This window comes from Falco rusticolus, chromosome 11 (assembly GCF_015220075.1).
Source record: "Falco rusticolus isolate bFalRus1 chromosome 11, bFalRus1.pri, whole genome shotgun sequence".
Lineage (NCBI taxonomy): Eukaryota > Metazoa > Chordata > Aves > Falconiformes > Falconidae > Falco > Falco rusticolus.
The window spans coordinates 23,116,329-23,188,417 of NC_051197.1; positions in this window are offsets into that span (position 1 = coordinate 23,116,329).

Here is a 72,089-nt window from a genome sequence, read left to right on the forward strand (position 1 = left end):
TGTGTTTTCTCCAGGCAGCCCAGTGCAAGGCATGACGGACTGCCTTCAGTGGGGGTGTATAGGAATGGAGACAAGGGACCAGTCAAATATTAGACACTTGTATGCAGGCTTAATTTTCATTATTTCCCCTCATGTTGCTGTTAATGAGAAGCAAACGTGCACCACCATAAATATTAAAAGGTCTGAGAGACACACTGAGGGCTTAAGCTTACAAAGCAGACAGAATAGTTTTCATGGTCTAGAAACAAAACTGAAGGAAATACTACAGAGGGGAAGCTCATTAAAGTCAAGCTTGCTCGAGGTAGCTAGAGTGTCAATGAAAGAAATATCTCTAAAAATTTCTGCATAAATGGACCATGTTTGGGCCTAATTAACTGTGATTACCCTCTGCTGAAGAAGCATGTGTGAAACTCTGGGCTGTAGAGCTCTTCCAAACAGTTGAGAACATGAGCAATGCAGACTGTCAGCAGTGGTGTGGTTCATGTCATAACATTTACAAACATATACATTGAATTTATTGCAATATTTTTTAGTGGTGGGCTGAAATAAGCAAGGGTGGACAAAATGGTTCTTTTCCTCTCCTTCAGTTCCTAATCACAGCTGGAAAATCCATATGCATATTCATATAATAGGACATTGTTTTGCCTGATGCTTACAGTGCTATCAAACTTTTCTTACTCCTGAGAGGACCAGAGCTCCTGGCATAGATGACAGACAACACTGCAGTGTAAGGCAGACAGACAGACTTGTTTCTGTAACTATGTGTGAGCTATCTGAGCGGTTATAATTATATCCCCCGAGTCAAAGTGGCTATTCACAAGAAGAAGTTGTTCTTAGTTTTAACCATCACCAAAGGTGTTTTAAGCAACCCTATTATACTTTCTGGTATAACATGGACTATGATCCTTGCTGTGGTTGAATGAAGGATTAATGGTTTTCAGCTGATGGGAAGAAAGAACAGCAAAACCTCAGATAACTCTCTGCTCAATTGCAAGAGCAGAATTGAAAACACTCATGCTGCAGTCATTGATTCATTTATCAGGTTTTCCCTAGGACTCCACCCTGTTCAGTAAATAAGATGGATGACGCTCACTTGGTGAACAAAAAAGTATTCTATTTTATTCTGTCTCCCTTATTCAATATGATGCCACAGGTCTTTAATGTCACTTAAAAAAACCTGCTTTGAATACCTCATTTTTAATTTCTTCATAAGTTTGGTTTTTTTTCTGTCATGCTTTAACCTGTATCATTTGAATGACTAATAGCCACCAATCAATTTACCATCAGGATGTAAAGTGGTATTCCCTTATCTCCAGTGGAGAACTGAGGCATAGGAGTATGTCTAACCTGTTATCACAGGGTGTCAAGAATGTGACATAAAGGCATCCACAGAATTTCAACAAGCCAGTAGCAGCTTGTCTGTAACATTGGAATTCACTTTGGATTATTTATCCTGCTGCCCAAAGCTAGCTGTGCACAGCATTTCAGTTGTTCTTATAATCCATTGTCCCTGCAAATGCAGAGGTTTTACACTCATTTGGGTAGTCTTCTCTAGTTACTTTTTCCTGAGTATTTGGCATTCTATTGCACTTTGAATGATGCAACTGATACCACATAACTCAGTATATGGCAATTGTGCAACACAGGCCTCTGGATTCACTAAGGAGTTTAATGTCCTACCCCACTTTTTAAGAAATCCTGTGAGTAGGGGTATGAAAAATAGGTTACTGAGAGATAACCATGAACTAATAGCAAATAATCTAATTCACAGTAACCTGGTTATCTAATTATATGAATTATGTTAAGCACATCTCTATTAATAGGTTAAATTATTCATGTGTCTACGTGACAGAACAGAGGTTTTCCAAGGTGACCTATAACTGCAGTGGCTTGACTTTTCACTATATGCATTCTGCAACCCAGAGAGAACAACCTGCATTCAAGATCCTCCATCAACATAAAGCACTGATACTCATCATATATCCTCATAATGAATAGAGTAACATACGTTTGAGGGGTTGGAAATTATGTGATCCTCTAAGTTAAAGACCGTACCATAATATCAATGCAGAAATAAAGGATTTGCCAAACTCTTATTAATTTGATTGTGGTGTTATTTTGTATGCACTTGGGCTTATTTGGGTGTACGTACACACACACACACACGCAACAACATGAAAAAAGCTACCCAAGCCACAAGTCTGCATGGTTAAGACCTTTTTCTAAAGGAAACTATCATCAGCCTCCTACTAGAATTCTTATAAATCATAACTTCTACATATATGGTTTAACATCTGTATAAGGTATATAGTAGCTGTTTGAAAATTGTTAGTGCTGTGAAGTACTCAATGTTGAATAATGCACAGCAGGGGTAAAAGAAGTGCAACTTCAGTTTGTGTTTGTTTACACAACTCAGTAGGTCCTGAATGTCTTTCAGTATGCATGACATCCAGTGTAACAATAACACACACTAAGAGAGGATCCATCTGAAACAGTGTCCCAGGCAAGCTCTGTATTTTTCCTCCAATAGGTTTTCATTTATAAACTAAGTCCTGAATATGAAAAATATATATTCAGGTCACTCAAGTTGATAAGGGAACGTTTCTTATATTATGATAAAACAAAGGTGATGACTCAGTGTTTCAGCTTCCATAAGTACTCTTTAAAATTGGTTCTATTGATTACAGTGAAAACAAATTTCCTTCAACCACCTGCATTTCCTTGTATTGAATAAGAAAACACACTTGGCATATATTTGGGATGCATAACTGCATTTATTACAATCTCATATTTTATTATGCACTTGATTTGTAAAAGTCTCAAAATTATGGAAAAATGCTCTGATGTATTATTCTGTTTTGAAAAGATGCAGATTACATATATATATATGCAGGCTACTGCTACAGCTGAATTTCTTTTACTAATGACAATAGAGTGATAAAGGTCAAATTATCTTCCATTCTTATAAGCTTTGTTATTTCTAAAATCATTTTTATCCCAGGGTTTTCTGAGTAATGGTTTAAAAAGACTCTTTAAATATTAAACATACCAAAATATTGATGGATTAAATGAGACCTAGTTTCATAATCATAATGCACAGTGTTTAGTGCACAATGTTTTGAGTGTACTTAGTACCAGCTTTCAAGAGGATGCCTTGCAATTTAAAATAGACTGTTTCATTATTGTAGATGTTTTCTCCTTTTGAAAACATTTAGTCATTCAGATATATTTTTTTTTAATTTCCCGGTTCCTAAACCCCTGGTGGGATAATCTCATACCAGTCCATATGGGGAAGGCAGTTTTGTGGACCAACAAATCCTACAATTATTTGATTTGATCTAAGAAGAATTTAATTGAAAAAACACAAAGTCGTTAAGAACGGTTCTTATACACAACCTAGTTAACATAAATGACAGAGTTTAAAATAATGAAAATTGTTATGACCAGTAGATGAACCCATTTTCATATTAAGTAAATCCAGGATTTTCTTACGTATACAGTACCCATCTTGGTCACAGATGATGGTTAGTTTTGTACCAAAGGAAGTGAACAGCTTCTAACAGCTATTACGCACACAGTGTAACACACACATATGTGGAGTATAAAAAAGCACTGTTAAACAGGCACATGCCATAATCCAGGTAAAGTATCTGAGGCAACAAAAATTCTCCTCAGAGATATTACATTGAAGTGGGTTTTCATTTCAATATATAAATCTAAAAAAGTTATTCTAGGCTATAAAAATAAAAATAATGAAACTGCAGTGACTCATCTAAGCAAAAAAGCTGTACGAACATGAAGCTTTTATTGCCTTTGCAATTAAAGCAAGTCTTTAGCATTTAGCTAGCATTAGAGAGACTTAAGACAGAGAAATTATTAGGCTACTGAAATATATTCAAAACCACAAAGAAGTTTGTCTAATTCAGGGGTGTTCTTGTCTTCTAAAAGTACGAACATCTTACTGAAGCTACTTCATGTTTTGCTGCTTTTGAACAAACTGTGGGTGAAAAAGACATTTCCTATGTACACAAAAGAACAGATTTTAGTACTAGTCTTTAGGCAGTCAAAGCTCCAACATTCTTATTAGGGACTCAAAGATATTTTCTGGTAGAAAACACATTTTTTGGGGTAGAGGGGGGGGGGGACCATGAGGATTTTCCTAATCAGCTTTTTCTTAAATCTTTCAAGGTAGATGAAATTGCACGTCATTTCACTTCATTTCAAATAGAAGAGAAAAAACTGTACTTGTAAGAGGGGAACTCTATGCCCCGCAAAATCTTCCTGTCAAAAAATCTGGTCGGCGCATCACTCTTCTACTGCAACATAATGAATCACTTCACTCAGAAAAAGAGTAACAATACCCATTGCAATTCATGTATTATTTTTATGCAAGTTTGTTTGATACTTTCTGAAAACACTCACAACCAAGTTTTTCTTCATGAATATCTGCAGAAGGAGAATTTCAGAGTTAGTTCTATTTACAAATACCAATGACCAAAAATACTTGTACAGGCTATAGCATTTATATACTCGAGGAGGAGTAAGAACAGGATCTCACAGAGTATCCAAGCAACTAGACTAACTATCCAAGCAACTATACTATATAGCAACTAACTAACAAGATATGAATCCTGAATAGCTGGGAATAAAATTCCAGAGTTAAAATTTCATACCACTGAACTGACACGTTCAACTTGCAAAGCAAATAAAATCAAGGGCTAAAATAATCAACTAACTTTTTTTTTTCTGCAAATTATCCTCTCAGTCCAGGTATTTTTCTTATATTTGCAAATACCACAGTAACGTAGATAAGTTGTTTTGCAAATTAGATAAATTGTTTGCTGCTCCTGAGTAGAAAGTTCTTGTTGTTCTTGAGATAGCAGTAAGCCTTTCTAATATGCCACACATTGGTTGTTTCATGCATAGAAATGACAAACCCAATCTTCACATTTTCTACACCACAGGTATATTGCTAAAGCTTACCATCATTTCTCTGAGAATGTCTCCCTAACCAATAAAACCAGTTTACCATTTATTTCAGTTTATTCAATGATCTCCTGGGAAAACCCACATTCTTGATGTAAATCAATATAATTTGTGCTCAAATTCCAACACAAATTATTGTACATATTCTGTATGTTTGAAACATACTGTATATATTTAAATTATCAATGTGAAACTATCGTGATTACCTGATCTTATCTATAAGTTTTTTAACCGGCATATGATATGTACTATTTTGGTAGCTCTCCATTAAATCTAATAGTTACCCTATGTGCTGGGTTTGGCTAAGATAGCAATTTTCTTCACAGTAGCTAGTATGAAGCTACGTTTTGGATGTGTGCTGGAAGCAGCATTGGTAGTAGAGGGATGCATTCATTATCACTGAGCAGCACTTACACAGAGCCGAGGCCCTTCCTGCATCTCACCCCAACCCCACCAGTGAGTAGGCTGGGAGTGCCCAACAAGTCAGCTGGGACAGCTGACCCTGGCTGACCAAAGGGGTATGGCATCTTGCTCAGCATATAAAGCTGTGGGAAGAAGGAGGAAGGGGGAGACGTTTGAAGTGATGGTGTTTGTCTTCCCAAGTAACCATTACACATGATGGAGCCCTGCTTTCCTGGAGGTGGCTTGAACACCTGATGAGAAGCAGTGAATTAATTCTTTGTTTTGTTTTGCTTTGTGCTTTACTTGACTTTTGCTTTACTTATTAAATTGTCTTTATCTCAACTCTGGAGTTTTCTCGCTTTTGCTCCTCCAATTCTCTTCTCCATCCCACCGGAGGAGAGTGACCGAGCAGCTGCGTGGGGCTTACTTGCCAGCTGGGGTTAAGCTATGATACCCTAGCTTTGGATGCTTCCACTATATTGAAAGAAACACACAACCAAGATGACCCTACCGACATTTGACTGACACATTTGATCGTTCACAAGTTGAAGACATTGTACATATTCTACAGAAACAGTGTTTGGCACCAAATCTGCCAGGCCATCTCACATGTAGTATGACTCATGATGCAGACCACTTCTTGGACTGTAAATATGCAAGTTTAAGAAGGCTCCAGAAAAGTAAACACTGTTTTAGACTGGTTTATTTTATTCACTACCTGATTATTACTGCTCTCTTTACACCTTTTGAAAGTTGTGTTCCAAATTATCAGTTGATTCTTGCTCAGGTCAAAACACACTGAAGACTAATCAGATTAAATGCCTCCCAGGCCTCCTTTTTGGTGACCACATAAACTCTTTTTGAGGAAAATAACTGGTAAAGCTTGAATAATACCTTAAGTGTCTGCGATACTCACTGATAAGTGACAGTAACGTTTTGTTGGTTTTAACTTTAGAGTGAAAGGTTCAAATATCAGTTGGACTTTAAATTCCATGAAAGCAGGAAAGAAAAAAAATGAAATATTTTAATATGCTTTTCTTTAGTATTCTTAATATACTTTTCCTCTTTATCCTAATAGAACACTGTCTTCTGTAGTGCTGATTTCTGTAGGTTTTCCAATTCAAAAATTCAGAATAGGTTAATGTTTCAAACCCCACTGCACTCTTTATGAAAATATATGAGAAAATAAAAGAAAAATCAGAACTGTGCTCCTAATTAAAGGGCAAATAACTGCAAGTTGCTTTAGCAAGAGCCACTAATGTTACTGAAAAGAAAATAATGCTAAATTAGAATGGTGCAGAATTACTTCTTTCATACTCTAAATTATCTCTGAATCTTTGAAGCAATACAGCGGTTTATACTTCATCTTTGTTATCTGCCCTTTAAATCCGTTAAAATCAGAGCTAAATAATAGCAAGAGTTATTCCTCACTGGAATAACTGAGGATACCATCTTGTCAGCAATACACTGCTCACGCTATGGGAAGAATTTTTCATTCTATTTATGTACCATGACATTCAAAGCTACCAGATTTTAGTTTTGTTATCTAGATGAACAACAAGACCAGTTTCTCATTAACACGTACATTGGGTCACAAAATTACAAGGATTTTAAAATTTTATGTATTCCTTAATAGAAATCATAATCCACTGTTGTCTGTGACATCGCAGCTGGTTACTGTGGGGATGCTGAGAGTGCTGCAAATAGAGGATTATTACTCCAGGTGAAAGGAAAAAACTGCAGGAATAGATTAGCTGTAATAAGGGGTAAAGATCCTGCTGTTTGTGAAAAAGCTGTAGAAAAAACAAATGAGAAGAAGATAGGCTGCAGGTGATATATACAGACAGAATTGTTTAATCAGACTGTTTTCAACCAGGTTCATTCAAACAAAAGAGTCTGTGTTATGTTAAAACAACTAGGGGTTTAGAGTTAGTGACAAAGGGTCAAAATATTCACTGTCAGGAAAAAACCTCTTACCTTCCAGTTCATCCTGCAGGTTTTCAGTACTTCATGGCAAGAAATAATTTTTCCAGTTCAAAGACAAATCATTAGATTTAACTCCATGTTTTAACATTAAGAACAAAATGTAACCATACCTGTATTTCAGACTGAATTAGGATTTCTGCAAATGAAACACCTAGATAGATTTTTTGTTAAATTATCCATCTAGTTTATTTCTCTATCTATATTCACCAGTTCATATAACTAAATTCATGTAATCATAAGGGAAATCTTAAAAAGACTAATTTTTATCTTGCTCTATTACAGTCAGTTTTCAGAAAACCTCAACAAAACTTCTCCTTTTGGGTAGAACAGATGTATAGATCACCTATACCAACTCATCACTACATTGTCCGACCTGATGATCCACCAGTCTAGGGAGGTTGTAAAGGTGGTGTTTTAAATTCACTGTCGCTTCTGAGCAGATGATTATCACATAGAAGAACCTAACTTCCCCAAGGGCAATGCAACAGATCATAAAATAAGGTAACTGCGTCCATATAATGTACCATTTTCCCTACGGACATAGAGTGATTGATTGATTGATTAATTGTAGTTATTAAACCAGAATATCCACCCTCTGCCTTGTCACATCTCATTTACAATCTGTTTGTTGTCATAGGCAAAGTCATTTCATATATATCTTCATTTGAGAGGCATATTTTTGTTGTAGATGTGAGGATAAAAGCCAAAAGATAAAGCACAGCAGCAGAATCCTAAGCTAAACAAATGGAAGGGATTTTAGATGTTGGTTGTGTTCATAGTATCAGTCACAAATTACAAATATACTCATTGCTATTGAAATCAGCGGCAGCAGAATGAAATCACCATTATCTCAAATGTGATAATGCAAAGCTCAAACTATTCTCCTTCAGGTTCTGTGTGGCAACATACTGCAGGTATGTCCTGAATCCTCACTAAAAAGGCATTATCTCCCTATCAACGTGACCAGCAGAGGTCTTGATACCTTTCTTCCCTTTACTAGATGTTCTTAGCTGAAAAGATCAGTACCAAAACTATATTGTGGAGAAGTTGAAGGACAAACTTCCCTCTGTTCTTATTTAACTTCCCCGTTCCCATTTTCGCAATTTCTTCTTTCTCCTTGGTTTCTAACATCCATTGCAATTCACTGCCTCTTGTCCTACTTTTAATACAAATCCTTATTTAAAGGATTTATTTCTATTGCACCTTTGCATCAAGCTCTGTTTAACCTGGCCTTCCCCCTATACAAATACAACGTCCGAAGTGACCTGAATCTGTGCCATATTTGCAATAGGCGTCAAGGTCTCACTTGTGAGATATCATGGAAATGACTTCTTTATTCCACAGCTATTTATGCCTATTACTTTCCCGGGGAATTCTGCAAAATTCCAATGCCCTGTCCATATTTTTTAATTATCTTAAGAGATGAAAATAAACAAATGAGCTTATCTTACACTGAATCCATAAGCTGACAGAATCTTCCCCAAAGTGAGAGTCTAGGAGGTCTTTTTTAGTGTCTATCCATTAAAATCACTCTTTTTGCACCATTAGGTGTGTAAGAGTCCATGTGTGAATTACTACCAGCAGCCTAGAAGTCCCAATTAGAAAGATGACGACCTTCTGCTAGCCATTAATGATGTGCATATCACAAGACAAGTAAAATTATTTGAAAAACTAGTAACCAATATATGCCAGATATTTAAATATTAAAGCAAACATAACTAAACCTAAAATACAAATTCATCATTACTTCATATCATGTTTGTTGCCATTGTAAACCCCGCTATAACCACTCCTCCTTTCATCCAGTTATTGTATTCACTCAAGACCAATATCACCACTAAAACAGGAAACTAAAAAGGTGGTTAAAGAATGCCAACAGGTTCACTAAATGGAAAAGGAGCTCTACCATCAAAGAGTCTTCACAGAAGCAGTTATAATTCTTAGCCATGCCTGCTACATGTTCAGGGATGAAGCTGCAGCATTTGTTCCCTATCTGAGTATGAATAAGACAGTATCACACAAGAAAACTTTCTCACAGGACCAAATCCAAAACCATTTAAGTCTTAAAAAAACCAAACAAAAACCTCATCTAATTTCTGAGACTTGCTAGGCAGACACAGACAACTACTGCAGCAAACAGAACACTAATTTTATATTCTCCCAGCACCATTGGCTACTTAATAAACAAACTGACAGTTTTCTTTTCTACCTGATGACAAGAAATAGTCCCATACAGGCCACATTACAATGTTCTCATCATACAGTGCTAAAAACCAATCACCACATACAACCAAAACCATAGGTACGCAAATTATATCACGTTGCTCCAAGATAGAGCCAGCATACCACAGCTTCACCAGCAGAGTGTAGTAGCTTGCAAGAAGAAAAAAAAAATCCTTTATCTTTGAGGTTTCCTGTCTCATTCACTCTCAAAAAATAAAAGCAAACAAAACCAAAAAAGATAAAATACTTCAGACTATTTTACACATGCTCCAAGCAATACAATGAACAAAGACTCTAGAGAGATTAGCATGCTTATACTAATTGTGTTTAGCATTTTACATTTTATAAATAAGCTATGGGGCAACTGTATCATCTTATGAAATTGCAGTGGTTAGGATATATTCCCAAAAGTATAAACATTTGAGTTTGGTTAAGTTCTTTACTTGTATTGCCTCAGGCACCAATGGGTTTATCCTTCACATGGCTAAAGTTGGCATTTCTCAAGATCATGGAAAGCTCATGATGCCCTTCAAAAAAAAAAAAAAAAAATCAACCTGCTTTTGCAAGGTAACTTGTCTAATGCGAAAAATGTCTGTGGGTGTTTTTTGGTTTTGTTTGGTTTGGTTTGGTTTGGTTTTTTTTACTATGTAGTGAGTAAAATTGGTCTTTCATGGTGATTAAATTGGGGTGAAAAGCCAGGTTAGCAAGGGAGGGGTTGCTGAGTGGAAATTTGTATTCACCTACAGGTTTGATTCACCTTTGCAGACAGAAATCCATTAGGTGGTACAGAGCTCCACCAAGGAACAGAATACTAACAAAGAGAAAAGATTAAAACAGAATTATGCAAACAAGACAGCAAATACTTTCTTTGGGACTAGAAGAAAGCTATATCATTCAGCCACAGCAATAAGACAAACCCCAAGAATACCAGCAAATAGGCACAACTTTTACTATTATCCACAATTCATAGCCTGTACGTGTCATGGTGAAGAGAAAATGAGTTAAATAAGCAAAGAGAAGATATTTGGTGGATAGTGGTCTCAGGATAGGCACAGTTATGTCTTCATCACAAATCTGGAGACTTGTAGTGAATGGATGCTTTCACTGAAAAGGCCAAATAAAGATTTTATTTTCATGATATTCCATTTTTTGAGCGAACAAAATGGTTAATGGTTAGGCAGAATGATTTATGTATTACCAGACTGGAGTGGCAAACAGGGTTACGCAGCTTCTTTGTTGATGAGATGAATAACCTTGAGCAAGTAATAACATCTGTGCATTTATCAATAAACAAAATAGTTTATTGTGAGTTTTTTAAAGCAGAAGCTATCCTCCATGTGTCTGTCCATCTCCTATCACAGCAGTCTCAGATGGGCTTGGCAGACCATGCTGTAATTCAGTTCATCAGCATCAATAGAAATAGAACATGTGGAAATTGGCTATGAGACCAAGAATTTCAAATATTTTTTTTTTCTATATAACTTAAGAGGTTACAGTACAACCGGTGCTAAAAGATCCTTACAGCTAAAGAAGTTTGGAAGATTTTGTTTATAACAAAACATAGAGAATACTGCTGGCTGCTGAAAGGATACAGGGTTGTTCATGTCAGCAAAAGTATGTCCCTCAGAAATCTAAGTCGCTAGCAGTGGTGATATTATTCCTATTAAACAGAAAGCAGGGAAAGGACTTCAGATCCCAATGAATTACCTTTCTCCAGCTTATGCCTTTTCATCCTCAGTATCAAGAAACATCCCCAATATCAGGAACTGCTGGTCCAGTGCCTGGGTTATTTTCCAGCAGGTCACCACAAGGAAACCTCTGTAAGGTTGATTCTTCACTTCTCAAGCCAAACCAGGGACAGTCACAAGAAGCCAAGAAATCTGCAATGTGGAATGCCACAGGCTTCGGGTTGGGTGTCAGCTCAAGAAACAGGACAGAATGGTGACACCCTGAAATAAAACGAGCTTTTAACTCCAAGGGGCCAAGGATTTACTTTCTGTTTGACTGCCATTTCAAGAAAGGATCCTTTAGAGAGGAGGACCTATTAGAAAAAAATGAAATTAAAAAAGTTAAAGCAACAAGGCACCTCACTGTATTTACAAATATGTGAAATTACTGTTATGCAGAGTTCGTTTCCTTGGTTTCACAAACTGGGGAAAGAAAAGTGCTGTTTCCATGTTTCATTTACTGTTTTTAGGATATAGTGCTTCATACCTGTTACACATACGGTATTAAGTACCCAACAGTGAAAATAATCTGTAAGAGATAATATTTCCCCTATGATTTGTCTCCTCAGAAGGCATTTTAGCTGGAAGAGAACAAGAAATAGAAGTGGAATCACAGATGAGGAATCATATCTTTCAGACTCATTGGTCCAAGCTGATTTGGAATTAATTATTTTGTTACGTTGAGGCTCTGGCCAGAATTCAGATCCCGAACAAAGCATGCCTATCCAACATCCCGCCTCTTACTGATTGCTGGAAAAGGATGTAGTAGTAGATATAAAATGACCTAATAAAATCCTGAACAGAATAAGGGAGAAGTTAAACATTTAGCAGAACTGAAACATCAGTGGAAATTAAGTGGAAATTAAGACAATGGCTAGGGAAGGTTTAAACACTCTTTTGCTCTAATGCACAGATAAGTTATCAGTGAAATTAGCTGGAACTTAGCCACAACTAATGACAGAAATCTAAAACAAATCTAAAACAATCTACACTTCCTGCAAAAATTAAACCTATAAAAGGATTTTTTTGATTGTTTCCTCCACTCAAATATTGATGCAAAATCAAGAAGGATCAGAAGAGTTTTATACCCAATACAAAGCTGAAGAGATTCTTAATGCAGTAGGGTCCATAACTCATTAGTGGCTGGGCTAATATCTTATCAATTGATACAGGAACAACTTGGTCCTAAGGTGGAGCTGAGCTCAGTCAAGCTCAAACCTGGGCTGCAGCCAGTACTTTTTGTTGCCTCCAGGATGCAATCAAGCATCCCTGCACACTGGCATACTGTGGAAGCAGAACTCGTTCAGGGCATGCTTCATGACCCTGAATGTACTTCAAGGTCACACTGTCAGTGCTCTGAAGAAATTCCTAAAAAGTAATCCATTAATACAAAGAGGCACCTAACCAAATTATCCACCTGTAAATGTCTTACACCAGTCTGGCCAAAACATGATCTTGAGATACACACATAGTGGCAGCAGACCTCAAGTTCAGTAAAAACTTGGAGAGTAACATTCAGTCTAGCCTTCTGAGGTTCAGCCACTGTTAACTGGTAAAGAAAGTTGAGATGTTGCTTTTATTTTATTATTTTTTATTATTATTTTATCATAGCAGGTACCTTCTCAAAAATACTCTGAAGGATAGCTTTTCCACACGATGCTGGACAGGTATGCCAGTGGTCCTCCAGGACTTTGCAAAGAAAATCAAACACCTTAGATGTCTTATTCCAATTGTGCGCAGGAATCTAACATGCACTCAGATGCCTCTAAAACAGCCTTCAGGCCAGTGCAGGGCCACATAGTGTGAAACAGTCATGTTTCCCTGATGCAGGCTAACAATTATGTAAGAAAAATTGTGTATAATGGTAAGAAAAATGTTATTCCTACTTAGAGCATCAGTACAGTGCATGCTCTTCAGTGACTTCTAAAACCGGTCTTCTTTTGCTGTCAGATATGCAGACTATAACACTACTACCTTGTAATAACTGAAGGCCATACTGTTTGTTGCACATCTTTCATTCAAATTAAATAAATTTCAGTTTAATTGCAAGGCTTATAATGCAATAATTTCCTTTTGGAAAGAGTGCCTGCTATTTTCTGGTTTTGTGTCTGCTGTCAGCAGTTTGAAATAAGTTTTCTTGAGATCTCGGGTCTGTACACAATGCTATAATGAATGAGAGACAGTAATTACATGTTTGGGTTGTGGAGGTTTGTACTGCAGGGGGAAAGTATTGCAGTAACACACAGGATGAAACATAGATGTGCCTTGTCACATTTTTTTTGTGAAGACTGATCATAAGCAGGTAAGCCCCCATTCTGTTACTGCTTTGTTATATTTTTACTGTTTGCACTCAAAAATGAAAATTATGTTTGTGAAATCTTAACTTTTTAAAGATGGAATAAGCACTATTACAACAGGACTACTCATTTGGACTGATGTGAATGGCTGGAAAAAGACACTCCAAAAATAAAAGTGTTTGGCCGGGCTAGCAGAGAGCAACAGAAGCAAATCCCATTCCCACACCTGTCTCAAAGCCTCCTGCCCTTCTTACCTTTTCATGACTGTTTGTTAAAGGTAACAACAACAGTAAATAACTTTGGTTGATTAGGAGAAAACGTGCTGATCCTTAGAAAATAAACACAACAAATATCACCAACCCACAAGTTCCTGCAGAAGTTAGTGGAGGAGGGGGAATGACATCTAGAAAATATCAGATGGGCCAATACCCTTATTTATCAGGGTGACTTTCATCTACAGAAAGTTACAGATACCCTCATCAGAATAATTCTGTTAATAAGCATGTACAAAAAAGAACTTCAGATCTTTTCCTCAGTGCTTTGAAAAGCACTTTTCTTACATTACCATTTATTTAAAGGCATCTGGACGTGCTGATAACTATGTTGTGTACATGTTGCAAACAAATGGCAAAGCCAGCCCATACATAGCTACATAATATGTCCATTTCAGGAAGCACTTGGTAAAGTACTGCTTTCTTATAACACTGGATATTTACAGACATGCTCCCTGGCTTCTAAAATAGTAATAAATGCCACAATTGATATTAAAATGGAACATTACTTGGTTTCTAAAGCTGTCCTTGCCAGCGTTAGTGGTTTCTAACATTATAACAAATCTCTTTCATCACTGAGGTAAATGCCTTCTTAATTACATATGCTAGTATTTTCCTTATTAAAATATGCAATTTAGGATGACTTTTGTTTGCAATGGTACCTGAAAATAACCTCTTTTTTGTTTGTTTTTGGAGGAATTAGGTGCTCTTTGCTAACTGTTCGTGAGAGAGCAGCAATTACTACCTATGGGGCTTTTTGTTCTCACTAACCTAAAATATCTGTCTTCTGATGCAGCACAGATAAACTACTGCTGGGAGTCTATTTACATGTAATTTAAAAAAGGAACCGGAAAAGGGAAAAAAATTGGGAAGCCATGGCAGATTGCACTGTTAGGGTACTTGTGAGATGATCTTATTCTCGCTGCAATATAGCCATTATATGGATTATGCTTGAAGTGGGGCAGCAAAGTCTGTTTCAGAACTGCATTATCTAAAGTACCATAAAACATTTTTCTCCTTTCAGAACTGGTGACAAAACCTGTTGGAATTATTTTTCCTCTACACATATACCTAGATAACATGTTATTTATCTGCATTTACTTAATATTCCAAGGAGATGGTTACTGCAGTTTATTATATGATGATGTTTTAATCTACATTGAATTTTTTAATAAACCTACAGTCTTAAACAGATCATTGGGACAGACATATCAGCATTTAATTCCACAGTAACCCAACAAGTCTTTCTGTCTTAGCATATGCAGAGATAAAAAGGGGTTAAGATGTAAGCAAATATGTGTTTTTGTACTGGGTCTGGCTGAGCTCCATAGCAGCCCTCATAGCACTGTGCTTATATCGGTAGCTAGAAAGGCGGTGATAACACACCCGTGTTCTGGCTGCTGCTGAGCAGGGCTCACGCGGCATCAAGGCTGTCTCTCCAACATTGCCCCCCAGACACCACCACCACCACTAGCTAGGGGTGGGCAAGATCTTGGGAGGGGACCTCACCAAGACAGCTGACCCAAAGTGACCAATGGGATATTCCAGACCATACAACATCTGCTCAGATATAAAAGCTAAGAGAAATGAGGAGGAAGGGAAGGGGGGGGGGGGGGGGGCACGCAATATATATGATATTTGTCTTCTAGAGCAACCACGTATACTGAAGCCCTGCTTCCCAGGAAGTGGCCAAACTTTGCCTGCTGATGGGAAGGAGAGAATAACATATTTTGGTTTTCCTTTGCTTCTGCACATGTGACTTTTGTTATTGTCTTTATCTTGACCCACAAATTCTTTTCCATCTTATTTTCCCCTCCCTATTCTGCCCAGGAGTGGAGTCAGAGTGGCTTGGTGGACACCCTGGCTTCCAGCCAAGGTCAATCCACCAAAGTTATATATTAACAGCATCACTAAAATACAAAGCTGAGCTATAATATTACAGACTCCAATTGCACCATAAAAAACCACTTAATAAAAGATAACCATGGAAATAAATGAAACAAATTATTCTAAACTGTACATGGCATGACTGGTACATTAACATGGCATTGATTTTTTTTTCATGTGTTTATATTTTTTCAAACTACATTTTAATAACAGCGAAGAATACAGATATTTCTAACACTTGAACTAAATTTACTTTTTATGGTTATATATTAAAAATTTGAGACCAAATGTTAAGCCCTTACATGTTACAGTACTCAGTGAACAATCAAGTTCATAGCGTGGTCTACTGGTCCTGGGTATTTTATGTTCTGTAACATTCCGACAAGAATGAGTTTGAGACATAGGAATAAGGAATAAAATTTGCAATACCTCATCCAAATCTCCAAAACTGTAAGAAAGCCATATCAGCACACCATTTCTAAACATACTTTTCTGTACTCCAGCTTTGACACACCTTAACTCCTCTGAAAATGCTCTACACATGAAGGCACTTTACAGTAAGTCTAAGATGAGGAGAGGGAGGGATGAATAATTAAGTGAAACTGTTCAGCATGTGGGGTGTGTTCTGGACCTGTAGCATTCTGTCTTCCTTTTGAATTGACCTTTACAGTTTTCTGCCAAGGTATTACAGCCATACAACTCATTTGTGATCATGTTTTAGAGAAGGGGAAACAAAGACCACTAAAATAGGATTTCTGCATAAGGAGAGAATAAAAGTGCTGACTGAAGAAGCATACCCAGAAAGAGATTTCCATGTTAAAAAAAAAAAAAAAGTACTTCTCCCCCTTCTAGTAAAAATACACTTTTAAAAGCTACTTAATGTAAGACTGTGATGTAACTTATTTCTCATGAGGAAAAAAGGTAGCTATAAACAGAATTCATCATCTTTGGGAGTTGATGTTTGGTTTTTGGAATGCTGACTTAAAAGTGTGCCTAAGTTGACATAAGTCAAACATCATTATCACATGGCCTGTAAGTCACAACATGCAACATGACAGGACATCATACAGGAAGATATGGTTAAAAAAACCCGAACAAACAAACAAACAAACCCCAACAACAAACAAAATGAAACAACACCCACCATTACAAGAACGTGTTGGTAAAGAGCCTGAATAGGAAACCTAAGACTAGAATGAACTGAGAAACCAGAACCTTTTCATACCACAAGTTGCTCAATTGTTTGTTATACTGCTTCTACAGATAAATACTTCCAGTATAGCAAAATTGATATACTGCAGGAACACTGAAATATCTGTAAATAATTGATGAAAAATAAAATTGATGATACAATGAAGGAGCAAGGAAATAACAATTAAAATGGTGTCAGTTAAAGGGAGTCAGGCAGAGGTCATCAATCAGTAAGATGAGATGACGTGTTCACTTTCTATTGCGTACAGTCCATATTTTTGTAACACTTGCAACTGATGAACTAAGGCATTCTCTCACTCTAATAGTTTGGTTATATTGCTTATTCTTTTTCTGTTTGAAAAATAAAACATCTGCCCACTACAACCTCTTCACATTGTTTCAGGACAATTAAGTCCCTGAAAACCAGAAACAAGACTGAAATGTGGAGCATCACTAGACATGCAGTAAGTATTGACTTTACTGATGGCTGATACCTGTAATTCAGGAGCTGGAGAATACTAGCCTGCCTCAAAACCCCTGTTCACTATAGACACATACTAAAACAAAATTATTGAAAGTAACTCTCACGTGATCTATGATGTTTTCCCTTCTGACAGACTGACCAATATTTTATTTTGAAACAGTGACAACTGTATTCAAGAATAACCCTGCATATAATAATTCTGCATTACGGAGAAGCATGGAAAGGGTGCAAGAGAGTCAAGGGAATCTGTTCATCTCCATTCGTATTCTAAACTAAGTTTTGTAGCCTAAGAATAATCCAAGGGAAAAGGACAATAACTTGCCAAATAATTTTACTGCTCATTAGCTGGAGTTTTTACAGACTCATACTTTATTCCCTAAAGAATACAGGCTCACATACACAACCCAAAATATCTGCAGTTTCAGCCTCACAAAAGATGGAGAAGTCACCTAATCATATCCAGAAAGAACAAATGCCCCTGCCATATAGGGCTATACTGAAAAACAACAGAACACCATAAAAATAAAATCTGTGACTGCTAACTATTAAGTGCCATCTCCATCATTAAATCCAAACCTAGTTACTCACTATGGTCCATGCTAAGCACAAAAGTAGCCAGTACAGCACAATGAGCAGAGCTGCCTGCAGCAGACATGAGAAACCTGGCAAAAGGGAACGGCTTAAATCGTGTGGTCCTCAACCACACCACTGATGGCTGAGAAAAGGCTTCATTTTTGGTATGCTGTCTGGAGTTCCTCCCCAAAAGCAGGCTTTCTCAAAGAAACAAACAGCAGCAGCAAAAAAAACCCACCACCCAATAATCAAAACGTAATGTTCCTTCTTTAAAGAAAGCACTTTAAAGAAAGCAGCCAGATGAGAAGAGGGTTTATCGAGCACACTCCTGCTCAATAATACCTCTATAGTTAAAATGGTCATAGAGACGAGCATAGGAAATTAAAATGTACTTTCTTCCTCCACTGAAGGATTTACTACTTCATCTCTTATCAGGAAAATAAAATTGTAGCTATGCAGTTATAGGTTGGCACTGGTTGGAGACAATTGTACTGCAATCACCCCACTGTACAATAGAGAAATTTAGAATATATCGACTACAGAAAGGGAAAGTGGTCAGGGCATTTATCTGTGAGTATGAACATCTCAATCTCTACTATAAATTGCTTTTCATAAAGCAACCATTGGAAGAGAGATAGTGCCTCAGCTGTTCCTCTTCATATGAAGGCAAGAGGGACAACCTCTGTGCTTTGAGACTCTCACTCCTGGTTACTGTCACAGTCCCTCCGGACTGTACTTGGTAAGTAAGGCCCAACATACTCTCAACCTTTCTTTCAAAATGCAGGTGGAAGGAGCAGGGTTTGTAAATGAACGAATAGTTTTAACTTAAATAATATCAAGAGGTCAGTGGGGTTTTAGGGATTTCAGAGGATACATACAAAGGAAGTTTCTCTCTTATTTCATTTCACAGTTGAATTGAATTTCCTGATTAATTACAATATATTTGAAGGGAACAAACAACAAAGGAATCCTGTCTGGAGCTCATTTTTTAGATAACTGTGTTACTTGACTCTAGCAACACAACTGTGATTCTTTTTTCAGTCTGCATTGTACGTGGCAAACATGAAAAACCAAAAGTCAGAATAGCCAGGTCTTCTCGTACCATTTTTCCAGGGAAACTGAAAAGTCTTTCACACAAATCTGAGCAACACGAAGATAACCTGGTAATGCTTGAGCAATAATGCACTATATTTATAAACAGTTCTTGAACAATGAGATCACAGAGATACTGTTATCTTTACTTTCCAATAACTAAGTTCCATTATTCATCTACTGTGAGTGGATCATTTTCATGAATTCATTTGCATCACAAATCTAAACGTTTTCTAGTTAAAGCTTTCATATCACTTTTCTATGGTTCTAATATTTCCTAACAGAAAACAAAACAAATTTACCTAGTGTTTTGAATTAGTAGAGCAATATATTCAGTCTACAAATTCCAAATGAGGGTAGTTTTCAATAAACTGAGATAGACATTTTGAAAATCTCTTCTTAAAGGATTTGCACATTTAAAAACACTTCACAGTCTAATCTAATGGCTTGTGTTTGCCAACAATAGTAGTGACACAATTTTGTGCTGTATTAGATGCTGTCTTTGCAAGTGCTTGCAGGCTACTCCTTATACTATCACTGTTATCCTTTGATAGGGCCTTCTCCAGCAGCAAGAAGTATTCGGTAACTCCAGTATGACCATCTTAAGTGAATTGTAAACAACTGGAAAACTGCATAACCAAGAATAAGATACCTATTTAGCAACAAATTACAAAGTATTTTGCTGCTTATTCCAATATTTCACAGTATGTACCTTGCACAAACTAGCACATAAAGACAAATAATGAACTGACAGGACACTGAAGATCTGAGCTGCAGAGTATTAAAGAGTAAACATGGGCCTTTGTTCTGCTATGTTTTCATCAAGGAGAGAAAAATGTATCAGTTTCCCAGCATTCACTGAAAGAACAAACGCCTCTATATGCTAACCTGTTCCACAAGGGAGCTGCATTTGACTGCCCAAGGAGCTCCAAAGCTTCCTCCGCTCCCCTGACTTGTCTTTTCCCAAGTGCTGAGTTTTTACAGTAGGTTCACAAGAAAGAACCTTTAAAACCCAATACCTCAGTTGGCCCTGCATCCAATAACAAAGGCACTTTCAAAACCCCAAGATTTAATATGAAGCATCACTATTCTTTGATAGCTATCCCAAATAAAACCTGTTAACACTAAACTCATACCTTTGCACAGAAGGTTATTTGTTACAGCACTGAGGCTGCTGTGACAGAAGTGACTGACATTTCCATTACAACATATTTTTGCTACGCTACACTACAGCAAAGTCACTGCTTAGAACATAAACCTAAAAGCCAGGAGAACTCAACAAACAAGTCGGGTGCATTGTCACAAGTCAGGCAACAAGAAAGGGCAAAGCCTGGGCTTGCAAGGCAACAAGACGAGGGCAGGGAAAGGAGCTCACTGCTCTGAATTCACAGCTCATTCATCTTCCAGCTCTTGCTTGTGAAAACAGCCCCTCAGAATTGGGAGAAAGAAAGAACTGCAGATAGCATCTTTGAAAGCTAGGCTCTGCAGCAACTCACAGGCAAGGGGGTACAAATGAGAGCTGAGCAGGCAAATGCTACTGGGTTATGACACATAAATGCAACCAAAAATTGATGAATATAACATTAGAACTTTTCAGAAAATCCCAATACATGCAGTTGTATTCATCAAACTTACCTTGCAGCTATTGCATCTTAAATATTGTGGTACTAGCAACCTGAGAGTGGAAAAGATTACCAGCCCCCTGAAACTAACTTCATCGATTTTCCCTGTCTAAACAAAGTGCAATGCAAAAAAGGTAATCAAACAAACAACCTTAACTGTGAAAACAAAATTGGATTTTTAAAATACTGTCATTTTTTTTTAATCTGAGTTGGTATTACTTAGCTGAAGATTGCCCTTTCATTTACAACAAATGCATTCTTTCAAGTTAACATTCACTAACTGAACAAAGAGTTACTTTAAAAAAAAAAAATCTGCTGTATTTCAGACAAAAGCTATTTTTTTACCATGAAGTCATAAAACCCCATGAAAGGAATTTACAATGGGGGCATTGACATCCCCTTAACTGCAGCAGCACCAGCTAAGGCAAATGTAATAGGGGAAAAGTTTCAAAGACAAGAATCAAAGTACTTTATCAAGGTTGTTCATCCTATTACAATCTCCACTTTTACAAAGCTTTTAATGTAGAAAGTCACCTGCTGGACAGAAAGCTGTTGGTATGAATCTGTATATAAAAGCATTTTTCAGTTACTGTCTGTGCCTGAAATGCCTATAGGATTTCTTCTGTGGAATTTCTTTTTAATGAATTTTGGCTTAACTGATGGTTCTAAAGTAGGTTGAGCTTGTCATATTATTTTTTTTTCTTTTTTAAAAATACAAAATTGTATTCAGTGTAATAAAAGTCATATTCTGTTCTCAAAAATACAGCCAAAATAAAAGCACTGAAATGTCATATTTTACCACAGGTTTACATTGCTGAAGCTCAAATCAGAATCCAGTTTTTGAGTCCTTGAATGTTGCTGTTGGACTGACCTTGGAAATACTGAGAATAAGCTGAATATAGCCAAGAGAATTTATATCTGAGTAGACACTCATTTTCAAATGTGAAAACAATTTTAAGAAGAAAGGGGGGAAATATTTTAAATGCACTGCCAAACTGATAGAATAATTCTGAGAGTTCAAATTTACCTGCATAAATTAAGTAGTTAACTATTTTCTCCCTCCAATTCTTTTTGAGTTTGCTGATTTGTAGCATACTCTCACAAGAGTTAGTAGTGTCAGTAAGATCCCACTGGATTTGTTTTTATGGAGATGTGTACATATTAATTAAAAAAACAGATGAAAATACTGCAAGTTTCTTTCATTGAACTACGAACATCTACTGAAGTATTTCTTGAGAATGACTGCATATTTCTTATTTGTAAAATAGAAGTAAAGTATTCCAGCAGATACCATTAACTAACACCACACAAATAACATAATCTGTTTATGTATTTGGCTAGACTCATTTGTTTCGCAGCATAAGACAATGGTATCTGGAGAAATGTGTATACAATAAAATTATCTCTTCACCCAGTTGTCCTGACAGATGCATTGTGTGATTTAATTGGCCATGTCTTCTATCATAATGAGCCAAGTTTTTTGAATACATTAGCTGTGAGATTTAAGACAGAGCTGAGACTGAAAAGGCCCAAGAAAGAGCAAAATACATTTGCAAAGTAATAACGACTTTCTAGACATTCCTAGGTACCCACAAAAGGAAATGGATGGGCCAAACATTTGTGCTTAATACAAATCCTTGTATTTTGTATAACAAAGTTAAATCTGTTCAGGAGCGAAGACTTGTAAAGCTTCTCTAACAAAATATGAAACATTTTACTGGAAGCCTTTCACCTCTATGATTTGGTTATGAAAAGGAGGGTTTCTTTACCCATATAAATCAATGGTTTATAAATTCAGAAGCCTGGAAAATCACTGTTTCTTCATTTATGTCAACACACCTAAGCCTGAGCCAATGTGAACAGCCTGCAAGGGGCTTAAAGTGTGAAAGAATTTTTGTGTGAGGAGACAATTTTTAGCCAAGGATAGTAATCTCCAACTCCAGGATACTAAGTTGAGCATTTATCTATTAAACTGATTACTACAGAGTGCAGTTTCAGTATTCTATATGAGGGAATGGCTTGATCAACATTTTTTCTTTATTCTCTCCATGGGAAAAAATAAAATTATATATAAATTTCAGGCAGAATAAACCCAGCTTGAAAAATTGCAGTTGCAATACTGCAGAATACTCGAGTCAATGCAACATTTTGTTTAAACTATCAATGGAGCTGGAATGTTACAGAGAAGCTGTCTGAAATATGCGTCACTAGCTTGTTCTTGCTCACAGCTGATATCCATTGGCACTTATGTCATTTGTATGATGCCAAAGAGTGTTGTGACTTGCGAAAGACCAGTGTGCGCCTCCCATATATTTAAGGGGGGTTTTTTTGTGCTCTGGTTCTCATGGTTGCTTTTTAATACGGTTTAAATCTTTGAGCACCGAGCAATGAGGAGTCCTATAGGACTTGGCAGGAATCATGTCTGGATGTTATCACATCAAGTGGCAGGTGACTGGCAGAAATTCTGGGATGTGAGTGTGCAGTTACAGCCAGAGTACCCAAACCATTGCAAATGCAAAGCAAAGGCCAAATTTTCCAAAACTCTGCCTCTGTGCACCATTATCTATTTTAAAACACCTCCTTCTTCAAAAAATGTGCATTTCCTGCCCAGTGCTCTCTGAAGCTGTCCCTGACATGGAATACTCTGCATAACGTCTGATTCCTTCCAAGGAAACAGTAATACATAATGAAGAAGGCTTTAATTAAGATTTCCCCTTAACAGTGAACTAGCCAGGGACCAGCTGCACCATTCTTCACTTTCCAGGATTTTTTCTGAGGAAGACGTGCCAGTCATGTCCAATTTAGGCCAAAATTGAGAGGAGAGGCTTTAGGGAATTAAATGCATCCTGTATTTCTAAAATATGTCTCTTCTTCGTTCTGGACCAAAAAAACTTTGTAGAATTTGCTGACATTATATTTTATAACATGGGCTATTTAAAAAATCCAGTGGTTTTCCTTTTCTCCTCCTTTTGTTTGGGTTACATTATTACCTTCTTTCTTAGTCCATTTTTCTCCATTCCTTGACAGTCCTTTTGACAAGAAAAAGAATCCTGTAAACCGAGAGACCTGACATACATCCACAAACTTGCAGGATTTACCATAAAGCAACAGAATGTCTATTATGGATCACAAAAAACAGAATAAAATATTTTTTTTTAAAAAAAAACAACAACATTAAAATAATTAATTTGTCCTGAAATTGATAAACAAATAGCATGAAACAGGCTACAAGCCACCCCAAGAATCACTAGCAGCACATGCATTGCAACATCATTTAAATTGCTTCTTCATAGGAAAGGGAAAAAGCATGGGTGGACATATAGGGGTAAATTTCAGCTGTTGATCAAGGATTGATCTACACATTGGTAACAGATTGCTAAAAGGGGTAAAAGACCCCAAACACAAAAAAATAATCTCCGTGTTATTCTTTCTTTAGTTTGAATTTCCATCCACATAAAACTGTTAGTCCAAAGTTCAAGATGATTGTTGATGTGACTATACTATCAGAAGCAAATTTTCAGAACAAAAGCAACTGCAACCACACAGGAGCAAAGCCCAGTCCCTAAATCTGCACCTGCACTTTTGTCCTTATGATAACCTAGAACTGCCAAAAGTACTGAGCGTGTAGCAAAGCTCATATGCATGAGCATACTGAGAAAGCACATGGACCATGGATGAGTTGTTTTCAGGCACAGCACATTTTAGCATGGATGACTTACAGGTGCACTTCACAAGATTAAACTGTAAACATATGCAAGCATTTCATACCACACTTTGTAGAGAAACTGTTTATAGTGATAAAATTAATCCTCTTTGCAAGTGTCTGAAGATCATAAGAATGGCCATATTTTGTTTGAACAAAGGTCCACAGTTGGGAAACTGAATACTTTTACTATAAGTAACTAGGAAAATACAGAAAGGCACGTCCTTCTAGCAGGATATTATATCTGGAAGCAGAGGCAGGAATTATATCTGAGAATTGCATGTTCTTTAAAACCCACAAAATTAGGCTTATTCATTGCAGCATGAGGTAATCAAATGCCATTTGAGCCTTTTCACATTTCAGATTTCCATCATACCCTCTGACAGGGAATTCCACAATTTAATTATCAATTTATGAAACAAATATTTTATTTTATTGGTTTTAAAACTGCTGCATGATTATGTTATTCAGTATAACTTCATTTTTACTTTATAAGAACTAGTAAAAAATGCTACCTTTCCTATATTATTTGTGTTTTATTAGACCTTTACCACAACTCTAGTCCTCTCTTTTCCAAGGAGAATATATAAAGCCATTTAATTGGTCCTCAACAAGAAACCCTTCCACACCTTTATTGTTCTTGCTCTTTGTAGGTCTTCTAGTTCCTCTGGGGACTTCTACCAGTCTTGCCTGTAATATTCAGGTTAACAATGCAACTTAGGTTTCAAAAGGATTTTATTAATTTTCTTATTTTTCTTTTTTTTTTTTTTTTCCTGGACATTTTGTAAAACTGTATTTTCCTTTTTAACATTGAGATAACAGTTTTACTAAACTAATCACAATAATGCTAGAATCTCCATCCTGCATAGTAACTAGCAAGTCAAAATGCATATCTAAATACACGCATTCCTTTGCATTTACCAAAATGGAATTTCACCTGTCATTCAGCTTCATAAAAATCATTTTTTACCTCTGTAGAGTCAGTTTTGCTTTGAAGCATTTGAAAATATTTAATCAATCAACAGCCTGTATCTCATAACTAATCACCCCTTTCCAAGGTTATTTACCAGCATGCTGAATAGAATTGATATCTATCTGAGCAGCTAGATTGAAAATCCTGCCTTCAAAATTCAGGTTCCCAAATATCAGTGACACCCTTACAGTGAAGGTTCGAAGCTTATTTTGGAGCGTTTTGACTTGGATTGCAAATATTTCACTTTCTAAAAATTTTATTCCATACGGGAATGTAAATGTTAGAGCTAGTGAAACACGGGAAATGTTTTCAGAACAACTCACCGGAGCAAAACTAATCTTAATTTGGACTGTTTATGATATATTACTTGTGTGAATTTTCACTCATCTTTGCAAATACTGAATTTTGAGTTATTAGTAGATTTTGTTTGCTTGTTTTACAGAAGAAAACGTAATTCTTTACTGAAGAAAAGAACAGAGAAGTGGACAAGTTTTCTAGAAAATGTTATACAGTTTAGTGAGAGCAACTACAAGCAATGACATATGGGGACAACTCTACAGCTCACATCACAGATTTTAAAAGCCTAAACCATACGCTGAGTAGACACCATAAACGTTCTGTCCCTATCTTTGCTAAAAGAGTTAAAATGTTTTAAATTTAGCCATAAAGCATTTAACTACTCTCCAAACAAAAAGTATAGGTTGTTGAAATTATTATTATTTACCCATAATTAATCTGGCCAACTTCAACCATGACTCATTTAGTTATTTGACTGCTTTGATGGCATATAACCCACTCAATGGCAAACAATTTCCTCAAATACAGAATAACATCTATTATACTAGAGTTTGAGAGAAAGCAATGAAAAAGAGATGTGGGAAAGCAGAGAGCTGCAGTTCCAGAAATAGTTTTCAAATTTAAATCCTTCTGGTTGGTCTCTGTGCACTGTAAAAGACTATAATAACAGGCAGTCACCTCACAAACATTAAACTTGACATTTTATGTCCTTTTCAGAAACAACTGGGGATAATCAAATCCTGCTCCCAAAACCACAAAACTTGCTGATGATGCAGGTAACAATCAGAAGTGACTGTTTCTAAGCCTGTGCCCACTTCAGAATCCCATCTTGACAGCAAGTCCTACCCAGAATCAATGTACTTTATTGTTAATAGTAATTAATTCTCATCTTATACTCCTTATTATATTGCCTCTGCAGTAGTTATGTGGGCTTGTTCAATGCCCTAATTTTTCCTCATTCACAGTCATTTAAAATAAGCTTTTTGAAACTTGTGAGCTTGCTGAGCTGAGGAGTTCTTTTTCTTTTTAATGTGTGTGCTTGCCTGGCATTTCTATCTAAGCTCCTACAGCTCTGCTCAAGAGTTAAAAACTGTAATAAAATTGAAATATGTTAATATAAAAATGAAGAATGGGATTTGTCTTACCATATTAAGAAGATTAAGCAATGGCTAGATAGTCCTGGACCATCTAGGGTTTAACTTCTACTTGTCAAAGCTGCTTCCTCATCTCTATAAAGACACTAGATTATAGCCCTTTTCCAAGGTCAGGCTACTCTGTCTCTGCAAGTGAAAAACATGAAAGAGATTTATTAGGCAGCAATATACATCTATGCATTTTATCTTTTTGCAGTCTAAACACCTAGGAGATGCTTGAAAGCAAAGTTTAAGAGGAACTCAAATGAATTATAAATGATGATAAAATCTAACTTGATTCAAAACTGATGGGGTTGCATCATTTAACATTGTCAGTAATGTTGAGAGCCGTTTTTTAAATGGTACATTTTTTTGTTTGAACATGTCATACACTATCTATTAGCAAGATATCAATATATGTCAGACTAGCTTTCAATTGGAAGTTCATTATAGACATATTTTATATTACAATGAGCTTTTAAAATTGTAATCAATTTATATGCAGTACTTGAAGTGTGAACCATCTCCACCGTTCCCATGGCCCACACAAACGCAGACATATTGTGTGTATATCTGCATACGCGCACACATACATATCTCTCCATATATAATATTGAACAAGGAAAGAAAAGTAAAAGTAAGGAATCTTTTTTCAGACAGTACTTCATAGGCAGGTAATGAACTGACAGCTATATAAAAAACATTTAAATAGATAAAGTATATCAATAGTATATATTTCTGTTAAACAAAGCACTGGCAATATACTAAACCGGAGAGATTCCCCGGCACAGATCATTTTAGAGTAAATCTACAGAAATTAATAACAATAACATAATAACATTGTTGATATTGTTATTCATATTATTTCTCCTATGGTATCCTGAAGGCAAGGTCAATGTTACGATGTCTGTACTGCTTTGTGCCACACATCACCTTTCACACAACTAGAGTATTAAAGTAAAACTTTCTGTTTGCAAACAGAAACAGTGTCTTAAATGTTAGCATTGACCTATCCATTCTTGTCCATTTAGTAAAAGAGAACAATTTTTTTTAAGCAAAGAGTCCAAACACCTTTGTAGCTAAAGAATGCAGCCAGAAAAATCTGTTCCTCAGTCTTTGAGATAATTTTCTTACAAAAATAAAATATTCAAAATTTGAAGACAAATTTTGTAGGCACACTTCCCACAATGAAGAACTTTGGTTCCTCTTGTTGTCTGTTTTCTTCTTTCCTTGCAAGCATTCAAAGCTAGATTTGGAAAAAGGGGGGAAAAGCACCAAACCCACTCAGCAGATGACATTAAAAGTGTCCCCATGAATAAAACGAATCAAATATGTAAGATTGTTTTCAGCTGAACCCAGGCAGCCTGTGTTTATTATGAAAGTGTCACACTTACACAATTCAGAATAAACCTGTAATTTAACACAAACTTGGTATTTTAGAAATCAACCCAGACAGCATATTCTGACACCAAAGTTGCATTCTCCCTCTCAAGTCACCCCTGCTTAGCTCTGGTGGGCATCGACACTCCTCCAGCCCAGTGCCTGCAGCTATCTGCACCCCAGTGCTGCAGGAGCATGTTGCAAGTGTTCTTCACCTCTGCTTAACATTCCAAGTGCAAGTTTATAACTCTGAGAATCTCTGGACCTTATTTTTTCCAAACCTTGGTTTATTTATAATATGTATTCCTCTGGAGGTTCTCATAAAAATCCACTGAGGATTTTTTGGCAATAAAAGCAGTAAAGCCAAAAAAAATATACAACTTTCCCTAATCCTCAATCCTGAAAATTCTTTCCCAGTTGTATTTGAAACACTAACCTTAATGAGTTATTCAGGCATGTACCATACTTACCTGTCTTTGTACAGATATTCTTTGGGTAGTACTGATGCAGCTAAACCAAAATCTCTACTTGTCCATTAAATTTGGTCCTAATAGAAGTGGACCTATTTGAACAGACGGCAGAAAATTGGAAGAAGCTTGGGAAGATGAGATTTCTGATGAATGTCACAATACAGTGCTGTACATATTGGAGGACAGAGTTTTAAGTGCTTTTCATCCGTTTATTATTTCTTGCTCCTCCTGTGTTGGGATGCATTTTTGCCTATCATCCTTTGCTTGAGATCTGGTTTTACCACAGCTCAGAATATCTCCATAATATGTCATTTTGGATCATGTATTTATCACACTGTAAAGATCCTTGGAATTCAACTCCCACAAAAAATGTCATCCGGACCCTTGTGTATTGTTTAGGTTGACACAGGCTATTTAAATGGTAATAGCTGCAAATGTTCGCATACGGTATTTCCCCCAAATATCCTATCACTCCCTCTCTCTGAAACCGTCACCAGTTGTTATCTCAAGCTGAAGGTTAAACAAGAATTCTAAAAATCTTTACATTGGATTAACCAATATAATCAGAGCTTGATGGTTTCATAAACATCAACATATCCACAAAACAGGTCTTGAAATCTCTAAATAAAGGCAGGTGCACACTTTTTTTCTATGTAGAGATCTTAAATGCTATTGGTTTGAACTTCAGGTTTAGTGATGAAAAAATGGATAAAGTATTGATTAACTTGACAAAAACAAGGAAAAATTATGGATTCAGCTAGATCTGAGAAGGAATATTGTTGAAATTAATTGCATCTACCAACTCAACCTTAAACATTTTATATAATTTAGCCCTCAAAAAAAGAAATTGGAACAAAACAGTAAAATTCAGAATAGACAAAACTGAAAGCTCAAACTTTTTATTGTTTATACTGGATGAAACAATTTCATGAATTTCTATATTTATAAGATTTTATTTACAAAGAGTTCTAGTCCATTCATATATACACTACAAAAAAACCAAAAACGGTTGAGACGAAAGCTATGCAGTAAACCTTCCACTGAACTTCCCACATGTTTACATTTCAGTTGAATGAGAACACCTCTAAAGACAGCAGAATCATTGATAGATTATGACCCAGCACACTGGAAAATTGATCTACCTACAGCGACTCAGAAAAAAAAAAAAAGTCAGCTGCTGAAGAACTGCTATCTGCAGCAGTTATGTTTTAGTGATTCCAACCCATACAAACTAAAAAGGCCAGCTGTATTTAGTTTTCATAATTCATATAACTAGAATGTATTTTTATAGGCCCCACATGCACAGACTCATTAAGAAAGAGACATGTACATTAACAAAAGTCTAAGGAACATAGTCAAAAGGCAAAGAGATTATCAAAAGCAAAGTCAGCCAGGGGCCTTACTCAAATTCTTGAAAACCATCAGGCTGCGGCTGTGCAAACACTGTTACTTGCCAATACAGAGTGCTTTGCTATATGTAGCTTTCATAGCATCAAACTTTTCCTGGTTTGTGGTCATCACCTGGTTTTGCCTGGCAAGGGTTTACTGTTTGATGTTGATTCAGCTGGCACACTTAATGATGGAATTTGTTACGAAAGACATTGTGAGGTTTTAAGCACCATTATGTATATAGCACCTGAAACCACCTCATTTATAACACTTACAGTGTTTGCTGTAATCTATGTCACATGGCAACAATTTCTCTGTTAAAAACAAAGCAAAATATCTTTTGAATAGATTGACCAACATAGATCAAATATCATACAAACTTTCACAGGTCTTTCTGCCAAGTCCTCCTGGACAAACCAGCATAACTCTACCGATTCACAGAATTATCCTAATTTGTATTTGTGTCAGTTGAAAGGCTGATCACATATGCTTATATTTTACTTCATGGTCAAACATGATTAGTAGTTTATAACAACTATGGAAATCAATAGTTTTATTATATAGATACTTTAGATAAAATATACACTCCCCGGTATCTTGAACATTCAATGCCATTTGTGTTCCTATACCATCAGAATTTATAGAGTTTTTTGAAGCAATCAGATGATTAACTAAGATCTAGCATTTGGGATTGTCGGTTTTGAATAAACTGGAGTACACAACTAAAACATTACAAGAAAGTGTCAAAAACATAGTTCTGTTTATACTGGCACTGAGGATTTAACACTAACTGATGTACATACACAGAGAAATACCTCCTCCTCCTCCTCTTTATCCTTCCACTGAAGAACAGCAGTAATTCCAAAATCCTCTGCAAAAGATGTTGGAGACTTCTATAAACTCAACATTTTTTGTGGTGGTTTTTTTTGTTTTTCCTAAGTAATCAGCTGATTTAGACCCACAGATGTAGCTTGTACTGTTCACAAAACTTACTTTCTGCTGGTACCTGTGTACAGCATGGAGACAATCTTTTTTTTCCTCATAGGCTTTGACGACAAATATGAAAATGTTGCAAATGCAAAAAAAAACCCACCAACACTTTTTTTTTTTTTTTGGCAGTTCTCCACTAATCAAACGTCACATCACTGAAGGTGTGCTTTGCTTGTAGCCTTGTAATATTCAATCAGCCTCTCAACCACATACCATAACACTGCTGCAGTTAAAGTTTCTAAGCCCTCAAGAGCATTGCTTTACATCTTAAAATTTGACAAACAGCATGCAGGATCTTTACCTGTTTCTTGCAGGATATAATGACAACACAGAGTCGCTTGAAACATTCAACAAGGCAAATGAGATCAAACCAGATTTTGCTGCTACGCTGCAGAATGAAAATACACAGGTATTTATCTTTGACTGCATGCCTCCTTCACCACAGGATGTAACTTCAATATCTTCAAGTGTGTTAAACTCTGTTATCCCCTAGGGCATTTTTTCTGACAATCAGTTCCCTAAAGTTCCTCCAACTTTCTTGTTTGCCAGATATTGTGCATGAAATTAAACTTTCTTCTTGTGCTGCTTGTGTAGTTATGTGATAGTCACTTTCCTTGCCAGTCAGTTTTCTGAAGCCTTCTGTCCAAGCCTTTGTGGACCACATGCCTCATCACTATATTATGACCTGTGAGAACTCTGGGGTTTGGGTTTTTGCCAAATTTGTTTTACTATTATTATTTTTGTATTTTACAAAGCTAAGGATCTCTGGCAAAGTACTACACGCCACATACTTACCACTGATCTGCTCCAGCATCTTCCAGTTGAACCATAGCAGAATCATGCTTGTGTCAGTTATTTAGAATAATTCAGCTTTCTCTTAATGGACTTAATCTCCTATCTATGCTGTGAATCCCAGATGGATGGTACCATTTAACTCCTTACTAGTTGCTTGCTGGTGCAGAATAACAATCTGCACCAGCACATAACTCAGGAAAGCTGACATTAGAAATGTATTCTTTTTGTGCAAAAACATAATTGGTAAGATGCTAGCACCTGGGCTGTGGAATCATCCTAGCTGTCTGGAGCTTGTCAGCTTGTTATAATACCCTGATGACTAGCAAGTTTGTCAGCACCCGGTGTTAATGATATTTTGACATTTGAATTTTCCTTACCCACAAATTATGATGGCATATATTAGCCAAATTTCAAAGTCACAACCAAGATTGGATCAAAATGCCTAGTATAATGTGTGCTTGTTTGTGGAGCAAACTTAACAGCGTATTGGAGCAAGACTCTTCAACTCCATGAGTTTGCGTCACAGAGCACTGCAGTCAGTGGTGGTACAGCAAACATGAGAGAGCTCTTCCCAGCATTGGTAGACCATCACTGGAAACGGATAAATGGAAGTGTAAAATGCACACAAATGTAATGCCTTTAGGCTTGAAAAGTAATTTCTTACAGGACTTGAGTAGAGAAATCAGCATGTTAAGATAACATTTGAAATTAAAATACTGGAAGTAAAAAAATACTTTTTTAAAAAAATGTATTTTTATTTTTATGTATTTTTATGGAATTAACAGAAACAGTTACAACATTCAAAATTTAAGTGAAGGCCTTGGTATATGTTGTAAAACATTTGTTTTGCTAAAAGAAGTCATCAGACGACCTTCCATTTAAAAAAAATAAATTGCAGGTTAACACATGCATTTGTTTTCTGTAGTTCCATACTAATGTGTCAATATTTCTGATCTCATTCATGCCAGTAAAATATATAAATGAAACATGATAAGCTTTAAAACTGGTGACTTAAAATTCCAAATCCATTTTACACTTTTGAGCCAAATAACTTTGGAAGAAGAGTGTGCTTGCTGGGTGAATTTCAATGACTTCTTCCAATTTTAATACAATTGCATTACAATTACCATATTTGCAAAACAAAGAGCACAAACCAGAAAAGCATAAAAAAAAAACGGATGATGACATTTGCATTTGCACAGTACTTTCAATGTAAGTTTGATTTTTTTTCTACTCAGCATCACAAATGTGTTTTGAAATCTCAGTGCAGTAAGCATTATGCGTTCATTTGTGGAGTTTCATTTGCATTTAATTTGCCTTCAATAGCTGAATAGGATATTAATTTTGGATGCTTATAATCATTTCTTATGAAATAATACTATGATCTAGACATGAGAAATCTACATATTTTTACTTCATTTTTTCACTCAGCGCTATCCTGTTTTTATTATATGTTTGAAACTGGAAAATATTAGCACAAAGTATTTCATTCTTTCAAAAACCCCATGCTCTATAGTTCTGAATCTCCCTTGAAACTGTTTTTAATGTAGAAGATTATAGTAATTTTTTCATTAGCAGACATTAATACATCTTACTAATATGCATGCTAGATCTTCCTTGGTGCTGCTGGTCTCAAAGTTCTCCTGCTGTCTAAGGCTCATCGAGTATTGAGAAAGTTTCACCTGAAGCTTAGTGATTAGAAGCATAACTGTAAGAAACTTTGGTACCCTGTGACAGCCTTCACCATGGTACAGATACCAGGTCCTGGAGGGAAGAAACTTCTTTTACTCCTAGTATAACACCACTGATTTGATCACTGACTCAGTGAATTGTTCTTACCTGGATGACTTGACCATTTGACAGCCAAGGAAGATATAAAAAAGGAGGATAACTGAAGAAATTAATTTTATTAGACTTGAAGTAAGATGGAAGAGAAACAGATATACAGAAATGGAAGGTTATTCCAAGAATTAATGCAGCTATAAAGCTTGTCGTGAGAAAAAAAACTATACCTTATTCCTCTACAGAGGAGAATTCTGCTCAGCCTCAAGAGTTCTGTATGAACTGAACATCATCTCTGGCCAAATCCTCTGAAGATTACAGAAACAAGTGGACAGACCCTGAGAGCAACCATAGTGACCAAAGAGATCCTAATTTTCATCAGTAAACTTTAGATTTTTTTAATATATTTCTTTTTAAACTTTGCTTTCCTACCACAATGGAAATGATACAAGACAAGAAATAACAAGAGGGAGAAATTTGGTTAGACGAAACTTATTTTTATTGCATCCAAGCTGAAAAGCTTTAAGTTGGCCAGATACAGAGATGAATAATAGGAAAATAAAACAAGTACTTAGCTAGATTAGATTTAGCAGAAATAGAAGGAAATTAAAGCTAAGGGGGTTGCAGAGACAGAACAAGAGAAAATGAGGAAAAGAGGCGACACAGTATAGTGTGTCAGGAATCTACAGACAAGCAGAAAAGAATGTGGTCAAAATGATAGTGAAAAAAAAATTAACCTACTACAGTCAAGAGAACAAAGTGAGGGCAGAGGTATGGCTGAAAAGATCCTTGCTCATGTCTCAGAAGTATTCCCCCCCAACAAGAGGAAGGGAAATCCTCAAATTCAAATCCTGCTGAACCTCTTATTCCAAACCCGATCACTACAGTACATAAATAACACATACATAACTGAGACCTTCCATCCAGTTTAAACACAGGTCAAGATCTCTTTCTATTTCTGCGACTCCTTTGAAGGCCTTTATTAGAGCATGTATTTAATGGACTACCATGGGATGCAGTTCTCTCAGAGATTGTATAGGGAGGTCCACCCACATATATGCTAAAGAAATAATTAGGGACATTCATTTGGGAGACTGAAGAATTTAATTATATGTGATTAAATTATATATGTTAAAGCTGCAAATGTTCCTGAAGAATCAAACAGTTTTTTGGATGCTCTGTCATCATGCCAACTGCAGCAGTGCTAGTTCTTAATGACAGAAGAAGAAACAGAGCTGGTATTCATGCTGGTTACTTTTTAAAATACTGGCCACTGGGTGTTATGTTCAGTTAAGAGATTTGTGGTCTCACAAATTTCAACAATTAAGAGAGAAAAATTAGTTCATGGCATTTAGGCTTCAAAGAAGGCTGGCTAACAGCTGGCTGAATTCAATGGATCAGTTAATTCAGTTTTTATGGTCAGAAATAGATAAAAGTTCAGTGTATTCAGAAAACAGACATAGTCAGCACTACTTTTGATAGCAAATTCATCAGTATGGGTGATCTGGCTAAGGGTTCATTAAAAGGAAATTCTAAATTACTGGCCATCTGTTAGCAATGAGTAAGGAATATTTACAGAAGCAATTTCTGATAGGTCTACAATGCAATTTATAACCATACAGTATCACTTGACTTGAACCTTCTTATATAACAAGAATTGATTCCAACCGCTTTGATTCCTTACTCCCCCCACCCCCCCTTCTGAAACAACAGAGAATTCATTACTTCTTAAATAGCAATTGAAGAATGCGGGAAGGAAATCCTACATAATTTTAAGAGGTTGCCTTTAAGAGTGGGAATGATTACATTGATCAAGTTGTTCTGATCCTACACCTGACTTCAGTGACACTCCTTTATAAGTTCAGAGATCCACCCATACTGCCATACACCCATTCAGTTTTAAAACATAATTTCCTAATTCAAGGACTAAATGTTCATATTTTTTAATCTTTAGTGCAATTTTTCTTTCCCGATTAAAAGTCAATTCCTGTGAGAAATAAAATTTTGTATTATCAGAAGATAGAAAACATAAAAGGAGAATTCTAACTAGTTCTAACTAACACTAGTTCTAGGAGCATCCTTTTTTCCTCAGTAACTGTTTGGATATCATTTCCTCACCATGAAAATGGTGTAGGGCAGTAATGTATGAAACTGTTACAAAACAGGTTTTTTCCTGTTCTTTGCTATGGGAGGATTGATCACTGCAGTGAATTTGCATGAAAAATAGTGAGGAAGTTCAGAGGTTGCACAGAAGTCTGCAATGATTCTTCTTGTAGGTAATAACTGAGCCAGACTCTTCCATTCAGTTCCATACAGCCCTTAATATTTGCCACACACAAATGAAACTTTTGGTGCTGACACTTCTTGAGCTACACTCCATACGGAAATTAAGGCAATTACCTTTGCTGACTTCTCTAGACAGAATATGTCACATCTTCACAGCTGAGAAGAATAACACACAAAACCAGTGAGTGTTCTAAAACTTCATCTTAATTCTCTGTGTTAGTATACAGCACTAAAAGAAAAAAAAATAATTGTCCATTCTCAAGATTATAGTAAATTGGGCTTAAACAAGACTGCTTCAAAATTCAGAGTTAGGTCTTCACCATGGTAAGATCATACAGTCATCACTTTTTCTCACCGCAGCCTTGCTACACATAACCGATTACAAAAAGTCCATGCAGTTGACCACTGCAGAGGCAACTGCTCCACAAACAAAATTCCAGGAATTTTCATTGCTCAGGTGGTAGCTGCACAGACTCATCCCTAGTCATCTGCTCAGCCTCCCACCCAAACAGATGGTGAATTCCTGATCCCAGTGGTGGACTATGCCAATGAATTCTGTACAACCTTGAACTGACTGGGATGCATAACCTGTGTGCTTGTAACCAGGTTTTGTTATTAACTTGATTCTTGGAAGATCAGCACAAGATAAACACAGTTAAGGTGTACAAATGCACCACAATTATCTCACCACCACCACCACTGTGACCGCACTAGCAGCATTTGCCAAACACAGGCTTCTGGAGAAGAGCTGCCAGCGAGACCAAAATTCCTAACTCGGCTTGGGACTTCTGGCTAGGTCAAATGTGCACACCAAATAGGAAATTGCCTTTACAGCATCACTCCACACAGGCATCTCACTCTGCTTTCCAAGACAAACAATACCTGACAAATCTCATTAGCAGTATCATATAACACTTAAAGTAGATGATAAACACAGATATTCTGCTTGGCAGAACCTCTTTTCTACCTTAGAAAGGGTCATTACCGAGGTAGTGATATCTTTGTTCAGGAGTGATCTTAACAGCGTTTGTCCCACGTAACAGCAACGATAACCCATACAATGCATACGATGATAATTCACAGTAACATTTTAGGTCTTTCACCACCAATGTTTTTTAAATAAAATACTTATGAGCAATTAATAAACTAAAATAAATAATCATACCATAAAAAAGCAAGTATTAGTGATCACAGATCAAAACTGGTTACTAAGGATGGCTACTTTATCTAAAGCATTACTTGCACACTCCCTTACAGTGTGCAGTATGTATTTTAACCCTGTGTTGTATTTGTAGAAGAGGGTATGCAAGACCAAATGCTGACAAGAATGACCATACTGGGTTGAAAGGGTTAAGGCCATTGATCCATAAACTCATAACTGCCATCCCATTTGCTAGATCTTTGGATTGGCTTTTTGTTTGTTTGTTTTAATGTGAAAATTTCCAGTGCTCTATTCTTTATGCAAGGAAGACTTGCTTAAAATAGACTTACACGTTAATTTAACTCTCATAACCTCATTCATCACTATATTAAATCAATCTTGTATCAATTTCTCTCCACAGAACTTAAGAGCACTACATGTACATAAATGAGACAAAATCATTTGACTTCACAGGGGTTACCACAGCTCACAAGAATGGGGAGAAAACTACCAGAAGCCTAGTCAGTCTAATAGGTGAGTTACAGTTACAAAATGTTATAAAGAATAGAATGAGGATTCAGTCGCTAGGAATAGTTGAGAAAGCAAAGATGATGATAATAAATATTATTTTGGAAAACAAGTATCACTTCTATTATTTAGTGTTCTAAGGACCATCTTGGGCTAGTAGAAATGTTTTTGTCTCAAGACCCGTTCTCACCATGTGACTATTTTTTCCTCTTTACATAATGAAACAAGTTTCAACACATATTTAAGATCAATATATTGATCGACATAATGATCAATAATTGCCTTCTGTGATTATTTTTTTCTGACAAAATTTTAAAATTAGAGAATCTCTCTTTTCTATTTTATGCAGCAGTTTATTCTAGTAAAACACAATATGTTGTTTGGTTTTTTTTTCTTTTCTGCTGTCCATTATACAATTCCCTTTAACAAAGAGTTTTTGGCACATTCTGTAACATCTGAAGCGTAGCTATGTTTGTGCTTTAAAGAAATTCAAGCAGGCAATGCATATCGCTGAACTCATGTACTGCTTGAAGACTGTGTCAGCCCCTAGAAGTCCTATTCTATCATTACAGCTACTTTTCCAAATACATCTGGATTTTTGAGCACTTGTTATAGTATACTGCACCTTCATTTATCGCCTGAATGGGCAGCATTTTCCTATCCAGTATGTTCTGGGAACAGACACAAATCTAGTCGTTCTCTCTGAATGACAACTGCATTGTAGAAACTCTCCTGTTGCTGCTTTGCACTTGAAGTTAGTTTACAACAATAGTACAACTCAGCTTTTTGAAAAATAAATCAGACCCCACAGATGTTTATATTAAACAATTGCACTAATAAGTCAAATGTTCAAGGTCAAACATACCTGTAGTAGTAAATTACATTAACTGATCTACATACCAAAGGTGGTCAGATTTCCTTTAGTCTAGTCTAATAAACAGCACCAACTATGTCACTATCCTGAAAAACAAGCCTCTGCTTCACTTGGGATAAATACAAGGTTTTTACTGTCAAAACTGCAACTTAGACCGAATAGGGAAAAGATGCACTATAGTTAACACAGAGCATTTTGGACCTCTTCAGTTAATACGTGCAAAGCTAGGGGAAGTTCACCATTGAGGAGCTGCCCTAATTACAGACAACAGCAGCGAACACTGGTGCAGATTGTAAAATCTTCCCATAGACTGGTGGAGCTTGTACAGCCTGAGAGTTCTCCTACTGCAAATAATGCTCCACAAGTCACAGCCTACAGTAGCCTTGCCACCATATGAGTTGCAGTGATACAGTTGCTCCTCTTGGCTGCCCACAGGCAGCTGAAATCCCAAACCAGCTGGATGACAACTCCTATGGTCATAATAAAAACAACAAAAATCCCAGGCAACAGCTTTTGTCCAAAAGTGTCCAGATATATTTTTAAATCTTTAGACACAAAATAAAGGTGAATTTTTCATTACACTACACTTCTGTGAAAATATGGCCACTTCTTCTGGTGCAAGGTAGGGAGTAACTTTTGAAAAATCCGTCTTTGCTGGCAAGTGGGAACGTTGAGTGGGAAGGCATGACTCTTGGAAGAAAAGGAATTTAGAAGCTTCCAATCTTTTTTACTGAAAAAGCCATCAATACCCATTATCTTCTGGCACAGCAGAAACTCTTATTTCCTCAAATTGTAATGACTATGTTGTAATGTGAAGTAAATAATTTTGAAAGCTGAGTGGTGTAAGACCATTCTGGTAGAGAACATTTAATGGCTTTTATATGGAAAGCAGCCATTGCCTTGATAAAACAACTGATACAATTGCAATAAATTCCATTCAAAAACTACAAAAGGTTTCCAACTAAGATCAAGGGTTAGTCAGCATAACATTTACATTAATTAAAAATAAATGTGTTCATGGATACAGCTACAAAGGTTATTTACGTACAAACTGCATAAATACAAAAGCTTGTGTAGTGCTGAGAACTGCCTGTTTTTCTATTTATTTTTTTTTTTAAAGAAAAAGTAATGTGTAGAAGGTAGGAAAAAGTAAAATTAACTGATACTGGTGATCTTTGTTTTGTACATTTGTTTAGCTTGACACAAACAACAAGAGAGAATTTGGGGTAGAAGGCTTAGCACCAGTTTTTTCCTTCCCTGATACTAAGAACAAAGATGTGCAAGTGGAAGAAGAAAAAGACTAATTTTTGATAAACTACAAAGATTCTGGAAAAGGGATGTAAGAGCTGATCTGTTATTTCTACAGTTTTCAGCTTCTGTTGGCTGAGAGCAAAAGCACTAAGGAAAAGGTACAGTCTTGCAGCACAAACTGTGGTTGTTTGGAAGGAAGTTACTGCTATTTAACAGAACTCATTTTGCATTATAAGAAATCACTTTCACTAGCATTAAACCAGCAGGACCTACAAATACATGGAAGGAACTATACTGGATATACCTACCTAAAACTGGTTTAAACAAAAGGTCTGTCTGGCATATTCTAATCTTGCTGTAAGTAGATTCAGCTCCTACTTTTGACCATATATGTTAGCTGTAAACCCTTTGGGGAAAATAGGAAATTTGACTGCATGTCTGGAAGAGCAAAAGTATAAATCTGTCACAACATTATTAAGAAGAAAAGTTGTCTCAGGTTTGAAGTGCTTCCCGTTGAGCCAGCACTCAAAATTTCTCCTTAAAGAACAACAGCAGTTTCTATAACTGTACAAATTATGATTATGTACAGTTTACATATAAAGAGAGGAATATAGGTAAGCATTTCCCATAAACAATGGGATATTAAAATTATACCCTAATTCACTATGTAAGTCAGATCTAAATAAAGTTTATCTTAGTTTTTTGATGACAAAGACAAATACCTTAGGGAAGATCTAGCACATCACATTTCGCTTCTGAGGAATTTTGTAGCCATCTATTTAGACAGTCCTTACTTTTATCATCCAAAATGCACAGCTGCCATATTGATAGAATCCAGTATATTTAAATCAGTCAGTGTGTTGGTTAGAACAGGACAGAAGTTTCAAACATGTAAGTCAAATATTGATACAAATTGTTTTTCCAAGATTATCTTTTGGGAGGCAGCAGATGTATAACACTCCTGAAAATGAAATGGACTATGACAGGTATGCTAAATTCTGCTTAGATAGGCTTCAGTGGGAACTGGCCCTCCTTCATAATTTAAACTACTGCTCTGTCACATTTTAATGGAAGAAACAGTGTCTCTGCTCATAGGATTTTCCCAGTTTTTAAATGCAGAGGAAAAGTAGGTCCTAGATTTTTTGTTTTATGATTAACAGTGAGATTTATTTTAAGGAAAGAAAAAAGAAATAAATAATTAAAAAAACCCACCAACATCCCAGCAAACCAACCAAACAAAAAATCCCAGAAGAAAATATACATATACGTCTGCGTAAAAAAAAAAAAATATTCTCATCCAACTTGTATATTTTAATAGAGTGTAATATAGTTGAGGATGAGGTCAGCATTACCTAGTTTAGAGTGCATCAGTCTACACATTTTGTGTTTTATGCATATTTACTTTAAAATATTTTTTGAGAATGCATTCTTTAGGCTTACGAGTGACTCTTTTAGTGGCAAATACCATCTTAGGCTATTTTAAGCTGATCTAGGTTAACTTTCTAAGGACTGTCTCCTAGACCTAACCAGAGCAATACCTTTCTCATCTAGATCACAGGGCTGTCTACAGCTACTTTCTTGTGTGTGCACAATGGCATTATTAAACCAAAAGGAGATTAGTGGGTGTCTCAAATACATCTTGTCTTTAATAAATGTCCTTCAAGTCATGCAGATTTTTTGATTTTACAGCTGTGTTTTAGCTGAGATTTCTGGGTCTTTTTAGGGAATCTAAATTACTAAGAAATTAATTTCTAAACAACTGCAAAAAAAATTCAGTTTTTAAATAAATTATTCGGTATTAAAGAAATTTTAAATGATCTTTTTGTCTGGCATTTTTAACAAATACATAATGGGTTGAGAAGCCTCTAGCGCCCAAATAATCTTTAGATGACAATACAGTTGATAACATTAATGACAATACTTATTTGGTCCTTTATGAGCTCTAAACTAACGTGTTTTTGACAGGTAAAAATGTATATTTGCTCAAGTAATTTGTAATAGCTGCTAAATTTATTAGCTGAACCATACCACTTTTTAACATTCCCATGTTATTTTTTTTTTGTCTAATCACCCAAGATGTTCCTCTAGTGCAAGATTTTGTCTTCCAGTTTAGTATTTCTTGCTTCTTCTACCCCGATAATTGAAAATGGCACTAAGATAGAATGCATTACATTTTTACTATGACATAAACCACCACACAGATCTCTACAACCAAAAATGAAGAACAGTTTGTACAACTGAATGGATCTGAGCAGCTAGACTTGAAATTATCTGATTAACTTTCTAAAAGAAAATACCAAGGCTATTAGCCTCTATTCCTGTGAAAATTGTGGTCACCAGTAGGCCATCCTTTCAAGATTTTCTTCAAAAAATATAAACTTTGATGAAATTAGGACTTTTAAGGAGCACAGCAATGCTGGGTCTTTCAGTTTGGAAAGAATTCCCATCTGTTATCAAAATGGGTCATCTCATTACCGAATTACTTCACAAGTACACAAAACACTGCAAAATAGGTATTTGGATTTTCATTAAAGTTTACTTCAACTGCCTTTGTCCTTTCCTGTAACTCTGAATAGAAAAATATAAAAATGTAGACATGCACCATAATGGTTAAGCCATTGCAGTTTTGTCACAAGCAAAATTTTCCCTTCTTGTTCAAGTCTGAACATTTCAGAGGCTCCAAACATGATGTGATCAGCCAACTGAGAAAGGGACAACTTAAGGGCATACAGAATTGACAGCTGCTTAGAAAAAAATTAAGTGCCTATATCTTTTGGATGAACGGTCAGTCCAGCCACTGTAAAATTTTCTAGATCCAGTTCACAGCCATTAATAAAATATTATGAACATTGCTTGGCATAGTCTATTAAATTTAACATAGCATTTGCCTGGATATTTACCGTGTATTATGTGAGATATTTTATTGTCCCAAATTCACATACCCATCCAGATTCAATCCTTAATGGACTTTATGTGAAATGCCAAAGCTTTCACAGCAGACAATGACAGAGTTAAAAAAAAATCCTTGAAGAACAAAATACTTTTTCACCAGTTTGAACACCAAAAGTCTAGAAATGTATGACCTAGATTTTCACAGCAACTGGTCATTTTTGAATCTGCAGTATCTGGATGCTTGATTCTGGGTAGCCTGATTTTCAGAGATTACATTATGTTTAACTATTTTCAATGCAAACTCCTCTACAATGTAGTAAATTCAGTATCTCAGAATGAAGGTGTCCAAACCCACTAATCCTTTTCTAAAATTCTAGTGGTGAACCCCGATTTCTTTCATTCAATCAAAAATACAGATGGAGAAAACCAAATGAGAAGAGTGTATGCGAAAATCAAATCTATTTAGAAATGTGATAATTTCCCTTTACTTGACAATTTGCAGTCACCTCATGCAAAAGGAAAACAAAACCAGTAGCTATGTAAGAACTGTTGCATTATTTTGATCAGTCCACTTAGCATATATTTAAAAATAAAAATATCATCACTTCCAACACATAGAAACAGCTTGTCTTGTCCCCGATTGTAGTTTTCGGGCTGGTTGATCTAATTCTGACATCAATTTCACAAGATATCCTCTGTCTAGGGTCTGCCAACAAAAGTAACTTGAACATAAAATCTAAAGGCTGGTTGCCTGGCCCGTACTCTGTTTCCCACCCCTACTATTTATAAACTGCACTTTAAATTTAATCTTTATCAACGATCACTTAATTAAATGACATACAGGTGTTTAAAGTTGTTCTGCTTTTCTTGAAGATGATAAAAATGGGTGTAACAGTTGACAAGCACCTGAACTTAAAAGAGAACCTGCCTTTGATGTCGTGTGTCCAAAGGATTCTCAAGTAAGAGTAAGATGAAAATGGGCTCACCACCACTCAATGTATTCCCAACAGCTACCTGCTGGTCTAAGTGCCTCTGTACCATTATAAAAATCTGTCAAGCATTCAAAACCAATTACACACAGGATGTCAAATGCTGTCATGCCAGCTGTCCTTCCAGTCCACAGCAGCTCTCACTGCCCATTTCCAGTTAAAAACACATTGAGCTATACTGTTGTTTTTCTCAGCTGTGATTCACTGCAGTATGTTAATCTGACCTCTACGTACCTTAATACCTTTATATAAGGAAATTAATATTTATACATAACAATAGTATTCTAAAATTTGCATAAGTTACAAGTATAATTAAGAATTAAAAGCTATTTCAGACAGCTTAACATCAAGCTACAATTTTAAGGGGAAACCATTAAATGCTTAAGTCGTTTGTATGAATTGCTTTTTTTTAATGTTTGTACATGACATTAAAACAGAAAGGGAGGTTTCCAAATCTTTCTTCTGCCGTTTCATTTACATGGGACATGGACTTTCATGGATTTTTTAAAAATGACATGCAGTAGGAATGCGTGGTACAATTAAAGATGTGAATCCTAAAAGGCTGTCCACTTGGCTACACAGGCAGCCTTCCCAATCTTCTGTTGAATCACATACTACTCCCAGTGCTAGAACCTGTCTCAATATCCAGATATCTAGAGGAACAAGATGTTCAACTAAATAAATGTTATTCATTAAATTCAAATCAAATACAGTTAACTAAAAAAAATATCCCACTATTAACCCTTAACTTCTTTCTTCATGGTAACTAATTTTGATTTTGCTATTATTTGTTGAAATATTTTTTTTCCCTTTTCCATTTTGGCATTGTTCTATTTGCATCATAGTGACTGAAGTCTTTCTGAGAAGCAAGCTTTTGTTCCAGGCTAAGCTTTTAAATGGCCTGCAAAATTCATAAAAGTTGGTGCAATGGCCTTTCATTGAAACCAAAATGGTAATGGAAACAATTTTGTATTCCTACAATGTTTTTTTAATAGAAATGTTTTAGAAAATTTTTGAAACTTTTGAATAAAAAGAGAAAAATCAGGGCTGCTGAATTGAAAGCATCTGTTCTGACACAATTCTATTGCAAGAAAATATTCAAAATGCTTCATTTTCAGTCCAGTGTGAAAAAAAATAATCAAATCAAAGCTGTTGTGTGGAAGAACTGACATACACCAAAAAGCCAAAAGAAGTTTTCTGATAGTGTCAGGGACACTTTTCAGTAAAAGCTCCAGAGGAATTAAACATGAGTTATTTGTCAAAAGCATTTGTATATGCACTTATTGTCCAACTCAGCCTTCACTGGAGATGAGAGCAAAATACCCCTTTTGAAACCATGGTGTTAAGGGAGTGAACAGCAAAGCACATCTATTGCAAAGGTACATCTAGTGACAACTGTATTCTTCTAGTATTTATCAAGTTCACAATTCCTTTGCAAAACCTCTATAAAATAAATCTTAAAATATTTTGAAGGCCCCTAGTCTTCCCACATAGCTGCTTTTACTGTTCCTGCTGAAGTTCAGTCTCTTGCGAGCAACCATATGTAGCTGTGAAATAGAGGTTAAGTCAGATAGCACAGTGAAAAACCAGTGTTGGGATTTTAGAAGAGGCTCCACGTGTGCTAACAAGCAGTATGATGACATTCTGTTTCTGATACACACACATTATTACTGCTAAGGAAAGCTATAAACATATTTCAGTCTTGCTTCAAAATGGAAAGACAGAGTGCTAATTGATTTTATGATTTGTCTGCACATTAAATAATCGTGTCTTACTGCATATGCATAACTACCAGTAACACTGAAAGATGAGGTTACTCCTCCAAAATATTAGTGATTTTTCACACACATCCATTTTAAATCAATGCTAAAACTTAATTTCAATAATTAAATAAGGTTGAGAGTATGCTCTCTAAATTAGTGTAATCAGTTATGCAATATTAATACTTGTAATTTCAAACAAAAAAAGAAAATAAATGCCCAATTTATTTTTACATTTAGTTACTTGTCACAGCCTTCTCCAAACTATTTTAATCCTCGCATGAGCTGACTATAAATGGGACCCTTCTTATAAAGCTTTCTGAAATCAATCTGTTTAGCAAGAAACAACTTTACCTGTCTCCATTAGGCCTTTGAACATGGTCTCTGTGAAGCAAAGACTCTTTCTAAAGAGAATCCAAGATCTCGTGTTTTATTCCTCAGTTAAATTCTTAAATGCCACAAAACTGCAAAGTGTTCATTAAATATACTACTACAATTAGTAATAGCTTAAGAGTGAAAACAACAGCAGCCAAGTCATATAAATATTTTTTTAACAAATTAAACAGTTTACTTCACTTTTTATCCAAATCATTTGGACTCTATTGTAATAAACTGATTGTCCCCAAAATGAACATACATCATAGTTTCCAAGGTTACAGAAGTCTGCAGTCCTGAATAGTTTTTGTGTTAATTTAAAAATACTGAAAATTTTGCACTAGTGATTCACAGCAGCAGTACTAACATGATAACCTAATGCATAGACCTGTTAATGCAGTATATATTGAACAATTTGTGAAAGACAAAGGATAAAACAATCTCGTCGGACATCCTCCTTGGATTGTAAACAGACATTGGCCTGAATAAATTATTGGATGTAGCAGGTTCAAATGACATCCATTAGAAACTTGACACTGGAAATCTATGATGTTAATATAGCTGAAAAGAGAATGATTTTGATGGCTTTGCAATGTTTCTTCATACTTGACAGCCACTCCCTGTAATGCCCATCTGAAGAGTGTAATATATGACCAATAACAGAAAAAAAAAAAAAAAAAAGAACAGAAAAAAAAAAATGAATGTTTACTTAAAGATGATGTCCCTTCAGTGACCCCACCGGGAAACTTAGAAAATGTCACCATCTATCAGAATCACAATCACAACATAAACCAATGTCTCCGAAAAAGGTCAGAAATCAAAATGAAATGCAAAAAACAAAAACAAAAACAAAACAACCCAAAAAAACCCCTTAAAGTGCAATAAAAAGAGCAGAATTACCTGCATCTTATGTATCCTTGACCTGTATATATGCATAGAAACCCTTAAATAAAGGGACAGAGAAATGCCAACTATTGTTTTCATGGTCTGTTCAAACAGGGGAGGAACTTAAACAACAGCATCACAAACTTCACGGCTGCAGTTATTTGAGAACTTTCTATTGTTTTTAAAGGATAAAGTTAGAAAGGCTCAAAGCTAAGCTTGTATAAAGTCAGCATTTTCCCATATATTTTAAAGAATTATGCCTACTTACACTGCTTAAATAATTACTTTTCTCCCTTTCCAGACATCTTAGCAGTTGACACCCATTTTTATCATACTGGTATACTAAAGCCACACTGAAACGTGTATATAGAGCAAAAAGTAGTAACAATTTTCAGTTTATGTGAAAAAAACATTGCTTCTAATACACATGACACATAATGAATGGATATAGGTCTAGTCAATAAATAATAGACAATGCTGGGAATATCCTAATTTATAGTAGTGTTGTTAAGCTACCAATCCTTGTGTCTCATGGACTTACAATAGGGGAAAATCTGCTTAGTGCAGCCACAGTGTGGTATATCACTTTCCTGCTAAAGATGAATCTGAAACTCTTCAAACATTAAACACCTGCCTCCTCCAACCTAGACCCCAGATGATGTAGCTGTAGACTGAGTATGGAATACAGTCTTTGTATTGGAGAGAGCTTTACAACAGTATGTGTTCCCTCTCTTGCACAGGCTTATCAGCTATGGGCACATCTTCCAAAAGCTCTACCAAGTTGACAGGGCACTGCAGCAAACCAAAGCAAAGGTTTGGCAATTCTGTATAGTCTCTTGCAGACTTCCTGTTCCATTTTTGATGCATGTCCCAAGTTATTTTTCTCTCTAAAGCTGTAAATAACTGAAACTGAAAAGTGGACAGTAAGCTGGATCATTCAGGTCTCGTTCCCACTCTTAGATCTATTACCAACTCTGCTGTTTGGCCAAGGTAATAAATAACTCCCGATATAAAAGTGTGTACACCTGTGCCTAATGAAAGCATCATCTTCTGTCATACACTCAGACATACACCCTAAAAAAACTTCTTCAATCAGCTTATCACAATTGTAACTCTTCTTTAAAAATAAAAGAATTAGAAGCAAGGTTTAAGAGCAGCTTAATTTAAGAGGCTGACGTTTACTCAGGGAGGAAGGAAGGGCTATGAGCTGAAGACCACCTACAAGACACTGAAAATTCCTCTCGTCAGGAAACATAATTTTTTAAGAAAACTTGAGCTCTGAGAATCCAGAATTCATGGTGTACTACCATATCAAGGTGTACAATCCTTTGCTGGGCAGAGAGCAAACAAAGTTCATCCTAAAAAATTTCAACAAGCCTGTAATGAAAACATAACACCACGACTTTTAGTGTTTGCCTTGAACTCACAGCACAGTGCATTCTGCTTATGGAGGATAAATACCAAGTTCTGTAAAGCAAGTCACACATGTGGAAACTTCTTAAAATAATCCTGCATATAAATCAGGAAAACATCTGATCCTTTGAACCCAGCTGTATGATGAGCTCTACAATGGTGAAATACTACATCAGTAACAGCTAAGTATAGTAAACAGGGATTTAAGGTGCCAAGATATTCTCTTCCTACCTGAAGTGAGATCCTCCCCTACACACACGGCAGCAGATATCTGAAAGTTTAGACATAGAATACATGCACACAATTCATTCACCCCTGCACTGTATTGTGCAGAGCCTAAGAGCCCATCCTGTGGGCTAGAAACTCCCTGTGGGATTGTGGGTCTGTCACAGTACAAATGCAATCAAAAAAGATCCAGTTCCTCACCTTAAGGAAAATAAATCAGTTCAAATACCTAGTGCTCTATAACAAGAGCATGCGATAATGGTTGAAAAATAAATCTTGGGAGTGCTTTCATGATGAAAAAGGTAACAATGGGTTTTTGATGATGATTAACTTATATTTAATAGCTGACTAAAAACAGTTGTTAGAACTAAACCCTTGCTTAATGGCAAAAAAAATAAATATCTTTCTATAGTCCTCTTAAAAACCATTACACCTCTTCACCTAATTTTCAAGTCTCTGTCAAGTCCACACTTTTTATCACTGGCTGCTAGTGATCTCAAACAAAGAAGCAGCATAGAGAATTTAGATCCAATTAGAGGACTACATTCAAAATGGTCAAGACACTGAGGAAATAGAACTACTATGGTTGCAACCCCACAAACAGGCTGTACTTCACAACACTGCCTTTTAAATAGACTTTGTCAGCTCATCTCTGGGAGTGAGCTAAATCTACCTTAATCAAACTAAACAAAGGTATTATGACAGCAAACAAATGCAGTTGGGGAAGAACAACCACACAGTAAAGAAATTCTTTGTGTAGTTGACCCATAAATGACACTGCTCAACCTGATGTTACAGAATGTGTTTAAGACCTAGGACCAGAGTAAATCCCTCATTTTGTTTATGAAAACATTTTCACACACCAGTTCTATCTGGCAACACTTTGTCTTAAAATGCTTTAAAGCCAATGATTTCAAGGCTGGCTCGTTTGCACCAGGAGAATTTACATCAACTCACATTGGAGACTTAGTACACCGATACATTTGGCTGCATGGTCAAAGGAGGTCTAATTGCCATATGATCTGCTTATAATGAATATTATTCTTCCTCATCTCCTTTTCAGTTAGTCATAAGGATGTACGGAAACAAGATTGTGTGTTTGATTCACAAGAGGAATAAGGGGAAGCCAGAAGACTCACTGTTGAACATGCAGAGAGAAGCACATAAAGAGCAGCGAAGAGGTATTTTATGTCCTTTTTGTGCTGTTAGGCAGAGAAGTAGCAGCTACTTGATAACCTGGTTGTGCATTTGAATAAGTGATGTGAGAAAGCCATTTGCTTTGGAACTGAGAGGAAAGTCACAAAGGCATGTCAGATAATTTACAACTTGGCTGCCATTCCAGAGGCACAGACTGATGCCTGATACTTGCAGGACACCTTATGCACAAAACTCCATTACAACATTACAGAAATGCTGACAGACACGTGAAAACACAACACTCATGGGTGAGCTGTTCTGTTTTCCCATCACTCATTTACTGAAGAAGGTTATATTTGTTTGAATGCCTTTTCAGATTGGATTGGAGACTGTCTAGAGTGGCTTGTGGCATGAAGCAGCAGTGGGGAGGTGGGGCCCCAGGCCCTGAAGGTTTGGGGAACACATTCCCACATGTACTGGCAGTGGTAGCCAGATGTGAAGGGCTAGTCCTCTGAAAGAAAATGCAAAACAGATTGATGGACTCGGTGGCTCAACAGCTCATTCTGCAGCAATAAAGGGCACGAAGTAGGAGGGCACTAAGCTTTTTCTTTAAAAGAGGATATATATTTTCAAGTAGCACAATCAGAATGAAGCATCCTTCACTGAGCACGGGCTATGCATGAAACTGCATAGGGACATAGGGAAGTAACTATAAGTATCTATTAATTTCTTTAATATCTAACACAGTTGTGTTGTGCTGTTCAGTTCTGCTTCAACTTTATCTTCCTTTCAGATTATGACTGAGCCAACACATTAAAGGGTGCTTCCAGGAGGAAGTAAATGATTGGTTCCCTATGTCCCTGGGGAAAAGGAGAAAAAAAAAACAAACAAAAAACCACAAAACAGAATTTGACTACAAGAAGATATTTAACTGACAGATTATGATTACTATTTTGGGGGACATTATGGACAATTAACCAGCACAACACACCAGGCTGCAGAAAGAGGATCCATCTTTTTAACTCACTCCCTCATTTTAACTCATTCCTAAAAACATACAGCCATTCATGAAAGCAAAGACCTGGATTTGAGGTTTATCCAGCCCAATATCACAGAGCTAAAGAAATCTAATATATAAAGAGAAAAATGCATAAGGTGCGTTACAAAGCAGTATGTATCGAAATGCGTAAAATGGCTTATTACCAAATATAAGCTTGTTAAATAAATCTCCAAAAACATTTTCAGTTTTCCTCTTCAGCGATATTCCACCTACTGTGGGATAATATCCAGCTATCCATAGGTGGATAGTTTTATCATTGCAAATGGTCTTTATTTTTGACCTACACATCACTGCGTACTAAACTGAAAGGGTTTTAAATTTGGGGTTTAGGTAACCGCAATGTTTACAACTTCAGCTTTTCTGAAGAATTTTCTTAGCATTTTAAAAATTAAACTAAATTCATAGCCTGATAGATTGTACCTGTATTCTTTAAAATTGCTACCCTGTAGATTTCATAACACTTAATGTATTAAATTGTTATGATGAGTCAGAGTTCAATTGAAATGCAAGTTTTGAAAAGTCACGGGTTGTAAATTATTAAGCCAGAAAAACCTCAAGATTACTAATCCCTTTTACCATCTGTATGTATAGGTTTTTAACAGGATGGTGACTGATCCTCTTCCTTTGAGACCATTTGTCAATTCTGTCAGTATTCAGTGCAGTGTAATATTATTCTCCAGGTAATGCAGCTTTGTTGCTTAGCAGCAGGTTCTGCTGGTGTACCTGACAATTCTTGGCTAATTTAGACATAAGTTAAAAAAAAAAAAAGAAAAACTAACCCAACCCCCCAAAACACCACTAGTAAGAAGGTTCTACTGTTATTATCACTGGATACTGAAACAAGACTGGAGGAAAAAAAAAAAAAAAAAAAAAAAAAAAGGAATACTTTGAGCTCTGACTTGTACTGAAGAAAATAATCTGACAATATTAAACTTTGAAAAATTCACATTTTGCATAAAACTTTGTTTAGCAACGCATTGGTTCTCAGAGAAAGAAACAAGCGATGGTGTATATGCATTCAGTGGGACTGAGATATCAAGGCAAAGCTGAAAAAGTCAACCTGTGTGCTTTTTTTATCATTATCTATGGATAACAAAGTTCACACCCCATTGCAGAATATTCTACTAGACTAGAGACAGAAAGAGTCATAAAGTACAAAATCCAGATCTTCAATTACAAATATATATATTTAAGCAGTACAAGCAACAGCCTGGCTTGCACTGACCAAGTTTTCTCACCCAAATTTGCCCAAATTTTTCAATGGGACCCTGGGCTCATTTATTCTATCTCAGAAGAAATACAGTAGTGAACAATTCGCCATCCCCACCTTTTGTCTACATAAGTGATAGCCACTTCTGCAGAGACTTTTTCCTACATTGTTCAGTGCAAGCCACAGCAATACTTTTAGTGATACTGTGACAAAGATGGTATTATAAATCTCATACGCTGATGTAAAGCCTTAGATTTAGGCTTCTTTTTAGATAAGATGTAGTAAACCAGTTATATATTGGGGGAATAGTAGAGCGGAAGAGATTACTGAAACATGATGGTCTGCTGCCAAAATTTTGTCTGAAATTCACGGAAGGGCCATAAAAAAAATTGTCAATGAAAAAAAAGTTAGAGTTAGATACAAAGTCAAACAAGCTTTAGTTAGGTGTGGGCATATATGTATGTGAGAACCCCCTTCCCTTGAGACATCTGTGAATTATGTTCTAATGGGTGGACAAGTATTTTCCCTGTGGCTGTTTGGGAACCTTGCTATGCACCCCAGTGCACTGTAAGAGACAAACACATGAGTGAGCAGGACAAAAAGTGGGACCTAGAGGTGGCAAAAGAGAAAGTCTTTAAGCGAACTAACAGGAATAGCACAGCCCCTTTCTGATTTTTAATCACATCATGCATTTGATAACACTACTGAATGCAGACGAAACAAGAAGGTTTACCACCAAAAGTACACACAGTTACCTCCTGAGATCAGTGGGACCATTCCCCTAAGACTCCTTACCACAAATGAGAGAAAACAATCTACTAGCTTTGATTTGAAAAAAGGTGACAATAGGTCACATCACAAACACGTCAAACTATGTTTTAGCATTTTGGGAAACCTGAGCATACAGAAATAAACACACTGGCTGAATAAACATACTTCTACAAATGTTAACAGCAGGACAGAATCTGTATGAAAAAATGTTAGGTAGATTGCCCATGTACTTTAAAAGGAGGAAATTATTGAATTATCTTCAGTAATCACACCAAATCAATAACTAGGCCAGATTCTTGTGATGAAATAGCTACTTAAAGTTTTGGGGGATGCAGGTGGGGGGTGTTTGTGCATTTTAAATAGTTTATTACAATTAAATTTACAAGACTGTAACCAAAACTGTTTCACCATGTTGGAAACTGAACAAACGCATACCAGGATCGGTCTGGTCTTAAAATGTTTACACTCTAAATAGGAAAACAATAAGAAGGAAGATCAGAATATAAAAAGTTAAAGGAACTACCCCTGAAGCCACAATACACACCACTTATGGAACCATCCATTGAAATCTTCTCTCAATCTTGACCATCATACGTAAAAATGTTAGAAATTACTGGTGCTTTTTATTTGGAGAAAATATCAAAAGGACTGAGATAATGTTAGCAGCATATTTAAAGGGTATCCCTAAAAAATATATTTGGAAAGCATAGTACTTGTAGGACTTTCAAAAATAAAACTGTTTATAATATTGGACAGAAAGGTAGACAAGGTATTTAAAACATGGATCTAAGCCATCTCTATTTATAGACCTTATTCTTTTGTCATTTGTTCATTAAGTAATACGTATTTTCAAATAAGCAAGTATTAGTAAATAATAAAAGCTGAATCTACAAAAACTTCAGCCACTTCAGATGCTCATGCTGCCTCATTTTTGGAGTAAAACATTTTTGGAGTAAAACATTTCTCAGTTTAAGAAAATCGCTCCCTTGCTGTACATATGAGACAAAACTGATTCTGAAATGGCAAGGAAAATATCGTTCTTCTTTATTCATCTTTAAGTATTTCACAAAACCCTGGTTTTCACTATTGAAGCTATTTCCTGCCATGACCACTGACTGAATGGATAGTGCCAGAAGCAGATAGCAAAGTATACACATTATCCACTCTAGTTCAAATGCATTGTCCCTAAGTATCTAGTGAATAGAACACTATTTGAAAAATCTTTTCTAGACACAATGTAGGTATTTCTCTCTGCAATACTAGACAAAGAAAAGGAGCTTACAGCGGGTGTAGATAAAGCCACTTAGTTTACTGACTTTTTAAAATAGAATAATTCACTGCAGTTTGGATTGCTTAACATAGTTTAATAATATGGAGCACACACAGAAGAAACATACATTGAAATAGGGGAAAACACAAAAAACCCCAAACAGCCCAGCCCCAAATCCTGGTCCAGTCAAAATGAACCATCAGATTCTGAGGTTTGGCTCTTGAAACTGTAGAAACAAGGCAGTAGGCAATGGAATGGAAAATAGCATCTATTTTAAGGGAATGCAAAGATCAGACTGATTAATTATCTATTCTCAAATTCAGGTGCATGGTAGAGCTGACTGTGGTTTTGATATTTGACAGAAGAAATTATTATTTACATGCTTTTGTTTCACCATCAGTACGTAAAAGGCAGACCAAAACCTAGATAGGTCACTTAGTTTACCCTTTGGAAGAAATTATTGTAGCTTCTTTCTGACCTAAAGGAATAAAACTAATTTTCTAACAAAGAAACTTTCATTGAGGTCTTCTCACAAAAGTGACCAGCATAAACAGCTGAGTGAATCTGAAAACACTTTTTCCTTTTTAATTTGGAGGGAAATAACTGACAAAACATGTATTTGGCACCTGTTCTTTACAGTGGACACTCAACCTGTGTCCATTTTCCAAAATATCTTTATTTGTCATAGCTGTAGGTTCAGCACCACAGTAGGTACGCTCCAATTTTATCACAGAATTGTGGGTACTTTTTACAGGCGCATTCTTCAAAATTGTTTGTTTTGTGCTAGAAGGAGTATGTTATCAAATAATGGAATTTAGGTAGTGAGGTGGGTTTTACTCTGTGGAGCATAAGAGGGAGAGAGAATAAAGTCCTGATGAGTGTGATGAGAAACAGCATCCCACTACAGAATTGCTCTTTCAACAATAAAGCTCTGTTTCTGCTGGTGCTTTTTTTCGGACTGCCATGTCGTTGTAAAATTTCTTTGCAGTCCTAAAGGAGAGTAACAGTTGTGTTGCAGGTTTTTACAATAAAGTCTTTTAATTCATGAAGACAACAGTGTAGAAAGATATTTTAGGTGCTCACCTGAATACTCAAAAAACTACCAACTTTACTGTTCCTTGGTGGCGTAGAAATCAAAATCAAAGCCAGCTTTTAGACCTCCTACACCCGCACCGGGTGTATGCCCTGACACAGTCCCAACATCTCAGAGGGCAACCCAAATGAGCACCAGATCTCATCTTTTCCACAGAAAGGGGGGGAAGCAGCTGCACTGACCAGGATGATCAGTAGACCACAGTATGACACATGAATACCTGCAGGTCTGTTTCTCTTAATTCTTGCTACCAGCTGTGCTTATCTTCAAGCTGAGTGGAAAACAGACATTGCTCATGCGCATGAAAGCCAGAAAGTTAAAATTACAAAATTCTGAATTCATCATACTCTTTATCTAGGTTAATCATATCTATACAAAAAGCTTTAGTATGCTCATAGCCAAATTAGCCATTTACTAAAAATAAAACACATTTTCAGCACCTCACAACAAAGGTGCTTGCCACACACGCTTCCTAGTAACACAAGAATATTTTATAGCAAGAATAGCTGCATTACTTTCAGTAAAGAGACAAGTGAAGAAAAGCAGCTTAGCGTACCAACAGATAAAGTACACTTCCCTTTTTTCTCTTGTAAAACAGAAAGAACCTCTGGGTTTGCATAGTGCAAATTACTGAAATGGGATAAACAGTCCTTTATAAATCAAACTTTCAGATTAAAGGATTTGTCATTGAATATTCTATAAAAATAAAGTTGTGTAAAGCCTCTGGCATTATGAAGAACCCACCTGAGTTTGAAGAAACAGAAAGAAAAATATTTCACTGATTAAAAGTTCTTGAATTAATCTGTATGATGTAGCTGTCATATTTTCATTTTTTGTCTAAAAGACAGTATGGTTACAATACATTCCTTTGTTCTTCAATAGCAGATCAAAAGCAGACATGAAACAAGGCAGGATTCTTTTGTTTCCCTGTTTATCACTTCATGCTTTTTTATGCATGACTCCTTGCAAAGTGCTGAAGGCCTAAATCATACCCAGCTTAGCCGAAAATGGACAAGTTGTTTTTATCATTTGCAAAACTGCTTGAACATATTTGAAACATTTGGGCCCACATCTTCAAAGGTGTCTAGGCTGATAATGAGATCATTGAAAGTATAGCCTTTTGAGGAGACAAGTCTTGATTTCTGAAATAATTTCAGTTCATGTGAGATTTTTAAGCAGGGTTATGTTCCAGAAAGAGTTAATTGTAGCTGCCATTTATGTGGCAATAAAAGGGTCATTTTTTACTTTCGTATATGAGAAAACATCTGAAATAGAAGCTTATACAAGTAATGAATACTAAACTTTATCTTCTTATCACTTTTTAGCTTGAAGGCTATGAAGAAGCATATAGCATACTCTTGGGTATACTTCAAGGCAACATTAGTTTCAAGCTACAAAGATACTACTTGAAGAGGTAGGTAAGCTCTGTAGACTTTTGTTTCCAGAAACCTGGCTGAGGATCCTGATGTTTCGTTACAGGCAAAACTGCATGAGCACATGTCTCTCTGTATCTATCTGGCAGGGCCAACAGACTCAGATGAACAATGTATTTAGGAATGCCACACCTAAAAACAGTTAAAAATACAAATGCATAAACTTTAAAACTTTATGAAATAGCCTGAACTGAAATGTACTTAGAAGAAATCACCATACAAAATACTGTGGAAAACATGAAGATGTCATGACTTAAGTCTAAATCATCATCTTAAAATCATGCAAAGGACATAGTTTTCTGATGTGTGACCCTTGCTAAAAGGAGACAACTTGAATTCTTCTAAAAACACCTCCCTGATATTAAGAGAGTGCCATCTTTTCTGAAAGTCACAGAAAACCTGCATTATAGAAAATCATTAAGAAGTGGTTAAGATACTATCTAGGGGTGTCTTATAAAGCTGTGGATCTGAGCCACACATTTTCAAAGGTTGGCAGTCAAACCTGGCAAACAATGAAATGAGGTAAATACCTTTTAAAAGAACAGTGTAATCACTGATTTAATAGGATGAGTCAAACCAGAAGACATAGAACAGCACACAATTGTTCTGTTAATTTTCCATGCATTTTACTAGTTTTGCAACATAAAAAGGAAACTGTCTCAATCAGATTAACCAATAGAATCTGTTTCTTCTCAACTTTCATCACTGTCCTCAGATTCAAACAGAATTTTTTACCTGCTTTGGCTTTATCCTTTATTCATATACCCTACGTATATGGCTTCATACAACTGTGATAGACAAATAGTTTTAAAGAAATGAAATACAATCATTAACTGCAGAAATATGAAGTTTAATTATTTCCAAAAACAGCTTTCATCTGGGCAGCCCTTGCCAACAAAAAAGGCCCCTGGCTAGCAGCAGGACTTCAGAACTTAACATTTTACTATCCAGGCAACATTAAGCTATTATAGATGCCACCCAGGAACAGAAGGAAAAATAACTTATTTTGTCTGACACTGATGGATTGAAATTAAAATATAAATGAATTAGGCACATTATGGATAATTGTTTTCATAACTACAGTTACTAGATATCAGGATTTCAGTGTAAATCTCACATAGAATATTATTTTATGACTTCCCTTGACAAACAGATGGTCTTCTCCAATGAGAAGGGACACCAGAAAGAGAAAAGAGTGAGCCTGCACTAATTCTGACAGCATACTTTAAAGAGAAATTAATCTTTTCTTCAGTCTAGAGTTAAATAATCATTTAGGTCTCAAATCAGTAACAATGTTTGGCTTCTATACTAGAATAGCCCACGTATTGCCACAGAGGCCTTCCGCAGCCCAGCATGACCATCTGCAACGTAGGAGCCTGAACATATTTTTTTCTTTAAATTGAATTGTACCCTTTGGTGGTAGCCACCCAGGTCCTATAATTATCCAGGAGCACAGCGGCAGCTTATAAAAACAAAAGCAAAAACAAAAAGCACACACACACAAAAAACCCCAACCAACATAGCACGATGTGTATGGGAGGTGAGGGGAGATTTATGTGGTTGCTGCGTAGGGGCTAGGCTCTGCACCAGGTGACAGCTGTCCCCGGAGGGCACCCAGTGCAGAGGGGGTGGGTGCCCAGCTCTGCTGCCCCTCGGACCCTCTGCGGGGCACAGCGAACGCCCAGGGGTCCCCATCAACCCCAAGCAGCTGCAGCCCTCCCCAGGTGAAGGCAACAAACCAGCCAGGAATTCTGTAGAAGACTGCAGGAGACAGGGGTACCTACAGCATAGCTTGGACAACACCAGGGGCCTGGAACTGAGGTTAAAAGGGTGGGTTTGGAGCTGGGGAGCTAGGTGACTGCTCAGGCAAAATGCTGAGGTCCCCATAGAGGTCTCCTGTGCATCTGGGGCCCTGACTTGCAGCAGCGCTCATGACACAGGTGACAACGTGCTAGGCCAGGCCCAGACACCTCTCTACTGAGGTGACAACTTGGTAGGAACTCATGCCAGCTCATGCTAAATGATGGAAGTCTTCATTCATCAGCTAACAGAGGTTTCTTCAGACTGCAGACACCGTAACAAAACGTCTATGAAACAACCATGCAGCTATCACACAGCACTACATTTACAGCACACGAAAATTTCCTAGCTGGATTTCTTTGTGACTAAAAGCACACCACACAAAAGCTACCCAAACCAGTCTCACCATGCCCCATCCTCAACTGAATTAAAAGCCTCCTCTGGGTAGCAACTTGGTGCCATAAAATGCTTACTTTCATTTTCACATGAATAATTTTAACACTTAACAGTACATTTGTTTGAATCCAAAACAATATTGCAAAATAATGGCTGAATGGAAGGAAAAGCTGAAAGAATTTGATACCGTCTTCGATAAGAAGTCCAATACTCCTTATAATTGGCATTTGGCTAGAACTCTGAAGCTTCCTACTGCCTATAAGTAACTCATCTGAGCGAAATTCCTGATATCAAAATAGTTATTCATTCAAAAACTTGTAAACAAAAAGAACTAATCAATATCAAATTTCATGAAGCTAACCTTGTTAACACCAGGAGAAATGAATCCTTCTCTCAGTTCATCTTAATGTGATGTTTCATTATGATGAACAATTCTAAGAAGAAAAACATACAGACCTAAAAATCCAACCGCAGTCTTTAAAACTGCTGAATTATGGAACACCAGGTTCTTTTTTGAATACTGCTAAATGCTTTCAGAGGAACCTATATAGCCAAAATCCAACTGCAGCATCTTAGATTAGGTTTGAGAAACTGCAAATTTGAGATGAGACATCTCAAGCTGTACTGGTACCAAGTAAAGGAATACCGTTTTGTTCTAATCCACACCATCAAAGATGAACAGATTCCAAAGGCCAACATTGGAAGGTCCCTAACAGGTAAAAAATATTAAATACAGCCAGATATACTTAGCATAAAAATCAGTAGCATTTTTAAATAGTAATCTCTGTTTTTTAAAAAATACTGTATCAAAAAGTGAAAGTTTCTAAGCAAAACAAATGATAATTGCTGCTCAAAAGTGACAAACCATGTACAGTCCTGCATGAATATCACTGCATGGGCCCCATTCCCTTCTTTCATTTTTACATCACACTGATCACCTAAAATGTCCCCATACTAGGAGGTTGTTCTCCTAACACCCAGCTAATATTATCATCATGTCCACTTCTGCTTGCAGATGTATCTCCCTATTTATGGCTAGATTTAGAGCAGGAATCACAGAATCAGAGTGTGTAAATCAAGAACAGAGTGTCTCTGCTCTTGTGTTGCAAATATTTATTTGTAGCAACATGGCATTATTCAAATAGCATCCATATAATGGGCTTCTTAAAAGTGAACATAACAGGCAGTTATTGAAGAGAAAATAAGAAGTTAGAAATTCAGTTTAAAGTTACTTTACATTTAATTTCTCATTCCTTCTGTATTGTGACTTTTTCCCCCCCTGAAGAAATACCAGTTATAATAGCACAAACCATTTTAAACACATCTCTTCCATTGCTCCATTCTGATTCTGCTTTCCTCTGAGCTTAAAATGTAGGATTTATTAGAAGTAGATAAGTTAAAATATTCTCACGTAGCATTTATTTGAAACACATTCACAGGAATTTCACTCCTTTTTCTCAAATGTTCTTGATAATAAAACATTGTTTTTTAAACACATTTTGATTGTAATAGAAAGGGCTTGTTAACATAAATAAGCACATGATGAGCAGTCACAAAAATAGCCACATTTTCACCTGTTTTCATATGTCTGAAATTTCACGCCATCAAAAGTTATCACATACCAAAAAGAGAGGCCACCTTTAACAGCAACAACTGCGTTATAACTTCAGCTATAAAGTTGAAGGCACTTCAGCACCATCTGATTTTTTCTATTATTTTTCTTTTTTAAAAAATTCAGCTGCTACATTTACCTTTTTTATCTCTATGGATATTTCAAAATATCTAGAGTCTTGAAAGTGGATCAAGAATGTTCTTTATTGGAGGAACCCTTTGCAGTTAGATTTGATGAAGACTGTTTATCTAAAGAAAGCTAGCACAGGTAGTTTGATATTCATGTAAACAATAGCACTTCTCCAGTCATTTGAGTTTATATCTAAACTAAATCAACACTGTCTTATGAGAACAATTCAAACAGACAGTATTTTTGCACTAAGGCAGTAGAAATTTTTATCTGTGCCCTTTTTTTCCCCCAAGACACACAATTACACATATAGTAAACAGTATACCTGTTGTTACTTCAAGCTTTAAGTGTAAGCTGCTCTGTTATTTCTACTTATGTTTCCATGAACTGAACAAAGAATAAATTCCTAGAAATTCTTTTGCACAGCCCCAGATCCTTCAGAATTCTGTTGCTAGTTAGAAGTAAGTGGGGGTTTTTGTGTGAAATCAATGGCATTTAATGGAATGTGTCTTTCAAGGCTGTTTTCAAATTATTACCTTTTTAAAATATATATTTGAGTGTTGCTTTAAAGCACACCATCTTTCAACTAATAGGAAATTGTTGCAGTTTCAAAGAGAACTGTGATTGATGGAATTAGGCATGCAGATGTCAATGAAAATAAACAGGAAAATAAAGACAGTTAATAACAAGCCACTTTAAACAGTTAGAAGTCTCTGCTCAGTACCTAAAAGAATAAATCTAAAAATGTGGTTGTGCGCTATGGTATCTGCAGTACTAAGAAATTCCAAAAAGTATACGTCAGAATACTTTATCTATAGCATGCATGTATCTATATACACACACACACTGTTCACATACCCCACATAAACGAACCCTATTCCAGTTTCCCACAAAAAGTGATCACTTGTGCTGAAACTATGAAAGAACTCGAGAGCAATGTCCAACAAGAAATGTGCACCTATGCAGAGCTTCATCCATGAAACACTGCCTCTATATCAAACAGTCAGCAGAAACAAGCATTCAGCTTGCAAGTTTCCCCTAACGCAGGTCATCTCTTCATTAAATAAGCCACAGATGTTGAAAAGGGTACATAGTCTTTCTTATGGCCTTGAAGTTGTGCTGGTTTTTGGAAAATGCAGCCTGCACTTATTTTCTGTGGTACTCCATTCCTGTTTTGAACAGAGCGTATAACTAAAGGAGAACTCCAGTACAAGCCAGCACTTTTTATTAGTTTCTAATGAAACAAAATCTCCTTAAAATACAGGACATTTTGCTCTAGAAGCGATAACATGACCATTCAGAGAGCTACCCTGAAAGTAAATGGCAAAGAAAAAAAAAAAAAGTAACAGGAAATAAGTAATATAAATATGTAAAAGCAGACAGCACAAATACAGACCCTGGAAGCTCAAATTTTTAATTGATTATATGCTGGCCACAATAAAAGGCAGAACTCCCTTAAAGTGACATTTTTGCTGTCGTGCACCTGAAGGCACAGGAAAATGCTTTTCTTATGGTACACCCAGAAGCAGTTAGCCATTTCACAGGAATTGATTTCAACAGTGATTTTTATAGTTATTTTTCTATCACAATCCATTCTCTCATCCCACTAACTGTATAAATGTCTTTAGGTGGTTCTGTAGACACAGTGTGTAGGATATGACACCAGAGGACAGCAGCTGGTTTTATCCTAAAAGTAATGGTCATTTCTAGAGAGAAGAATGACATTTTGGGATATTGAATTTCTTAAGCAAAAATTTTTAATCATTGCACAATATATTTCTTGCTAATAACTTGCCCTTCTCTATCAATTTTAGACTAGAATCAAAGGAAAATGTGCTTAGCGATATTTCTTTCTTTGCAAATTGAAGCAATGTATATAATGAGCATTTCATCTTTAAAAATATAAAGTGCAGCTTTTTCCTCTTCTCCACCCCCCACCTCCAGCTAAGTTAAAAAATGCCCCAAAACACTTGAATCAGGCATTGTTTATTTCTGGATAGCTATGGTAACCAGTCAACTATGAGATTTAGAAGGACGTGCATAGAAAACCAAAAGTCTTGAAATTAAGTAGAAAATAGGAGTCTGTAAATTAAGAATATTTTTTTCTTGGAGAGGAAAAAGGATTTTTCACAATGAAGCAAAGTAATTAGCATTCCAGAAAAAAAAAAAATCAAAACTAAAAATACCCATGGTAATTCTACAAACATACAAAGATTTTGCGTGCTTACTTCTGACCCCTGCATTTCTCTTTGAAAGTGTACCCCAGTGAGTCGCTATAGCTGAAAGGCAGCAGTAACCACTGCAAAGTTTTATGTGCCTATTTATTCTGCAGTTCTATAAAAATACCCATTAGTTACCAGCATTTCCCATTTCACATGGTGTATACATTCTATTCATGAGATGGAAGAAACTGTAAATGAAGTCATGAAACTGCCAAGAAGTGGTGCACAATAGGAGCAGATCTGTAGATTGAAATTATTGCTGCTAAGTAACCAGTGTCCACTCAGCACACATCTCAGACTAGCACTAATCTGCTACTAACAATGAACTGCTACTAGTGGAACATCCCCGCAGTGATCTTCTGTGTTAGCGTCAGGGGGAATAAATCCCTTTCAGAGCACTCATACCCTGCAACATGAACCAAATGAAGGTAGTGGGGAATACTCAAGGAATTCACAGCAGAAAAGCAGTACTGGAGTGATCTGAAATGATAACACAGGCACACCCAGAAAAGACAACCCCAACCACAAAATGATCTGATCACCCTGCATCCTTAGAGAGTGAATCCAAGAGGTTTTGTACAGTCTGAACTGTTTCAGATATTGCCCATAAGAAAGCAGAAGGAGCATGTCCCACTAGGGCAAATAAACAGGGGGCAGCTAAAGCAAGAAAAAAGTACTTGTTCTATTTTTGCTGTCAACTATCGCCACAAGTGGTCTGTTTCTATAATGTGATTATGTTGCTGTTAGGTGTGGCCACTGATTCACTGTTATACAATGAAAGATATTTCATTAATGAAGAAAGAAGAGTTATTGGTTATTACAATAATTTCTCCTGATAGTAACCTAGGTGTTAGAAAGATTTTGTTTGCATCACAGGTTTTAACACTTTTAAAGATACTTCAGAAAAAAACCCTACAATGTATTTATAACTAAACCTGTGTGAAGTAATGACCAGTGGCAATCAGACAGAGCAACTAATTTAGTAACCAACAGTACAGGCATGAGAAGTGCAGTGGGAGGGAAATAATGAGAAAGATTGTAAGTGTTAAGCTGATAGTAAGAATAACGAGGGAAAGAATGATCACTGAAGATCACTTCTACAGTTGCCCATAGTATTTCAAATGCTCCAACAGGAGTATTATAAAGCCGATGACACTCAGAATCAAGCTTTAGCCATCCAAGTCTTAGATCTGCTAACTGCTAGTTATGAACATAGGGATTTCACCTACAACAGGAACAATTCCTGAACATCAGAGTATTGATTTGATCACACAGGTGAAGGATGACATGAATATGGAAGAAGGGTTCAATAACAGACCAGTGTGCATTTATACATCCACAGGTGCGAAACTTCAGACATCCTAGTGTCCAGCACACAGGCTCAGGAGATAAAGTCTCTTTCTCAAATTTGTTCTTGTACAAACATGGAGCAGGCCTGTGTTTAGGAACCAATCTACACTTCCATGCAGGCCTACCACTCTGCCTTCTGGTATTTAAAGGTGCAAAATTTTTAGTCTTTGACCATAGTGAGAGGTCTCGCAGTCTACAAATATTTTCTCATTTTTCTCCTTCTCAGTAGCTGTAAACTATGCAGGACCTGACATAAACGTGTCAATCAAGTTCACCCTGTGAAACCAGTCCTAAAAATAGCAAGTCACAGTGATTCATCAGGGAAGGGTCTGGGGTAAAATCTACCATATGTTTTTTCCCGAACCTAAATAAACTATCTCTCTGAAAATCAGTCACCTACCAGCATTCATACTCCATCAAAAGCTGATGTTGAAGCCCTACAGAAATGACAGCAATGGATAACTGCACCACAATATCCCTCCAAACAGATTTTCCTAATCTCTCTGGATCAGATGAGACATACATGCAATGGAGAGGCATACATGTATAATAACTTTTAAGCACAAAGAAAAGTCTCAAATATTATTTCCTGAATCTGTCATAAAGTGAAGACTCTTTCAGGGTTGTGAGGGTCTAAAGAGATGCTCTGATTGCTTTAAAATTGTTCTTTTTAGACCTGATAGACTGAGACAGCAAAGTAAAAATTAACCTTGAAAGAACACACACTTTATTACAAAATTTTATGTACATGTGCAGACATAACTAAAGCTAGTTTGAAAAAAGGCAAAAAAAACCCCTGGGTGTCTAGGTGAATTCTTAAGTTCTTACCTTGTTAAGGAAATATAAATTCTTGCTTTAAGTCTGATAGAACACTCAAATGTATTCTAATTGGCTTAAGTTCAGGTTATATTAAAAAAAATTATTTACCCACAGGGAAGAAGTCTTCAAAATAGTAAGAGAAAACACCTGGAATTTGGAATTTTAAATGCACATTTACTTAATGATTTACTTGTTTAAAAGCTGGTTCTCAGCCCTTTTGAAGTTCAGGTCATATTTCCACTTGACTTTTATGAAAACTGAACCAGCGCTTCAAATATCAAAGAAAAAAAAACTGAAGTACAAACAATGAATAAGAACAAAATCAGATTTGTAAAGTTAATGAAGCAGAAACTGAAGTTTTCTTGCACTCAAAGTAAAGGGCTGTATTGCAAAATCTCAAGCACCTTTTATGCTTAATATATTACAGAAATCAGACTTCTAGGATAAGGTTCAGTAAACTGTATTAATTTTTTCAGATTTCATACTGCAAATGTTCAGTAAATGAGTCCTTAATATTTACAGGAGCCATTCAGTCTCCTTTCAGGGAGGGGAAGAAACTCTTTGAGCATAAATGCAAGTAACTGAACATCATCATCAATTAAATATATTTTGTCTTTTAAAAAAACTGAATACCAAAATCTTTATCCTCAACTTCATGAAAGAATAAGAAAAGTTTTTGAGCTTGAATACATAATGACATTCCAGAACTATGCATATATACTGATTTTTATAATATGCTAGAATGCTAATATGGATATTCTAACTCCTGTTGTTTCTATTATATCATGCTCTTTCTTTAAAAGCTGTTCCATGAATTTACCTCACTTTACTAAAGGTGTTTGAGGAGGCAATTTTCCCTTCAGAGAAACAAAACCAAATAGAATATGTCTGTCTCTGACACAACCTGCTTTTACAAACTTTAATCCTCAAAAATTCCTACAAATGTGAGTGGTGAATCCTTCTAACAGAACTAGGTTTGGTGTAACACTTGGTATATGTTAGGAAGATGCCGCTGCCTTCACAATTATATAGTCCCATGATGAAACATTCTCTTTGATGATCCCCAAGAGCAGTATTCCTCATTTAGCAAATTTTTCTCTCTGGAATCACTTTGTTTTATTGTCTGAACCTTTCTGGTTTATGTCCTATTGTGTATAATGGCATTTAAAGTTGAAAGGAATAAATGAATCTCTTCACTTCTCAGGCAATTCACCCCCACTACAAGAAAAAGCTTTGGGTTTTTTCATGGTTTTTTTTTTCCTTCATGTTTGTCTTTTTACCAATTTAAAATTCTAAGAGTCTAACAGTCCCATTAAAATCAAAGTAAAAATTTACAAGTTAAATAAGCACCATGAAGCCACTTTAAATCAGATTCTTAAAAAAAAAGGTTCTTTATCAGGATTTTTTTTTTTTCAGTAAGTATTTATTTATGTATATACCTTATGGGACAACACAGACAGCCACACCAGATCAGACAAAAGGTCCATTTAACCTACCACTTCATCTCCAGAATGGCAGACAGCAAACATCTGTGGAATGGCACAATAATAGGACAAGTCTACTGTGGTGTTTCTTCAGAACCTTCTCTGATGCACTTCTGCAGCAACATCTTTTAAAAGCAGGTATAATTACTTGCTTGCTTAGAAAAATGCAAACAATTCTTTTTAAAGTATTTAAATGATCATTGGTTTATATATATATATATAAAAATATATAAGTAATTATATAAGTAATATTACATCTTTACAAATTCTTCCAGTCAGTTTATCAGAAATAACAAGAATCAGTTGTTGCCCTCCATTTTTCCTAAGTCAGTGAGAGGGAAACAGTCATTATCTCTGTAAGTCACAGGGATAAACAGTGTTTATCTGTTCAAGCATTACAGTCCTGAAATATTTTTTCAAATCCCAGCCAAACCTGCAGTACTGAGACCCTACTCCTGCATAGAATTGGATCCACTGAACTGGCTCGTCATGCCCAATTCAAACAAACTCTTTTTTTCTTTAAGGGGGTGGGGGGTGAGAAATCCCTTAGCATTTTAGCTGAGCTGCAGCCAACTGTTCTCCACTTCAACAAATTCAAATAGTAGTACCCTACACTGCACTGATGTGGCTCCACCCCAGGTACTGTGTGCAGTTTTGGATGCCTCAATATAAGGAGGACATCAAACTGTTAGGGTGCGTCCAGAGGAGGGCTACCAAGATGATGAAAGGCCTCAAGGGCAAGAATTACAAGGAGCAGCTGAGCTCACTTGGTTTGTTCAGCTTGGAGAAGAGAAGGCTGAAGGGTGCCCTCATCACAGTTCGGTCTGGACATTAGGAATAGGTTCTTCACTGACTGACCACCCAGTCAGTAGAACAGGCTCCCCAGTAAAGTGGTCACAGCCAAAGCCTGTCAAGAAGCATTAGGATGACAGTCATACAGTTTAACTTTAGTGAGACCTGTGAGGAGCAGGGAGTTGAACTCTATGATCCTTATGAGTCCCTTCCAACCTAAGGTCTTCCATGATTCTATACTCTTCATCACTTTTTGCAGTTCACCAGTTAGCACACTCTGACCAAAGCTTTGGATAGTGGTATTGAGTTCCTGAACCATGAAACTGCATGGTAAGATACACAATACAGAGATTGAAATAAAAGTTATTGGTTTGGGGTTTTGGGGTTCTTTTTTGGTTGGTTAGGTTTTTTGTGGGTTTTGAGGTTTTTTTAAGCTAGTCTTACTTGCAACATTTCTCAAATTCTAAACCACTGAAACTTTAAATCTTAACTATATAAGGAATTTTATAAAGAACATGCTTTCACAGTTCAACAATTTTGAAAACTAACTGTAATTTTCAACACATAAATCTTGGATTTTCCAACATTCTTCAAGTGATTAAAAACACTTTGGACAATGAGACGTGGGCACCTACCAAGCACTGTACTGAATTTTTTAAATCCCACCATGCACACTTCTTCACTTATAGTTCTAACCTTATCCCCCAGCCTTAAAAAATAAAAACTCATATGTCAGATTTACAGTGATTGTTTACTCCAATACTTTGATTCTTTAATACCCCTTAGTTGCAAGTCCTTTTTTAGCTTTTAAAAGATGAAGCACCCCCTATTAAAATCAGACCATCAAAACAGATAAGCAAATTAAGAAGCACCCTGATACTGTGGCGCTTCTATCTGTGGAAGCTGATTTGTAAAAACTTTCCTCTGTGATCTGCTGTGCAGCCTGCACGTAACTTCAGCTACTTAAGAAAAGAGTTAATTCAGAAACACTCTGCCTGGAGCAGCACAGATTTCTGCAAGACATCTTGGCACAGTTCTGCAACCTTAAGTGCAGATGCAAAGTTTTGAGCTGTTTTGCTCAGCTGATAATCGATCAAAGGATATAATATTACAAAATAATTTAATCACTGGCCAGGTAATTTTACAAGTACCTGTACAAGGCAGTCACCAAAGGGACAATAAAGATGCACACAGGAGATATACAAGTAACAAAACTTGCCATAAAAAGGACAAGATAAGCATAATGCTCTGCAAATAGGTAGCATATCCACCTGGACGCAAACAATGACTAACAAAAAGAAAGAAAACAGGACATGCAATGTCTAGGCAGAGCAGAGAAGACTCCCATCCCATTCTGGAGAGGGACAACAGCATAAAATCAAAAGATGTTAACATAGAATATCCAACAAGAAAGACAAGACCACTTCAGTGTGCCTTCTTTCAAACAGTTCTCAAGCCTATCACCTTAATCTCAGCAGCTATGAACCACCAAAGACCAAGAGCTATCAGCCCTAACTATACAGGAGCTCCCTATATTTAACTCCATTGTACAGTATACTCACAGGTTACTTCAAATATAATTGTTAAAACAGTTTTGTGTACATCACGGTGATGATTAATGTGAATAACTGACAACTAGCAAGATGTACTATTATGGAATAAATTTAAGACTAGCGTGATTTGTCAATCTTATGAATAATCCCATCACAACTATTTCCAATTCCCCGATATTGATATATGTACGTGTGGTGTGAATATTTTTATATACACAAATATCTATCTAGTTATATGTTATCCCGTATGTTCAGTTGAAACATGATCCTCAAAATCCCGAACAAACAGATACGCTGCTTAATCATGAAAAGACCAGGAATCAGAGACACATCTCATAGCAGAAAGGTCAGCAGTAAATGGGAACTTGATTAAAAAAACTAGTTCATTGACTCAAATGCATCTGTTTCCAGATGTGAATTTTGCTGGACTCCCTCTCTCTTCACTGCAAAGCTCTTGATCTTTAGATGGTACTCTGATTACTTTCTTCAACACATCATCATCATAAGCCTCAGCTGAAGAACGCTTTCTCATCCTTCTCCCATGAGTGGGAGGGTGTGTAGTAACCAGCTCTCAAGCTCTTGACAACAGGAATGTCTTCTTTAGACAATGAAAACATGTCATTTGCATTAGCATTCACATTTTAAGGTCACTGTAGTCCTTGAAAAATAGTTTTAGAAAGCTCACAAGACCACAGCTATAGGCAAAAGTGTGGCAAATTTTCCCTTATTCTCTGAGCTATTTCATAATTTAATATTTAAATTTTAAGAACATTCCAGACTAATTAATTGCTATTGCAGAGATAATTTGCATGCATCATCATATTTACTCATCAAAAATAAAACTTAATTTGCTAAAGGAAGTCTTATACTGTGCATTTTACAACATTACAGGCACTAGAATTAATTAGATCTTGTTTAAAATCCTCAGAGTCTTTTCCTTCACACCTTTTTGAAAAGAAGTTATTCTATTTTTTGTTTTGCCTTCCACTGGGATGTGGAAAATGCTTCAGCACTTTACAATCATTTTGTAGAGTATAAACTAGCAATAGGTGTCAAATGATGATCTGAATATTTATGATGTGATGTATAGAGAGCAATTTATAACATTTACATTGCAAATATTTGAAAATAGAAGTCAAAATAGAAATGATGCTATCTAATTAGACAGGTCTTACAATTAATTCAAACTTTGTTTAGCAGTCTGGGAGCCCTCTTTCAAGGTACCTTGATCAGGTTAATTGGATTCTGAAGAACATGACAGAAACCCCTTGGTAAAACCAGTGTTTAAAGGTTTAAAAGTTGAGACATTATTACCGGACTGGTGAACAAAGTGGCCACTAAAATATACTCCACAGAGATGGGACAGTTCAAAACATTCTTTCTAAGCAAAGCTGCTGTTTTGGTTAACAACATGAGAATAGAATAAAAATTGTTTGTTTAGTAATACCACAACTACTTGGTGGTTTTGGCATGTGTTTCAAGACAATTGTTAAAAGCACCAATAAAATATGCCAGCCCAGTACTACGCAGCTTACCTAAGATTTCTGTACGCAAAACCAGAAAAGCTTAAATCAATTGAGAAGTTGTGACCATTCTAACTTCTTTGTTAAGCTACTGTGAATTTTTAACATAAATGCTTTTACAGTTATTGACATGTTTACATTAGTTCTGTTTGTGGGGGAAAATTACAACAGTTTTCAGCCATTGCAAGAAAGTCATGATCTTGTCTCAGAACAGCTGAATTATACAGAAGGTTACAATTTCTAGTCATACATATTCCAGTCAGAAGCCTTACCCAGGTACAGAAAACATTTTTTATGTGCTTTAGGGGTAAGGAAAACAAAACTCTCCAGGCCTTGCAAGGAAGCATGAGTAAACAAGAGAAAGAGCCAAATCCATAAGATCTTGAAGATCTTGAGGATCCCGACACTTCCTTACGTACTTTATTTCTTGTCTTTGGCCTTAGTTCACAGTCCCAATACCTATTATTCATTGCTTGCTGAGGACATTGGTAAGGAAGGTTGCAGGTGACCTTAGTGCACACTGCTGTGTGGCAGACAGGTCCAGGGGAGCACGCTCCCTTGACAATCCACGCTAATGACCACAGAACTCACAGAAGGTAGGAACTGGGCGACCTTGGTAAGCCCTTTCTGTGTCATTATGTTGATAAAGAAACCATATTTATAATGTCCCTGATAGCTGCATTTCTGTCACTACACCTGCATTTGGAATTTTCCAGTAATTAAAATTATACCTCCCCCCCCCAACATACAAGGAAAAGACAGACTGAAATGTTGCAGCCCTTCCGTGGCAGGTGCATGGTGCTTTGCATAATGAAGGTGACCGTAAAAATGTGGTTTTACAGTCCCTACCAAAAAAAACCAAAACAAAAAACCCCCAAAAAAATCCACCACAACACACACTCCCAAACAAACAAACAAACAAACAAAAAAAACAACACCAAACTGTAAGGTGTACTTATTTCCCTTATTTCAGCCCTCATTCTGTTTTCATTTAAGTGTACTGTTCTTTCAAAGCTACTTTCAGTAGTCTGGGCCTTCTTTTCTCTACTTTAAAGCTTTGTCCTCACAGAAACTGAATATTGGTCCACTTCTCCTTGAACATGAAACAGAGGATGCCAAGTTACATAAACACCTTTAAAAAACTTACTCTTCATGCAATATTTTTTTTTAACTTCCTACAATTATGCATGATTTGCTTTTATCTGCAAGAAATGAAGCTCCCTCTAACTCACGTGGCACACATTTCTCCCTGTTCCCACCTTGTTTTCTATCCAGAGCTGCACAGAGCACTAAATTAATGTATTGGCTTCTTGTTTTCACTCCAATTCATCTTTATGGAAATAGTTAACAATAATTTACAGGGAAATTTAAACTGCATTAATTGAAAACTAGATATGGAAACCTGAAAAGTATAGGGCTGCGATACTTCTTTCCTTTTTAATTTTTTTTTGTTTGTTTTTATATTAAAAAATTAAAATTTTTTTACCCTTATGACATGCTATCACTGGAAAGACATAAAATAAATAAGAAATTTACCAAGACTTAACTAGGCTTTCTAAAATCATCTCAAATTAATACAATTTTTAAAAATCACAGACATATTTATAAACACTTTAAATGATTCAGATATTCAATTTTCCCTTCATAGCGTTAGTCACAGCTTAATATGGCATTAAATAATTACATGGTATGGGCAAAAAAGAATTTGACATAATCTCTAGTGCATACATTAATATTCTAATTTTACAGTTTTGTTTAGGGTATATGCAGTATTATGGTTATAAATTAATTATGCAGTGGTTCATCTTTTGTATGTTAACTACCTTCACAAGTAATCAGCCAAGAAAACAGGAAAAAACTATCTGAAAAAATTCATTTCACCACACTGTTCTTTGATCTCTTTAATATGTTGCACATTCATTAACTCTTGATTATATTTTCATGATTATATTCTCTGTGTAGCTAAAAACAAATCCAGCTTCCTTCAGGCAAATATATGCAATCTAAGAAAGTTGATTTCTATAAATATAATCAATATTATGCATGAAATTTTAACACATATCCTACCCTACCCTAAAAAAATAAAACCCCACAACCTAAACTCCCTAAAGTAACATATTTGATTGTCAATTGTTATTCCATTCTAACTGACAACAGAAAAT